The following is a 72,089-nucleotide window of genomic DNA, read 5'->3' on the forward strand; positions in this document are numbered from 1 at the left end:
CGAACCCAGATGCCTCAGTATTTCCCCCAAACGCTCCAGAAATCCTTGACCACAACCAGTGAGACTTTATTTGAATTCTGTGGCATCAAATGCACTGTTCTACATGAAGGGCCAGTTTGCTACAAATAAGGAATGACCCTGACATTCTTTCCCACCTGTCTCTTAACCTTAGGTCACAGTCCTTCTATATTTTTTGCACCCATTTTACTTTCCTCTGAAATCTGTCAAATGGAAATAAGACTCCATGTTGCTCCATACAGCCTCACCTAAAGGTTCTACCCCCATGTCTTTGTGTTCAGAAACTGGGGTCAAGAGGGGCCAAAGGGAAATGGAAAGGGCAGGGGGTATAAGCATGCTTAGACGGAGATTGGCGACAGCCACTGGTGATGGACCCTTAAATTAGCAAAGTTCAATCCCACCCCAATTTTCTGAGACCATACTGAGTACCTGGAGGAGTTGCCTTAGGAATGTACCCACAGCTAATGAAAGGTGACCCTTCCTGCGACTCTCCTGCCTCTTCAAACAAACAAGTTCTTCCCAAAGTAATTGGTCCCCGGCTCCTATCCTGTCCTTTGAACCTGCCACCATGCACTTTTGCCCCAGGGGACGTCAGGCTGGGTTTCAAATTTCACTGGTATGCATTAGCTTTTCCTTTTATGATAAAAAGCTCAGACATCAGGACTCTTTGCTGGACAAAGCGGGAGAAACGTGGAGCCTGTTGTCCTTGAACTGAAGACATTAGAGGGACTCTCACTGTGAGACAGACACATAGTCACGTCCATGCCTGCTGGCTGGCGAGGCTGGGACATCACTGTGGGGGTCCATGCCTGTGCACCTTGTGAAGGGGAGAAAGGGCGGCATGGGCTGCCCCCACCCCCACCCTCTCCTTTCCTTTCCTTTCATATTGCTTGCGGAGGGGACAATTTTTGGTGATACTGTGTTAACCAGTCAGAGACTTCATTAGAGTAACAAGATACTGACCGAGTTTATTAAGCTACGAAAAGTGTTGGATAATAGCACGAGATAGTGTTGTCTGTCTTAAGGTGGCTGCCTTATAAAGAAGCTGGAGGAGCCAAAGCCTTAAGCATGGGCCATCACCCTCCAAGGGAGCCACTGCCTGAGGCAGAAGGGGACAGGGAAGGTCCTGGGAACCCCAGGAAAGGAGAAGATGGAGAAAGGCACAGAGAACCCCAGGATCTGCCTGGCAGAAGACCCCAGGAGAAAAAGCAGATGGTCAGTGATCTGCTAAGAGCCTGACTTTTTTCTGATCATGGGGATTCCCTACACAGCTTTCCAGGAGCCAGGACCCGCTAAGGGTTACACAAAACTTCTTCCTACAGTCCCAGCTTAGAGGCTGTTTCGAGAAGGAAATAATATATTGTTCCTAATTGTCCCTGAACCTCAGAAACAGGCAGAATTTTCAGAAGTAGAAAAGTTCCTTTTTGAAGTTTCCTTTCTTGTTAAAGAATAAGTGTGCTAATAACTTTGTTAAGCCCTATCCTATGTTCCTACGTAGCTGTTAGACATGACATGCTTACAGGCACGTAGTGCATTCTGGGTCCTTGCACTTCAACCAAGATATCTGTGCTGGATGTGCTAGCAGGTTAGAATGAACCTTCTGCGAGGACCTTAGACTGCAAAGAAGTGTGTGCCTTAGGCTAGAGTCCTACCCTCCTCCCTACGCTACCAAAGTGCTTCCAGGCGCACAGAGCCAGTGAGTCATTGCAGTGAACGCCCAGGCCCAGAGAGCTGCAGGAAGTGGGTGGAGATGGGCTGGATTCCAGCAGGCAGAGACACCTGCACCCTGTCAAAGAGGTCCCTAGCCACCTGAGGGGAAATCCAGTCTGCAGCCCTATCTCAACCTGTCTTCCAGTCACCTGGCCAGTAAGACGTCAGCGATGGTGAGAGTGATGGCGTGTCTGGAGTGGGGCCTTGACCTGCTGTCCAGATGGGTTTAGAGAGTCTCTGGCTGGAAGAAGGTGGCGGGCTGTCTTGCTGCTCTGATGTGCCTGCCAGGAAAGGGAGAGCCGGGTGTGTCCGGTGAGTGATCTGGGCTGACCAAGGCTGCCGTGGACAGTCTGCCCTCTGAGTTTCCTGCCCTCTGAGTTTCATCTGTCCTTCACTCCTTCTCCAGTGTGTGGCCCGAGTGACTTGGCACCAACTTGTCCCTCAGTCTGAAGACCTCACAGGCCCACTGGGGATATCACATTCCTCTTCTGCTCCAGCTCTGCATAACAAGGACCATGCAAATTTCTTCACTGTGATCTCGTGACACTGAAATCAGCTCAGCCAAGTCCGTGGAAAAGCAATTGGTCACATCCACCATTTTGCTTCATGCAGACCAACCGCCCAGTGCACCCATCTATTTTGGTAGAAATTCACATTGTTTGATAATTGAGATATATGTTTTTTCAGGCAGAGTGTAACTGGCATTTTATCAGGGGCTTTTAGCTCATCAGGATGGTGTTTGCAGAACCTGACAGAGTGATAAATTTTGCTTGTTTTAATCCTTTCCTTTTTTCCCACCAGAGGTTAATTGTTTGACATTCTTTGTTAAACTAACACTTTTGATGGGTTAAGAATCATTAAAGCCACTTAAATAAACAGACTGTTCAGGTAAGAACAGAAAAACTAGCATAGCCACAAGCTATTAACTGGCTGGGTTGGGGCCTGGCCTATTAGGTGATTGACATTCACAGTGACACGGATTCACTGGGAGATTTTTTAAAAACCCATTAACTGCTTAAAAGGAAGTGTTGACTTTCTCTTTCAGGTAGAGGAAGAAAATTCCCTGAAATTTTATCTCACTAAATTATTACAATAAGCCCAATTAAGTAATGTCATATTGTCCTTCAAAGATACCACCTACTTTCATTGCTATTATTTTTAATTTAGTGTTTCACATAAGGAAGAAACATCTGTCTATCTTGTCTCATTGTTGTTCATAGGTTTTTAGAATCGATATTACTCAAGCTTCATAAAATGATTCAGAGGAATATTTGTTTCTATGGTCTAGAAGGGGTGTGATGTCATAGGAGTTATGTATCTCTTTTAGGAATACTTTTACGGTTAGAAAGTTGAATAATGAGAGTGGTAAGGATAGTAGCAATATGAAGGATAATTTGGAATAGGGAGATACTTACTAAATGTTGTGTTCTGCCGAAGCTGAATCTGAGGCAGAATGTGCAGTGCAAGGTAGTATCAGGGATTCACACGCTGTCAGAGGAAGGAGGAGGAAGCTGAATCTGAGGCAGAATGTGCAGTGCAAGGTAGTATCAGGGATTCACACCTTGTCAGAGGAAGGAGGAGGAAGCTGAATCTGAGGCAGAATGTGCAGTGCAAGGTAGTATCAGGGATTCACACGCTGTCAGAGGAAGGAGGAGGAAGCTGAATCTGAGGCAGAATGTGCAGGGCAAGGTAGTATCAGGGATTCACACGCTGTCAGAGGAAGGAGGAGGAAGCTGTCAGGGGTAAAATGAACTGCAGTGCAGATGCGCTGGAAGCCTGGCCTCATTCTTCTAGTGAGTCTTGAGGTTAGTTATTATAAATCCTCAAGCTTTCTTCTTTTCTAAAATATTTTGTCCATGCTTCAGCATTTGACATTTCACATGAATTTTCAAATAAGCCATTGACTCATACAAAAACGTTCAGACAAAACCAGTCTGATTTCGATTGCTTTAAAGCAGTGGAGTAGTCAGGGAGAGGAGAAACCTTAACCCTGCTGAGTTTTCCGAGTGAAAACATGTCCCGTCTCTTTTCCTTTGTTTGTCTTCTTTAATTTCTCTCAGCAGTATTCTGTAATTTTCATCGTACAACTCTTAAAAATATTTCATTATATTCATCCCAAGGCATACTGTATTTTTGATGTCATGATTGTTACCATTTTTTAAATATTAGTTTCTAGTTGTTTGTTGCTAGTATATATAGAAATATAGGCTGGGTGCAGTGGCTCATGCCTATAATTCCAGCACTTTGAGAGGCCAAGGCAGGAGGATCACTTGAGCCCAGGAGTTCGATACCAGCCTGGGCAACATAGTGAGACCTTGTCTCTATGGGGGGGGGGGGGAAAGGCAGGTGTGCAGGTGTCGTGGCATGCACCTGTGGTTCCAGCTACTTAGGAGGCTGAGGTGGGAGGGTCTTGTGAAGTCAAGGCTGCAGTGAGCCATGCTCATGCCCCTGCACTCCAGCCTGGGCTACAGAGCAAGACCCTGCCTCTCTCTATACACAGAATTGAATGTGGTATATTGGCCTTATGTTGTGCCAAGTGGCTAAACTCATTCATTAGTTCTAATGGCACTTGTTTGTTTTTACAATTTCTTCAGAATTTTCTATGTATATAATTACAGTTTACTTCTTTCTACAGTTTATTTTTTTCAATTTGATTTCTTCTTGCAAATATTTTATTTGTGCTTTCATGAAAGTTGTTTTTTTCATCAAGGTTACCGATTTTGTTGGCATAAAATTATTCAAATATTTTTCTTAATAGATTTTTAATATCTGTGGGATCTAAAGTGATGTCCAGTCCTTCATCCATAATATTGCAAATTTGTATCTTCTTTCTTTAAAAAAAAACTCCATCAGTTATGCTAGAGATGAGCAGTTTTATTAATCTTTTCAATAAGTCAGATCTTGGTTTTATTAATTTTCTCTATTTCCTGTTTTCTATTTTGCTAATTGTCACTCATATATTTATTATTTCTTCCCCTTTATTTCTTTCAGGGTTTGATTCTTTTTTTCTAAAGCTTGTGTGATTGATTTTAATCCTCTTCATAAACATTTCCTGTGTATCACTGCTTTGGCTGTACCCCACAAATTGTGCCATATTACATTCTCATTTTAATTTAGTTCACAATATATCATGATTTCTTCTTTCACGCATGTGTTTTTATGAAGTGTATTGTTTCTGCCCCACACTGCCCTGTCATCAAGTCCAGCTGTGAAGGGCTCCTAGCTGTTAGCAGAACAAAGTCCCACTCCTGAGCCTGCCTGACTCCCTCTTCAGTGCCACAGGGAGCTCCACAGGCTTCTCCCCAGCCAAGGTCATGCCTGGCCTCATCTCAGACCTCTGCTTAGGACAAAGGATGTGGCCAGGGTTACTCCCTTCTTCTACCCATTGGTACCTTTGCTTGAAAGAATAGAATTATTTCTCTCCTTGAAGAAACAAAAAACAGAAAACAAACAAACAGAAAAACCGTGTGGTTTCATTTCCAAACATTTGGGGACTTTCCAGATACATTTCTGTTGTTGATTTCTATTTTAATTCCACTATGGTCAAACAAACAAACAAACCATTGTGATTCGAATCCTTTAAAATGTTTTGAGACTTACTTTATAACCAAGTGTGCTGTCTGTCATCGTGAATGTTCCACGTGCGTCTGAACAGCATGTGTGTCCTGCGGGTTGGAACGCGTTGTATATTGAAGCCAGAATCTTCTGTAAAGCTCAGTTAGGTCAGATTGTGTAACAGTGTTTTCCAAGCCCAGTGTACCCCAATTACTTTTTTATTTGTTCTATTATTTTATGAAAAACAGGGGCGAAAAAAATCTGCAAATATATTTACGAACATGTCTATTTCTCCTTCTAGTTCTGCCAGCTTTGCTTCAGGTGTTTGAAGTTCTGTTATTAGATTGGTACAAAAGTAAATGCGATTTTTGCCAGTAAAAGAAATTAAAAGTAATGGCAAAATGCACAATTACTTTTGCACCAACCTGATAGGTACCTAGTAGATACATGCACATTTAGTATTGTATGTCATCTTGATTAAGTAAGCCCTTTATCATTACAATTTTTTTTTTTTTTGAGATGGAGTTTTGCTCTGTCTCCAGGCTGGAGTGCCGTGGTGCAATCTTGGCTCACTGCAACCTCTGTCTCCCAGGTGCAAGTGATTCTCCTGCCTCAGCCTCCTGAGTAACTGGGACTACAGGCAAGTGCCGCCATGCCTAGCTAATTTTTGTATTTTTAGTAGAGACGGGGTTTCGCCATGTTGGCCAGGATGGTCTTGAACTCCTGACTTTGTGATCTGCCTGCCTCGGCCTCCCAAAGTGCTGGGATTACAGGCATGAGCCACGGCACCTGGCTGAATTGGCCTCTCTCTAGTACTACTTGTTGTGTTCTGACTTCTCCACTAACCTGTTTGTGTCTTTACATTTTTGCATTTAAAGATCCCCCTTTTTCTTTTCTCTCTGTTTTTTTCTTTCTTTTCTTTTTGTAGATAGCATATACCTGAGTCTTGTTTTGCTATCCAATCTGAAAATCTCTGTTTTATAGTTGATGTGTTTAGATCAGCACAGCCTAATAGAACTTTTGTGATGATGGTGATGTCCTCTGTCTGCACTGTTCAGGCTGACAATCATACGTGGTTATTGAGCACTGGAGATGTTTCCAGTTTGCCTGAGGACTGAATTTTCCATTTTATTTTAACTAATTAATATAGACTTAAATAATCACATGTGGTTAGTGACTAGCAGATGAGATAATGAAGGTTTAGGTAATTTACATTCATTGTACTTTTTGATTTGAGTTTAAGTGTGCCGTATTTCTACTTGTTTTCTATTTGTTAATCTGATACGTGTTCCTTTTTTTTGGCTTGCCTTTTCAAATTAATTCTGTATTTTTTTGTGATTTCCTTTTGTATTTACAATATATTATTAGATTTTCCATGTTGCTTCATTTGATTGCTCTAGTGTTTAAAATATGTATTTTTAACATCTCACAGTCTACCTTCAAATAATATTATATCATTTAAATACAATGTAATGCTTTATACCCCACGTGCCATCTTCTTGCTGTTGTTGTCATATATTCTATATCTACATATATTATAAACCAGCAAACCAATATTATCACTTTTGCTTTAAATGTTCAACCGTTGGTAAAAAAAAAATTAAAACTAGAAAAACCCTGAGTTTCCTGTTTCTCCCGTATTTCTCATGCTCTTCTTATGTGAATGCAAGTTCCCATTTGAAATTACTGTTCTTTTGCCTGAAAATGTTCCTTTAACATTTCTTGTGGTGAAAGGCATGCTCATGATAAATTACCTGTTATTGTTTGACTGGTAAATATATGAGATAAAATCTGTAAAATTCCAAATGGACAGGTTGTCCTCTTCCAGTCGTTTAAGAATGTAATTCAGTTGTCTTCTGGCTCACACAGTTTTCGACAAATGCGTGTTCTTTTGTTCGTTATATGCCCTTTTGCCTGTGGCTACTTTCAAGATTTTCTCTTTATCACTAGTTTTCCTCGATCTTACTATGACGTGCCATGGTGGGTGCTTTCGGGCTCGCTGGTCTACTAGGATATAGGAATTATAGTCATCAAATTTTAAATACTTCTGGTGTTCTTTCGGATATGATTTCCTACTCCTCTTCTCCTTGCTTTCTCCGACACACATCAAACAAAGGTGGCTTGATGTTGTCTACCAAGAATCTCAGAATCCGGTGGTTATTCTCCATTCTTTTTTCTCTGTATGGACAGTGTCTTTTGAACAGTTTCTTCTGCCATGCCTTTATGTACATTGGTCTTTCACAGCGTCTAATATGCTTTTAGCCCAATTCAGTGGAAGTTTACATTTTAGAGATATGTATCTCTGAAAATTTTATATTTTTGCCTATCTGTTAGTTCTCTCCTCATTATAAAAACGTTTTCCCTTCAATCATTGAACATACTGAGTGTATTTATAATAGCTATTTTAATGGCCCTTTCTGCTAATTTTGCCATGGTTATCATAGCTAGTTGTGTTTTTGTTGACTAAGATTTCTCCTTGTATGTGTTATATCTTCCTTCCTGCTTCCTAATGTGCCAGGTAATTTTTAATTAGATACCAAATGTCAGTTGTTTTAGTGCTAAAAATTTTTTAAAGAGTTCTAGGTGGGATTGCAATCCCTCGGGAGGCTGAGGCAGGAGAGTCACTTGAACTGAGGAGGTGGAGATTGCAGTAAGCCGAGATCACACCATGGCACTCCAGCCTGAGTGACAGAGTAAGATTCCATATCAAAAAAAAAAAAGAGTGCTAGGTGGCTGGGTGTGGCAGCTCACGCTTATAACCCCAGCACTTGGGGAGGCTGAGACAGGTGGATTACTTGAGGGCAGGAGTTCGAGACCAGCCTGGCCAACATGGTGAAATCACGTCTCTACTAAAAACACAAAAATTAGCCAGGCATGGTGGCACGCACCTGTAATCGCATCCACTCAGGAGACTGAGGCAGGAGAATCGCCATGAACCCAGGAGGTGGAGGTTTCAGTGAGCTGGCATTGTGTCACTGCACTCCAGCTTGGGCAGCACAGTGAGACTCCATCTCAACGAAGAAAAAAAAACAGAGGACTGGGCTTTGCTTTGGCAGACACTGCTGTTATTTGCGTACTAAGGCAATATTTTTTGAGGCATATTTTTAATTGTTTGGGAGTAAAAAAAAGAAGTAAAAAAGCTGAGACTTGTTCTATTTTAAACAAGTAAAACTCTGGACAAAATATGAAACAATTATTTGCAGACACCAGAGAGCAGCTTTCTAGGCTTACTGGAAAGCACAATGTTTGCGGCTTCCTTGAGGTTCTTTCTGGGTTAGTTTAGCCCAACTGTGGCACGACCTTTATGGAAACTCTGTTGAAGACTGTGTATTCAGTACACTTTCTCCACTCTGGCTGGTGGCAAGTCGAAGGCTTTCTGACCCCGTCTCAGTAATTCTGGAGATTGTTTGGTACACAGCTCTTTTGTACCTTTCCTGTACCTGGAAACTTTCATCGAACCTCATGGAAATGTACTGTATGTATGTGTAGACTTGTATTCATCCAGCTACTCAAAGGCATTCCTACACCTGTGAAGGTGTCTAAAGCTTTTTCTTTGCATAGCTTCCTCTTCTTTGGTGCTCTGCCGTGAAAAGCCTTCGGTTTCCCCAAACTGTGATTTCTATCTCCTCAGCTCAACGATAGGGCCTTGCTGTGTTGCATTCTTCTCCCTGGACTGCAGTCTGAAATTTGCTTCCGGAAGTAGCCGAGGAGGCCTTGGACTCATCTTGTGTATTTCCTTTTGCCTGGGGCCAAAGGTTTGGTACTTCCTGTTTCCTGCTCTCTACAATTCGTTGTTTCATACTTTGTTCAACTTTTTCCTTGTTTGAAAGAGAACAAGTCTCAGCTATTTTACTCTCTCATAGCCAGAAGCTGCATTTAATTTTCATATTAAATGATATTATAATCATCATTTAGACAATTTTGTACCTTTTTAAAAAAACGGATCTAATCTTTTATCTTCTTTATATACTCTATCGGCTTCCTGTCCAGCATCTGAAGGGGCATTTTAAGATGATCTCAAGTATTTTTTTAGAGAGCATTCAGATTATTTCCATGTTGAAAAACTCATGAAAAACATTTGGGCTTAGGTCTCTGTCCTCACCTTATCTAATAATTTGTTCCAGTTTTCCCCAGTGTGAATTCTGCAAAAGACAAGTCTCTGCAGATGCTGAAGGAAGAGGGCTTGTGGCGGAATAAGGCGGGAATGTTGCATGCTGGATCTTGTTTTTGGAGAACGATAAAGCACCCTGGCATATGAAACCCTTGAGAAATTTTTCATAAAAAACCCCTATTGATCTTTTTTAAACATTTTTTAAGGTTTCATCTAATGGTTTTTGCTTTTTCATTAAACAACACCTAATGCAGGGCTATTTTCAGTTTCAAACAGTAGAGCCTGGAAGCCTGTGCTTTTCCATTGAGATCTGAGCTGAGGACCTGGACTTCTGTAGATGCCCCTGCAATTGTTGGCCACCCCTCAGACACTCCAGCCCTAAAATGTCTGGAAGTATGACTGCAAGAGACAGAATCCCCATTCCAGGGGCAGGGATTAGACTCCACTGAGGTTGGGAAAGGCCTGAGGTCCCAGGGCTGGTAGGTTCCTGAGGGAAGGAGGCTGGGACCAGCAGCCGTGATGTCCATGGTGGCTCCACGAGTCCTGGAGAACCCCTAAGCCCAAATGTTTATCATGAGTCTGAAAACATTGGAAACAATCTTAACGTTCTCTAGGAAAATATGTGAGGTCTAACTAGAATGCCACTCAAGATGCTGGCCAGGAAGCCTGTGTAGAAGACAATCAACATGAAGAATTAGATACGTTTTTAAAAACAAGGTGCAATATTGTATAAATGATCATTATAACCATATATAAAAATTAAATACAGCTCCTGGCTACGAAGAAGTAAAAAAGCTGAGACTTGTTCTATTTTAAACAAGTAAAACTCTGGACAAAATATGAAACAATTATTTGCAGACACCAGAAAGCAGCTTTCTAGGCTTACTGGAAAGCACAATGTTTGCGGCTTCCTTGAGGCTTAACTTCCCACGGGCTGTGGGAGAGGTGGTGGTGGGATCTGGGAGCATGAGGCGTGAGGCTCAGTGGTGGTGGGATCTGGGAGCACAAGGCGTGAGGCTCAGTGGTGGTGGGATCTGGGAGCACAAGGCGTGAGGCTCAGGGTCTTGGCCTGACCTGCTGAAATTGTGGAGAACAGCCCGAAAGAGCACAGACTCTGGTCTCGTAGGTCCCCTCCGTGGTGGCCTGTGTCCTAGACACCATTGCATCCCCATCCTGAAGGGCAGAGTGGCTGAAAGGAAGTGTGGTTAGAGGCAGGTCAGGAGCTGCTATTGGCTTGTGCTGCTGGACCCTCAGGCAGGGAGTCCTATGGGAGAAGCGGAGCCCAGGCCCACCCAGTGCTGCCTTCTGGCACTAAGGCGTCTGGCACATGCCTTTGCAGGTCACAGTTCTGCTACTGGATGCTCCTGGGGAAGGCTGTTGTGTGACAGTCTGGTAATTCTAATAATTCATATGGAGACACATTTCGTTTATGACTTGTCTCTATGTAGTTTCTGGCCCCTGTCATAGGGCTGGGTGTGGGGAGTGTAAAGATGGGTTTACCCCAAAGATTTAGTTGTCCCATGAAGTTTATATCCACCCCAAGGGAAGATATGGATCTGTCAGTAGAGATGACGTCCACCACTGCCACGGGGAGGACCTGCTTGTAGGGACAGCTGATGCAACTGTCCCTATCCAACTAGGACGGGGTCACCCTCCACATGAGAAGGAAGCTACTCTCGTGCTGTGTGGAGGATGGCTGGAGGACAGACTCACTAGGATGGGGGTCACCCTCCACATGAGAGGGAAGCTACTCTCGTGCTGTGTGGAGGATGGCTGGAGGACAGACTCACTAGGATGGGGGTCACCCTCCACATGAGAGGGAAGCTACTCTCGTGCTGTGTGGAGGATGGCTGGAGGACAGACTCACTAGGATGGGGGTCACCCTCCACATGAGAGGGAAGCTACTCTCGTGCTGTGTGGAGGATGGCTGGAGGACAGACTCACTAGGATGGGGGTCACCCTCCACATGTGAGGGAAGCTACTCTCGTGCTGTGTGGAGGATGGCTGGAGGACAGACTCGGGCAGGGAGGTGAACGAGACTGTTACAATGGTCCTGAAGGGACTTGGTGAGGACCAGAACTGAGCCAGTGCAGATGGAAAGAAAGCAAATGTTTAAGAAGTTTTGAGAAAAGCTCAGCAGCCACATCCAGCCCATTGACCTAGTCTGTTCTCCTCCAGGTATCCTATGTCTGGGCCTCAGTAGACTCAGGTTCACCGAAAGCACTGTGCTTTCCAGCCTTCCGGGCATGCTTGAAATGCCATCTGCCCTCTTTGCTCGTTGTGTATGCTTGCTTCGACCGTCTCTTCTCAGATGGCCTTTCTGAAGCTTAACACTCACAGGCACTCCCACTTCCTGGCTAATGAATGCTTTCCAAAACAATGAGTAAGCTTGCGTGAGTGGCGGACCCCACCTGGTAGGATGGACCACCAGCATCTTCTCAGTGGCTGTGCCTGGACACTGATGGGAGTGGCCTCTTCATGCTCTCCCCTTTATAATCCTGTTTTTGCCTCTTACCATCCTCACTGATTTGTTCTGTTTTACACCTTCTTGTGTAAATAAGCCTAAATGAAAGATGCTTAATAAATATTTGTTTAATGAATATAAAAGAAGCAAACCAATGTCCAGCCAGCAGTTCAAAAGCTGATTATGACGTTCCTTTTTCTTTTTTTTTGAGACAGAGTCTCACTCTGTGACCCAGGCTGGAGTACAGTGGCACTATCTCAGCTCACTGCAACCTCTTCCACCCAGATTCAAGCGATTCTCCTACCTCAACCTTCTAAGTAGCTGGGATTACAGGTGTCTGCCACCATTCTCGGCTAATTTTTGTAGTTTTAGTAGAGATGGGTTTCACTATCTTGGCCAGGCTGGTCTTGGACTCCTGCCTGACCTTGTGATCCACCTGCCTCAGCCTCTCAAAGTGCGGGGATTACAGGTGTGAGCCACCACGCCTGGCCTGATTATGACATTTCTTATCTGGAGATAACCAGCAGTGAAGTAGCTCCTCGTCTGTATCAGGTAATTGAGGTGGTCTGTGACAGAACCTCGTCTCCTTGTATGATCCTCCCATGCCTAGGTTGGTGGTGCAGCCGTGGAGGAAAGCCCAGGCTTATTGGTGGAGAGAGGCAGTGCATTAGGGGCAGGTGGCGACAGCTGGTTCAGGTTGCCCTCTCTTGGAGCTCATGTGCGCGGAGCTGTCTCATCATATTGATAGATCTGTGATAAATCTGTAAGGCACATGTGTTATACTTTATGCTGCAGGGCTTAGTCTTCACTGGACATGCCCATTTTCCTTGCCAATGGGTGTTTTCCAAAGCAATAAATAAGATGAATTGAGGAAATGGAGTCTTCACCTACTGAGCTGAACAGTTTATCTGTTTGCACTGACTGTGGCTGGTGGTGTCTGCAGGTCGTGGTGGGCTGAGTGGCAGCCAGGAGGCCTCTGCTACGTTCCCGGGCCCAGTATCTGGCTTGGCCTTTCTACTGGCTTGTTTTTTCATGGAATTTTGAAATTGTTTGCTGGAATTGGCTGCATTAATCAAACAGTCGTTTCTTAGAGACAGTGTTTATGTTTGCTGGAGCCACAGAGGGTTCTGCAGGCAGGGATTTTATTGGCTGAAAGCAAACTCGGAGCCAAAAAGTGAGACACCATGGTTCCACCTCATCACCAAGCCCTGAAGACAAACGCTCACCCCTTCCAGATTTATATTTGGTCTTGTGGCAACGCGGGAAGAAGATTGAGAGAATGTGAGGATGTGAGGAGAGAGAGGAGAGAATTCTGGCTCTCTAAGGTATCAGGTCCGTGCAAAAGAAATGCAGATTTTGCCATTTCAATGCATTTTAGTGCAATTACTTTTGCACCTACCTAATACAAGGAACAGCTGAGGAGAAGACTTGTTTTGAGACCCCATCCAGTAACTAGGGCACCAACAGCAGGGTGACTATGGCAGTAGCTAGCTGGGAGTGATAGAGCTGATAGGGGAGGAGGAAACAAGCCTGAGAAAACAAATAAATGATCTCCAAGCCCAGCTACAGGAGCCTTCAGCCCAGGCAAATTGCCGTGACAGCGAAAAGAATGGCGACGTTGGTCACCAGATCAAGACTTGCACCAGACAATCGAGAGAGTTGCTGAAGCCACCGGAACACTGAATGGAAGCCACCAGAAGGTTGAATGGAAGCCACTGGAACACTGAATGGAAGACTGTACAATGGGTTTGACCTCCTTGTGGTTCCAGAGCCAGATGTGGATTTTCATGCAAAACAGAATGAACTCAACACTCACTCAGGGACTAGGGCACCTCCATCTACTGAGAAGGGAGGTTCACCCTCTTCTGAATTATCACCCACCAAAGTTCAAGGAGCTTCCCTTCAGCCCGAGGACACAACGATATTGTGTATAAGACCTGGGCAGTCTCCAACCAGGCTGGTGCACAGGACACTGCTGGTTACTTGCTAATATTGTTCCCAAATATCTAATTCAACAACGTGGTGCGAATAATCCGTCATAGCTTATTACTTAAGACTGCGTTCACTCCAACACAGCATTCATTGTTTCCCCAGAGAACAAAAGTAATATATGAGTTCTGTAAAAAAATTGAAAGCACAAAAAGGTATAAAAATGAAAATAAAATCATCTATAAACATACAATTCAGATATAGCTTCTGAGAATATTTTAATATTTTTCTTTTCCATTTTCTTAGGCTTTTCCTGTGACCTTTAATAGTCCATGAGAATATAATTTTTATGGATTCATAATACTCTGTATTATGGTTGGGCCATAAATTATTTGGCCACACTTCTGCCATTGGTTATTTAAGTTGCTTGTGCTTTTTTTTTTTTTTTTTTTTTTTTTTAGATAGAGTTTCACTCTTGTCCAGGCTGGAGCTCACTGCAACCTCCACCTCCCAGGTTCGAGCCTCCTGAGTAGCTGAGATTACATGCACTGTCACGCCTGGCTAATTTTTGTATTTTTAGTAGAGACAAGGTTTCACCATGTTATCCAGGCTGGTCTCAAACCCCTGACTTCATGATCCGCCCACCTCTGCCTCCCAAAGTGCTGGGATTACAGGCGTGAGCCACCATGCCCGGCCTTTTCTCAGTGGTATAAGTAAGATTGCATTGGACATCCTTGTACGGAAATCTCTGGCCACACTTTTTATTTGCTTATTTTTTCAGACCATATTTTTAGGGGTGAGGCTGTATGGATGAAGGAATATTCACTTTTTCTGGGATCTTAACACCTAATACTAAAAATAGTCTATAGAGTGCCCAACCAATGCGCTGATTTACCGGGAAAAATAATCAGACTCACGGTGTAGACTTCCAGATTCTGGTTGTTTACGTTTCTTTAAAACTTTTGAACAAATATTGACTTGAAACAGACAAGAAGTGAAATAAAAAGTCCTGTCTCAGATGTATAAAAGATTCATTCTTTCTTACATTTTCCATTTTTTTTCAGCTTGCTAAACTGCATAGCGCTAGATTGCACTGCAGGAAATGATTCAAACGAGCTCAGACTGCTAAGTACTTAGGAAAGTCTCCTCTGAGTAAAGGGCGGCACAGACATCTGGACAGTACGCAACTTCTGAAAACATTGGCCATAAAACAGCCTCGGATTTGGTTTCCAGCGTTAGGCACACAAAGGTTCATTCAGATTACAATGGATAAAATAATTTGTGCGTTTATATTATGTTAACCCGGGGTTATCGCCGACTGTCGGGCTGTAGTTTTTCCCTTTGGTCCAACTTTCAGATACATCAGACCGTGCCATCAGCGATGAACTTGTTAGCTTCCATTGAATAGGTTTTCTCTTTCAGTTTTGAAATTCTTATGTCTTTATGTAACTTCCCTGTTAACTAAGACAAAAATAAATAGATGTATTCCCCATGCATGGAAAGAGAGAAAGACAAGTAGAGAAAACGACGTTTACACCCTCAGAGAAAGCTCCCGATTAAAGATAGCAAACGCTGGAACAACCTTCCTTAACATCCAGTGGCACGTGGCCGGCCCTCCACCCTGTTTTCCTGGAAGAGGCATTTGAATGAAACACTTTACAAATATTTATATGGCAGTAACCATGTTAGAATAATAACCATCGTCTGCTATGACCTGAGAGAAGCCAGAAAATGTAGAGTGAAGGCGGCGGGAACACTGCTCGGCTCCTCTCTGGTCAGGCCTGGAGCCATTGCTTGTAAACCGTGGGTGATCACCTACTGTTTAGAGGCCTCCTGACAGCAGACTTCGGTACAGGGATGTGGACATGTTTCTGTGAAAGCCTGAAATTCCTTTAGGGGTGGTGCCGTAAAACCAGACCTTTACATTCCTTATTTAAAGGACTGCTTTGCACGTAGACTGCCTGCCCTGGCATCTCTCCCACCCCTGGAAAGAAAGGACTAGGAGAGAAGCACGCACTGGAGAGGCTGCTTTGGAGGGAAACGTGTTCGCTGCCTGTTTTTCTGTGTGCTCATCATTCTTCTAGGTGCTGGGAATACACGAGTGAGACGCAGACAAGGCCGCTGCCTCATGGCACCTATGTGCTATAGGGAAGCAAGCAATGAACATTCTCCATCGAGATGTCAGTCCATCTTCATGAGCCACAAGGTGACACATGCTAAGGAAACAGGAATAGAGTCCTGAGGGAAGAAGCAGCCAAGCACAGCTGACCTGGTGGGCCTTGGTACAAAGGGAACAGGGCAAGGACTGGATGGCAATGAGGGGATTCCCCAGGTGCTCCCCTGGGAGAAGAGAATTCTGCCCACAGGCCCTGTCACCAGCAGGTGCCTTGCATGCCATAGAGTAGGGAGGACCACAACGTGAGAAGGGTCTGAGGATGTGGGCATGGAGGCATTGCAAGGACTTTGAATCTGCTCTGAGAGATGAGTAGTTACTGAGAAGTTTGCAGCCCAGATGACCCACAAGTCCATCTTGGGAAGCTCGAGAGAGACTCACAGTGTGGGGCAGCAGCCTCCTTTCTGGGGGCCACAGCACACCTGAGCCTCGGGCTGCTGGAACTCTTCTCTCTGAAGCCAGAGACCCAGGCTCCCTCCTGGGCCCCCATTCTGCCTGCTGGATCAGCAAAAGTGAAATGACTAAATGGGCTGTTGGATGTCAAAGAATTACAGCCCCACTCCAGTTCTTGAGAAGGAAGCTGGGGCCCCGGTCCCCTGCATCTGTGTGGCCTGCTGCAAATAACAGGCTGGGTTTATGGCAAGGGGACAGCTGGGCAGTCGCTCATCTAGAAACGTACCATGTGGCTCCTGCCTCCTCCTGAGCCTTGGCGGCCGCCTGGGACATAGAAAGCCAGACATCGCCAATTCCCAGGTTTAAAATTGTATTCCCCCAACGTGAGTTAATCTTCCCATGAAAGGAAGAAATACATTTCACTTCATGTTACTGTCTACTTTTTTTGAAGCATCAGATCTTTTATCTCTAGTATGGCTGTGGATGAAATATCACCAGCTTCGTATTTCAAAATAATTTCCCTTCCAGCAAACATTCCCCCAGGAATAAAGACACGTAGAGCCCACACTGTTGTGGCTGCCTTTTCCGCCTCTACCTAAACACGGCCCCATGGGTTCCGTCTGCTCGTCGGCTCCCAGCGTGCACTGGTCACTGCTGGGCTGAAAGGTCTTGCTTTTAGCTTCCTAGATAGGCCAGTGAGGTTAATAAGTTAATAAAATCCTATTTATCAGACTCTGCAGTCCATTTCCTCTTCCCCGCTCACGGTTGTAATTATTCTTTATGGACTCTCGGTATTCCTTTAAACCTGATTTCCTTGCACTCCCTCCCATTTCCTGAGAGCCACGCCACAGAAGGAGAGAGCGGCCATTTCTGTGGAAAAGATGTCTGTTCCTCGTTTCCATCTGGGTGTCACAAAAGCCAGTTTGAAGGAATACGTCTAACTATGTAAGATCTTAAAATGCAAGTGGAATAGCCCAGTTTGCATCTCCTCCTGAGCAGATTAGGTTAGAAAGCACTGGGGGCCCTGGATAACCCAGCCCTGCCATCCAGGAGTCCAGAAACTGGGAACCAGCTCCTAGGTTCTTGGCAGCTTCAGTTTTACCTGGATAATTGGAGCCTTAGTTCCACCATCCTCACATACAAAGCTAAACGGTAATAATTTATGTGAAAGTGTTTTTGAAAACAACAGCAAAACACAGAACAGGAAGACACGATCTTGGCCGCTTTTGCTCTTACTGTTTGCCTCTGCAGGGTGCCAGGGATATGGGAAATTTGGGCCAAATTATCCAGAGCATCTCCTATTACTAAAGATTTGCTTATCAGGTTCCCTGCTGTCAGCTTGGGAGACCCAGAGTCTGAACCTGAATGATGAAATAGAGGGGAAATGGGGATTCTCTTCTGAACAGGACTTGAGATGTGGAGCAGTGGGCCCCAGCAGGAGTGGGGCAGGTCAGGCTGCAGGGCTTCTGGAGCTGGCTCCCTGGCTGGAGAGAAAGGGCCACAGTTACCTTTCGCCGGCCCAGCCGTGTTTCTCAGGAGTGGCAGAACACAGCTTTCTATCCTACAGGCTACCATGCCTCTCACGGTGCTAGCTTTGGGTTACCTCTGGGCCTCTGTTTCTAACTTTGGCCAAGAAGGTTTTATATACAAATGTATAGTGTACTCTGTGCATGTGTGTGTGTGTATGTGTGTGCACGCGTGCATCTTTTTAGACAACTGGGAATCTTCTCAGCAAACTTAGGATTCCTTGTCTACTGCCCTCTCTTAAAGATGACCGCTGAGTGGCCAGGGAGACACAAACATGGACAAAAATGCCCTTGCCTTGCCAACAATAGAGGGTGCCCAGAGGCCAAACCTGATGAATTTCTGTCAGATGAGGCACAGAAGGGTATGGGGTAAAGGAAGCAGACACTTCCCCGTGTGACTTCCCCACAGGAGCCACCTCACCGGGGAAAGAGAGTGATATGGTTTGGCTGTGTCCCCACCCAAATGTCACCTTGAATTGTAGTTCCCATCATCCCCACCTGTCGTGGGAGCAACCTGGTGGGAGGCCATGGAATCATGGGGGTGAACACCACGCTGTTCTCGTGATAGTGAGTTCTCACGAGATCTGATAGTTTTATAAGTAGCTTTTCCCCTTTTGCTTGGCAATTCTGCTTGCTGCCACCATGTGAAGAAGGATGTGTCTGCTTCCCCTTATGCCATGATTGCAAGTTTCCTGAGGCCTCCCCAGCCCTGCGGAACTGTGAGTCAATTAAACTTCTTTCCTTTATAAGTTCCCCAGTCTCAGGTACGTCTTTATTAGCAACATGAGAACGGACTAATACAGACCAGCAGAGAAAGGTCTCCGTGCCAGCATCTACCTGGTGATGAAGGATGGCAAGAAGGATGGGTGTCTGGTACTGGAGTCTCCACACTATGTAGAGACTTCTCCGAGATAATTTCACTTGAGGGCCTTGGCAGACAAGCCAAAACAGGGGATATGTCTGCCAACATGCATAGAGGCACAGCCCTCAGATAGCTCCGGCTTCCTTGCCCCCACATCCTGAACACCCCTCTGCACAGCAACAAGCTGGCAGAGAAAAACTACAAGCAATTTAAAATTTCTTCCCTTGCCTCTATCTGACCTTCAAAGAACTCATCTGAGACCTACATCCACTTCAGAATCCACCTCCACCCAACACTGGGCAGGCACAGACCCCTCTCTGTAAGAATGTAAAAGCAAGCACCTCAACCACAACTAACTAGGCCTGGGAATCTATTAATTAATTCAGCATCAAATAAGTCAAAAGAGGAAGATTACATGATCAACTAATACACGCCAAAGAGCTCTTCGGCTAAAATCCAATGTCTTAATTAACTTCACACACACACGTACTAAACAACCCGTGTAAGATTCCATTGCAGTTCTCTGATGTGGTTCTTAAAAACTGTCAAGACAAAAATCATTGTCGTGCTTCATGGTGACACAGTAAAGCCATTTAAATTCAAGCCAAGGCAATGAAAAGGATGGCTGTGTTTCCTATCGTTATTAATACGGTCTTGGAAATATCAGGCAATGCAATTAGGTAAGAGATCATTTGAAGACGGCATAACTGTGTGTGTAGAAACACTAAGTAAATCAAGTGAAAACTATTAGAATTGATCAGAGCATTCAGTGAGTTTGGTGGTCTTAAAATTGATATGCAAAATCAATAGCTTTCCTTTGTCTGAAAAAATAAATTTTAGGAAGTATCACAGAAAGAGCATGCCCATTTGGATGGCAGCAACATTTCAACAGCAAGTGATACATGTTATAAAACAACTGCGGGGCCAATATGAGGGAAATATTTTATTCTGCTGAGAGACACAAACCCTACTGAGGACCATTTTCTGTGAGTAAATGAGGTAACTTCTTACTAGGAAGGGGAGGCTCAATTGCATAAAGAAATAAATCACCCTAAATTAGACTATATATTTCATGAAATATTAAGTAAAATACCAACAGGATACTTTGAAATTTTACAAAATGATATTAAGTCATATGTGGGAAAACGCGTAAGAGAATGGTCAGGGGACTGTGAAAAGGAAGAGTGATAAGCCCGTGCTGCCCGGTTATTAAAATGCTGAGTTATTCCAGAAAGTCAGAGCACTTTGCACTGGAACAGGGATAGATGGGGTCATTGAGCTGAATACACAGGCCAGATATAAACTGAAATACCTACGGGGCCCCAGTGCTCGCTGCATAATGAAGCGGACATGTCAAGGCAAATGGGAAGGCCTGGAAAACTGACAAGTTTCAGTCTTTGGGGGAAAAGCAAGTTACAGAGCAGTATGTAGAGTGCGATACCATTGTGTACGGAGAACAGCTGCAGATGAACGTTTTTGTGGGAGAATAGATGGGGAATGATGGTAATGATTAAATCTTTGCTGGGGAGATTGAGGGGGGAAGGATGTTTTACTTTACTGGGAAAAAATGATTTTAGTGTTTGAAAACAAAATGATACACATCTCCATGTAGATGATGCAGACAATTACGTTGAAAACATAAGAATGTTTGAGTGTAATTCTAGAAATGTCACGATAGATAGACCAATATACTGACATAGAAGTGATTTTATGAAAACTGGATCATATAAGTATTTGTTTACAATGCATTAAATTTGATTTTGAGAAACTGCTGAATTTCGAACAAATGCTTTTTCACTATAAGAAACCGATTGGTTTCTAAAAAGTTCCTAGAACATTAAAAAGGGGGGGGAGTATAATAAATAGTGAATAGTTAGAATCACAGCATTGTTTTAGTTGCATGTTGGAACTTGTCAGTTTCCGTTAATTTGCTGCTGTGAAAGATGATGACATGACTGCACCTGCCCCCTGCCCACTGGGTCTCCCCTACCCACCAGGGTTTATTAGCTGCATTATCACTTGTTCATTTTAAAGTTGTGTAGTATCTATGATGCATTCTGCAGCAAAAATTCTCAGAACAGCTTAGTCCCAACTCTACATTAAATATACGCATTGTTTGTCAAGAGTTACTATTCCATCACTTTTCCGTTCTGGAGCTGCTTGTTTGAATTCATCATTTGGATAGCCAGGTCTGCACCAGCAGCTGGTGGACGCTGAGGCTCCTAAGTCAGCTTGTGTTTGACAGTGTCTATACGTTGCCTGTGCTTTTGGAGAGGGAGGTGATTGCATGACAATAATTGGTGATGCTCTCCTTTTCCTTGGCAAACCTGTAGGCCTTTAGCCATGTGAGTGCTCTGCTGGGGAAGGAGGAAGCCAGCACGAATATCTCCCTTAGAGGAATACTACTGTGGCCAGAAACACTTACGCAATTCCCATAAGGTTCTTTGTCATTATATGAAATGCATCACACACACACACACACACACACACACACACAACTGCCTAGCAGCACATTGTAAAGGCCATATAATGTGACTCTAATTATCTTTGTTTTCTTTATTCCTGAAATCTAGTATTAAGTAACTTCAGTGGGTTATGTCTGTTGGTCTCTCAACATTGACTTTTCCTGAAACATGATGTTATCTATCTCATAGACAGATTCGGGACTATTTTTATTTCAGGTAAGTTTTAAGAAAAAAAATCTTTGAATGTTTTAACATGTGTACTATTCTTTTGTTATGATTATCCCTATTCATGTCTATTTTTATTCCGTACAAATCTTTAAGCCTATCTACCGTGTCCTTGGCAGTATCTTCTTCAGTGATTATTCTCTTTTGTTCTAGTATGTTTTATATTTCTTCTAGAAGAACTTTTAATTCATTTTAATTACTTCATTAACTTGAAGGAATTTTGCATATAATAAATGCACATGGTAAAAACAAACTCACTTGACACCAAGGTATATACAGGAAAAGTTAAGTTTCTCTCTTATTGTAGACACTCAGACCCTCAGTCTGTCATTTCCAGATTTTAGTGTGTTCTTCCAGAATGTTCTCCACAAACAGCAGTATCATCGCAAGAAGCAGCACATTATAACAATTAAATTTTTTTCATACTTATGATTTATTGTTTCGTGGTTGCATAATTTTTTGGATACAAATACCTTAATTTATTTATGAACATTTAGGTTTTCTTCAATTTTCTACTTCTTGTATTTTATTTTTTAAATGGTATTTATTATCACCATTTTTTGCACACAGTGCAAAAATATCTAGAATCGAATTTTAGAAGTGGAATGCTATTTCAAATGTCATATGCTATATTGTCACTAGAAGGGGAGGAAGGTCCTACTGGCTTCTAGAGGGTAGAGGCCTGAGATCCCATAGTGCACAGGACACACCCCATAACAAATAATTATCTGGCCCCAACGTCAGCGACTCTGCAGTTGAGAAACCCTGTGTGGCAGGACGTAAACTATTACTGCATATGCCTTCAACGCGAGTTGTATCAGGGACATGCCCAGTCAGGTAAGAGGGTCCCAAGGAAAACCAGTGCCTGGTGAGGAATAAACGGTCCATAAATGCAAAGAACAACATAGCAATAATGCATAAGTTAGGGAAAAAATGAGGACCAAAACATTAATAAGGGAGTCATAAATGTATTAAAATACTAAGGAATAGAAATGCCATAGCAGTAGCTTCATAACAGTATAAGGGCCAGGCATTAAGATACTGCAGAAATAAAGCAAATCTGTAACAACTAAAATGTATTAGGTTGAGCCGTAGGAAAACATCATTTTGTAGTTTATAAAAGAGTTGAATATTGACAATCTGACATGAGTCAATCTATCAAGGATTGCTTCCTCTTTGATGTGGAGTGGTCTAAGTGTTATAGAAATGTCCTACGACTCGTTCTTTAACAGTCTGATGAGGTAATTCTCAGGATACATGATGGGCGTCTGTGCTCTGAAGTTTAAGCCTCTCCTCCAAGATCAAAGAGAGAGGAAGTGCACAGCCAGAACTGAGCCCTGGCCTATCTGCTGTCAAACCCTCACTGTGCAGCTAATGTTCACACAAACCAAAGAAATAAAAAACAGATACATGAAATTAAGAAGATGTGAGAATAACAGCAGCCATGGAGAGTGAACATGTAGACGGTGGGTGCCTGTAGCGTCAGGAGCAGAACAAGCGAACACGTTCGGAAGCACCAGAGGAAAAACCGTGCCCAAGCGAAGGGCTCAATCTGCTTCTTCAAAGGCCACGTCGTATTCCTGGAAAATGTTCATCACAAAAATAAATCCTAAGGTGTGTCTTCCTAAAAAGATTTAACTCTAGGGATTGAGAAAGAATACCACAAGCTTTCAGGCAGAAGAAAAGTCACATGGCCTAAAGGAGGAAAAAACCTGAGCAACACTGTGCTTAGACTCATCCTCGACACAGCTCTATCACAGAAGCAAATTTCACGGTAGCTTTACATTATGAGAGCCCTGATGTTTGTACCCAGTCAAGTTGTTCTTCATGTATAAATTCAACAAAAATTTATTTTTAAAAAATCGATGAGGCGGGGTGCAGTGGCTCATGCGTGTAATCCAAACACTTTGGGAGGCCGAGGTGGGTAGATCACGAGGTCAGGAGATCAAGACCATCCTGGCCAACATGTTGAAACCCCGTCTCTATTAAAATACAAAAAATTATCCGAGTGTGGTGGCTCACGCCTGTGGTCCCAGCTACTTGGGAGGTGGAGGCAAGGAATTGCTTGAACCCAGGAGGCAAAGCTTGCAGTGAGCTGAGATTTAATAATATGGATAGCCTGGGTGACAGAGCAAGATTCCCTCTCAGAAAAAAAAAAAAATTCAATGAATCCCCTCTGAAAAAACTAGTAAGCCATATTTGAAACGATTGCAAATAAAGACTTTAGACAAAGGGAAGGTATCGTGACAGAGCTGGCAGTAAGCACTGAAATGTGGAACTAAGGGTAAACAGCTCTATACTGTTTATGCAACCCTGCAAAGTCAACCATTGGAAAGAAGAGACTAGGAAGTACAATTTTGAAATACTATCTAATATACAGAGACAAAAATTCCTGGGCTTATCAATAAAAGGAAGTTCCAATGTCAGATCGTCTAGTCTTTCCTCCACTGTTTTGACATAGAATTTTGGTAGAATTATTTCATTTTAAAATGTTGTTCCTGAAGTTTAGAAGAAAATGTAATGCTATCTATCCATATTATTAAAACCATAAAATTAGTCACTGTGAGATGTAGGGAAAATTATATAGCTCTGAAACTATCACAAGCTGAAAGAACACTGAACAGAAAGCAAAAGATACAACAGAAAGAAACAGAAAATATTTCATCTTGACCAAAAAGAATGAGGAACGCTGATAACTTAATATGTGAAAATCTATTAACATAATTCACTATGTTGACAGATTTATGAAGAAACCATATGGTTATCTCAGCAGATGCAGGAAGAAAATTCAATTCAATTCAATACTCATATGTGATCAAATAACTCTTAGTAAACTAAGAAGGGAACAATCTTAATCTGATTTAAAAAGGCTCAACAAAATTAGACATCGTCTCATTTGGGTGGTGAGACATTAGAAGCATTATTTTGTTTTTTGAACAAAAAAGTTGTCTATTACAATTGTTTGAATTAATACATATTATGGTAAAATTCTAAAAAGTATCAGTCAAAGAAAACAATCCCCCCTTAAACATTTTCAAATGAAATAAAATATACAGAGAGAAGAATTGGAAAGAAACACAGATAGTATTTCCAGCAACAATGAATTAGAAAATGTAATTATAAAACTTTCTGCCAACCATTAAGCAACACTTACAAGTATCTGGGCATAAATCTAACACGATGCAAGGATGATTTTTATTGAGAAAATTATAACACAGTTTAAAAACAACTAGATAAGTGGAAATTTGTTCTGGATTTACAAGTGGGAAGACAACCTTAAAAGGGTATCAAGTCTCTCTGAATTAACTTACGATGAAGTCCATGCAATTCCAGTCAAAACCCTGCAGGGTTGTTAATAAAACTTGACATTCGCCTTTATCATAAAATCCCTATGAAAGATCAACATGTGGGATAAACAGAGACCAAGGATACAGCTTTGAGGGCTCAGAAGCTGGTCCATGTATACGTAGGTTAAAAAGTAAAGCTTTATGCTTTGTAGGAGAAAGAACAGGACAACAGTCAATGTTGGTAAAGACGTGGAGGGAAGGTGACTCTTCTGCCCTGTGTATGGGGGTTGGGGAAGGAGCATGGGGAAATGTAAATGAGACAATTTCTTCGAAGATGGTTTGCTTCTTCCAGTGAAGCTGTTGATGGCAGTAGCCAATAGCCTGCAGTGCTACATTTGACTAATTCAGGATATAGTCCACAGAAAGATCTCATATGTCAGTATGTTTATTAGAGCATCATTTATAAAAAGGAATGTTCGAAAAAACCCAAACTGTCCATACCTGGGGAAATGGATAAATTTTGACATAGTTATAGAATACTACACAGTAATTATTCTGAAAATGTAAGTCTTAATATTTTCACATGGAGAACAGAATGAGGACAGAAATTTCAACTGAATGACAGCAATCCTTTGAGAAGAAATAATATTCAAAGGAAAAATTGGAAATGGAGTTGAATGTTGAAAACTTCTATGTTGAAAACTGGTACCTGCATTCCTTTGGGGAGAAATTTGTCTCTGTTAAGGGAGAAAGGGCTTAGTCAACTCAGATTCAGAAGGAAGAACCAGGAAATACATTTCGGAGTAAAAGATACCTGAAAGAGGATGCCCCATGTTATTAAACTCTGATTAACTTAGGACCATGAGACTGTAGAAAATGTTTGCTTAAAAGTTGAATATTCTAGTTCAAAGATTTTAATGTTTTCAAATTTTACAAGTATCATATATTACCTTTGTAATTAAGAAAAATAATTATTAAGAAGTTTCACTTATACTAGGAATCAGATAAATGCAAATCATGACAGTGAAACACCGTTTTACACAAAATACACTGTCAGAGATTTAATTAAAATGACAAGGCCCCTTACCGAAGAGTGTTTAGGGAAGTCAATACTGCTTTACTGCTGGTAGAATGTGAACCAGCGCGGATTAGCTGGAGAGCGTCTGGGAGTCAGACCCCCTACATTATAGTTCTACTTTAAGTAAATTATCCTCAGCTAAGATCAGAGATGTGCAAAATTGTTTACGTACAAGGATGTGTCTTGTTTCTTAAGATGTAAATATAGGAAATCTCCGTATGCTCAATGATAGTAATGCATTTAAATAAACTACATCATGATGGAATACTACTCAAATGTTCAAATACATTTTTCCAAAAAGATTTAGTTTCATGGGAAAATCCTCGGGATATATTGTCAAGCTTAAAAAGTTGATTTCAAAATGGTATTATGGTTTATCTCCTGTTTTTTGTATATGACTACATATACAGGCATATAGAGGGAAGGGACAGATGGAAAGACAGGGAATGAGAGAGAGAGAGAGAGAAAATAAATGCATAGAAGAAAATAGACCTAAATGTTAAATGCACTAACTTCTGGATCTCTAGCATAGTTTCTGTATTTTCCCATCTTTGTACATGTGCATATATTACTTTAATAGTGATTTCAAAATGCAAGGCAAAATATATGGGGAGAGGATGGAGAGCAACCTTTGCAGACCCCTCACCCACTCTGGGAAGCCCCATCTAGCTCCTGGAGCCAGAGCAGCCCAGGCTTCAGGTCACATGATCAGTGGCCAACAGAATCAGACTCCTTCTGGTCCCGTTTCCTTTCATTGACTCCGATGCCAGATGGAGAAAGTAATTTAGAATTCATCCCTCGGAATCCAGCCTTTGTACTACACAGCAATTTGGAAGCACTGAAGAAAAGAAAATGTTTTCGTGGGATATGTATGTATGTATGTATGTGTGTGTGTATGTGTGTGTGTATGTATGTGTGTGTATGTATGTATGTGTGTATGTATGTGTGTGTATGTGTGTGTATGTGTGTGTATGTATGTGTGTATGTATGTGTATGTATGTATGTGCATGTGTATGTATGTATGTGTGTATGTATGTGTATGTGTGTATGTATGTATGTGTATGTATGTGTATGTATGTGTGTGTATGTGTGTGTATGTATGTGTGTGTTTATGTATGTGTGTATGTGTGTGTATGTGTGTGTATGTATGTGTGTGTATGTATGTGTGTGTATGTGTATGTATGTGTGTGTATGTGTGTATGTGTGTGTATGTATGTGTGTATGTGTGTATGTATGTATGTATGTGTGTATGTGTGTGTATGTGTGTGTATGTATGTGTGTGTATGTGTGTGTATGTATGTGTGTGTATGTATGTGTGTGTATGTGTGTGTATGTATGTGTGTGTATGTATGTGTGTGTGTATGTGTGTGTATGTATGTGTGTGTGCGCGTATGTATGTGTGTGTATGTATGTATGTGTGTGCATGTGTGTGTGTGTGTGTGTGTGTGCAAACAAATAAAGGAATCAAAAACATTGTTGGGTCATACAGTTGTCAAGTTCATCCCCATGAACACGTATGGCCCAGATAAGTAGCTGTGCAAATGCGTCACGTGATGTTCAGATTCTTCTTGACGAGCAGTAGGAGTAAATTAAAATCCCACCAGGGCTTGAACTACAAATGAACTACCGGGGAGGAATATCATTTTTGTTGTGAAAATAAAGGCACTAATTTGATAAGGAGATTAAGGGAGTGAATCGAGGGGAAGGGAGGTTTCCTTGTTAAAAATTTACCGTTGTTAATGGAATTCATTAATCACTCCCATCTGCTCCTCCGGGCTGTGAAAACAGCAAACCAAGAAGGAAAATTATGGAGGTCTTAATGCCTCCAGGACGTCCTTATACTTTTTAAGGAATATGGACAGTCAGCCTTTATGTTTTAGCAAAGACGAAGCTTTATTAAAATATGAAGTTGAATATATGTTTGTATAAAGTCATGCAAACGCTATCCCGATAACTGAGCACAGCACACTCAGTGTTTCCGGAAGTCAAGTGAGCACAGTGCAGAGACCTGAAGCCGGGAAGAGGCCGCGGCACTCCTGCTCGCTGTTTCCATCACCTGTCTCCCGTTAGCAAGTTGACAGCAGGTTTGCTGATGATAAGATTTTTATTTCCTAACTCTCCTGGCCATCTGTCCAGTTACATGTGATGAGTCTTCCATAGCTACCCTGGGATTTCTGGAGTCATAGTAATTTCCCAAAACATGTCTTTTTTTTTTTTTTCCAGGAAATCCAGGAGAGGAAAGACTAATTTATTTGCAGTTATAAATACACATTGTAAAAATCCCAGATAAGGAGAGGTTTTAGTAGGTAAAAAGAGTTTCTTTTTTCCGCACATCTGAGCACCTGCTCTGCGCCTCTGTCAAGACCGAGGTTAGAGACAGTGGCAGATAGATACTCCTCCCCCGGTCTCAGGAATTTAGTGTCAGGGACCTCCAGAAGGGCAGTTCAACACGGGAAGTATTTAGAGCAGCCACAGGTATAAAATGCTCTTGGAGCTCATGAATTCCACCCCAGGTGTCAGGGACACGATAGTTATTAGAGACACTGACAAACATTCTTCTTCTCCAGAGTGCAGCTCCGCTTCTCTGCTCCCATGTAGGCTGGGTGTGGCTGTGGACCTGCCTTGCCATGGCGATCAAGGTGGCTCCTCCTTCAATCAGGGTTCCAGAGAGATTGAGAAAGACAGCGTCACTATTGACCATGCTGGACACGTAACAGGAGGGGAAAAACAAGCTGCTATTGTACACCACTGAGAGATTTGGGGGCTGTTTGTGCTGATTAATACGAGGAGTGATTTGGAGAGTTTAGCCCGGTACGGCAGTGCAGGGAAAGTAGGAGCCGGGAGAGCAGAGGCTCAAAGATGCAGAGACGTTTTCTTCTGCCTTGACTGCTCCTCCTCCTGTCCTTGCCTGCTCCACGTCTGCTTGCCTCTTCCCTGATAACTGGCTCAACATGGTGTGCTGACCCCAGCCCCGTCTCTCCTACCCCACTGATCTACCCCGCTAGGCGTGAACGCGTGTGCCCTACAAGGCACATACAAGTTTATTCATGGCACCATTCATGGTATTAACAACTAGAACCCTACACGCCCACTGACCATTGTATCTGCTTCTCAAACATGCAGCGTGGAGTTCCTGGAGAATATGTTCTCAGGTGAAGAAAATGAGGTGAGGGTTTGTTATTTGGTGCCCTGGTCTCACAATGTAGGTTACAGAGCAGGCTAGAGACCCTACAGACATAGCCATTCACCTTCAGAGCTGTAGATTTCTCTTACTTACTTATCTCCATTCCAAATTACGTGTACAGGAAAATGTGGAAGCAATTTTGAAAGTCAAATATAGTTAGTAGCATAGATGAATACATTTCAACACACACAGACCTACACACACATACACACAATGGGAAACCATATGGCAATGAAAAGAAATAAACCACTGATATGCAACAACGCGGATGAATATCACACACACAATACTGACGAAGAGATAGAAGTCACAAGAAAAGAATACAGGTTCCGTTTACACAAAGTTTAAACTTTGGTCAAAGAAAACCCAAAACCAAACAACAACAAAAAACCCTATGATGTAAGAAGCCAGGATAGCAGCTCCTGCGGGGAGAGGAAGGGTGTGGTGACTGGGAGGGGACGGGAAGGGCTCTTCCGAGGCCAAGAATGTTCTGCTTTTTGATCCAGCGTGGGGGGTAAATGTGTGCCTTCACTATGTGAACACTCATGAAACTGTATACTTTGAGTTTCTTTACTTAGTTTTATACTGCAATTAAGTTTCTTAAAATTAATCCTTCAAAGGAATTTTCAGCTCGAAATAGACAATATATTTCAATTAGCCTTGCTCTAAAACTACTGTTAAGGTTTCCCTTAGCTGTGGATTATCTTTACCTTGAACTAGATCTATGAATTTGCACACGAAATGAGCCACCCTCATTGGTAAGTCTCCAGCAGACACCTGTCTGGGTGTGTGGGCTCCACCTGTGAGGTAAGTGCAAGGGGAGATGGTGCGGCCAGTCAGGTGGGCAAGAAGGGGCAGCCACCTGGTCCTCAGAAGCCAGTGCTCCCACCCAAGCTCTTCTCCTTGGCTCTGAGAACCTCAGCAAAGCACCTAATCTCAATTTTCCCCTCTATAAATTGGAGTCCTCGGACATCAAAATGAATTTGTGTGAAGGTCACATAACTGAGTGTGCATGTGGGCACTTTGAAAACCACAGACGTCTCTACTAATGGGCATGTTCTAAATCCAGCTCCAGAGAGAGGTGGCCCATGAGCTCTGTGCTGCTTCTCCTCCCATCACACTTGAACCGCAACATCTGCTCCTCTCTTTAACAAGCATGTCTCCAGAGCAGAGCCCACGGAATAGAGTTGGGCACCCAGGGAAGGAGCAGGCATGGGCATCAGAAGGCCTTTCCATGCTGGTTGCTATGGTGACATTCAAATTCTCCCATCAGCAATTTTCAACCAGTTATACAAATTGAGGGTCCTATATCTGTTTCCCAAATATGCAGCATAAATTTTTTGGATAGTGTTTTCTTAGGTGAAGAAAATGAGGTGAGTACTTGTCTTAGTACCCAGGGAAGTTCTCACTACGTAAGTGACAGGGCTGGATAGAGACCTTACAGATGTAGTCATCTGCCTTCAGACCTGTAGATTCCTCTTACTTGCTTATGTCCATCCAAATTATGTATACGGGAAAATACGGAAACAATTTTGAGAGGCAAACACCCCCTGTGATCCTACACCTCACACAAGTGGCCATGTTCATGTTGCACGCACCCTCCAGGATTTATCCACCCTCTGCAGATTTTATGCTCGTAACCAGTGTGCACGTGGGACTTTATGTCTGGTGTTTTATAAAACACTATTATATATAACTCTATTATGGTCATAATTATCCTAAACATATCGGGAGACTAGCATTGTAAAAGTCTTAAGAGGGGGTTTGGAGACAACTACAAACAGATCAAGGCCATGTTAAAGAATTTCACTCCCTTTCCAAAAAACCTTCAAAAGAAGCATTCAAGATGTTCTTCAGCAGATGAATGAACAAATAAACTGTGGCATAGCAAGGCAATGGAATATTACTCAGCATGATAAAGAAATGAGCTCTCAAGCCATTCAGAGATTATGCATGTTACTCAGTGAAAGAAGCCAATCTGATAAGACTACAGACTGTGTGATTTCAATTATGTGACATTCTGGCAAAACTGAAACCATGGAGACCGGAAAAAGATTAGTGGTTTCCAGAGGTCGGTGGGGAAGGAGGAATAAATAGATCACAGAGGACTTTTAGGGTGGTGGAAATATTCTGTGTGATACTATAATGGTGGACACCTGCTGTCCTACATTTGTCCAAACTCGTAGAATGTATGCCACCAAGAATGAGCCCCAGTGTGCACTGCAAACTGGGGTGATAGTAAGGCATGAGTGTAGGTTCATTGATTGTAACAAGTGTTCCACTCTGGTGGGGATTTTGATAACAGGGACATTGTGTGTGTGTGTGTGTGTGTGTGTCTCACACCTATAATCCCAGCACTTTGGGAGGCCAAGGCAGGTGGATCACGAGGTCAAGAGATCGAGACCATCCTGGTCAACAAGGTGAAACCCCATCTCTACTAATAATACAGAATTACCTGGCATGGTGGTGCTTACCTGCAGTCCTAGCTACTCGGGAGGCTGAGGCAGGAGAATTGCTTGAACCCAGGAGGCGGAGGTTGCGGTGAGCCGAGATCATGCCATTGCACTCCAGTCTGGGTAACAACAGCGAAACTCCGTCTCAAAAAAAAAAAAAGAAAAGAAAAGAAATCTCTGTACTTTCTGCCCAATATGGCCTTGAACCTAAACTGTTGCAAAAAATGAAATCTGTTAGCAAACAAATGAGCAAAGCCTTCTGTGGTTCTGCTTTGCTCTAGAACAAGACCAGACTTCCAGGCCAGATGGTGCTTCCAGCCACCTCCCCAAGTGCAGTCCCTCACTCTGCCTCAGCTGGGACCCCGTGGCTCTTCCTCAGCGCACAGAACACTCCAGCCTCCTCCTCCTGTCCTGGCACCTTCCTCAAACTTCACCTCCAGTGTCACTGCCTGCAGGAGGAGGCGCTCTTCACTCCCACCCACGCAGGCTCAAGAATGGTTCCGGGTGCACTCACGGGAACCAGGACTTCCTTTCCTGCTGGTACGGTATGGCTTGGCTCTTTGTCTCCTCCAAATGTCATGCTGAAATGTGCCCCCCCAAGGTTGGAGGCGGGGCCTGGCGGGAGGTGTGGGATCATGGGGGCAGATCCCTCATGAAGTGATTGGGCCATCGCCATGGTGATAAATGAGGTCTCACTCTGTGAGTTCACAGGAGGCTGGCACCTCCCTCTCTCTCTTGATTGTGCTTTGGCCAAGTGAGATGCTGGCTCCTCCTTCACCTCGTACCATGATTAGAAGCGTCCTGAGGCCCCCAGAAGCAGACGCTGGTGCCATGCTTCTCATACAGCCTACAAAGCCATGCGCCGAGTCAATCTCTTTTCTTCATAAATCGCACAGTCTCAGGTATTCCTTTATTGCAATGCGAACGAACTACTGTAGTGCATCACCATGGGTAACTCCATAGTTATCCGTGCGATCATCCATACAGGATGAGGATGTGCTGTCTACTAGCAGATGGGAAGCTGCCCTGCTTGAATCCCTAACCCTTTGCTCAGGTCTAATAGACATTCAATACAAGGTGACAGAATTGCACAGTCAGCGCCTCACCCCAATGTGAGAATTTTTTGGTATTGTTTTCTTCCAGTCTTTGTCCATATGCATATTGAAACTGTACAAACCCGAAATTAATATAGTCATCATTTTATGTTACAGAGCCCTTTTAAAATAAAACCCCTGTGAGTATACATAGTTTATCACCTGAGGTGTTCCCATTAATCAGTGGCGAGCTTGCTGAGGTCAAGCTCTTCAAAATCACAAGGAACGCTGCCGGCCAGGCTGAGGGCTCGTGTGGCGGGACGAGGGGGAGAGGCCACAGGACCTGCTTGGTCCCTAGAGGTGCCCAGAGCACACTCTGCTTGTTCCGTGAACACCCAAGCCCATTCTTTCTGCTGGGAGAGTAACGGGAGGGCTGAGGTTCATTTCTGGTCCCCGTGGCGCTTACATCTCGGATGCCATTGGCACAGTGTCTGTGGACCAGCCGATTTCACTTAATTTCCTTCAAACAAACCCACAGGATTTATGACAGCAAGTCATAAATTGCACATGTACCCCCTCATCAAGTGGATGCCTCAATAGTTGCTTGGAGGAGAGCCTGAATTTGAGGGTGGCCTTCTTTGTGGATGAAGTGGTATAGAAAATAAGCACTGTTCAAGTATCTATATGCTCAAAACCGGTGAACGTGGAGCTCTTCTGTACAGAACCTGGAGTTGCCCCATGTGATGGGTCGTTAAGCCCTGGTTGAAGCCACCACTCTTTGGAGGACATCTCTTCTTCACTCCCCTTCGCTCTGCTCCCTCCTCACTTCTCTGCTCCACTTTTCTCCCTCCCTCCATCCCTCCCTCCCTCCCTCATCCCCACTCTCTTATGAAGACCAGACACAGAGAGATGCTAGCAAGTGGTGCAACCTGCTGTTTATCTGCCTGTCATCTTCATCAGTAACTTCGGACCAACCTGGAAATCCCAGGGCACTGCTCTAGGGGCCTACAAGAAGCATGTGTGGTCTCCAGATAAACTTGCCAACAGAAAAAGAAAAGAGCCTTGGCATACTCAGGGGGCAGTTGAGACAGAAGCTGACGTCAGTCCCAGCACATCTAGAGAAAAATCCAGTTGGCATCAGGCTGAGAGACGACGTAATGAGGATTTTCTGTTCAGGGTTTCAGGACTGCATGTTTCTCTCTCTCACTCTCTGGCTTCGGCTTCTTTTCTCCAGGCCTCATCATTTCAGCAGCAGCATTGGTCTTTGCCTTCCAAAGTGCCCTTGTTTCTGTTCCCTCAGGGGAGAGCATAGTTAATAAATCAGACCTTTGTGCTGTGCAGAAGATGTGCCGTGGTGTTAGGTCTGCTCCAGACGTGCCGACCTGAAGCCCAGTCACCCCAAGCATCCACAGAGCCAGATGAAAATGGAAAATGAAAAAAAAAAAAAAACAAAAAGCAAAGCAGAGCAAAGCATGCAAGCACGAGGCCAGGCTTGAGCTCTCAACACCAGATCATGGATTTAGTGACTATTTCCCCAGGACACGGCGGACTGTTGGCCTGGGATACATGGTGGGTTGTTTTGGCCTGATGCAGACAGTCTTGAATATTAGATTCAGTTTGTGCAATCAACCGAATGGCTGCCTCACCTCTCCCTCCCTCTCCACAATGCCTTTTCTTCTCCCAGTTCTTCACTCCATTCCAAGTGGGAGGGGATAGTGGCCAGAACACGAGCTTTGGCATCAGAAGGTCTTGCGTGTACACCCCCTGGGTGATTTACCAACACGGTCACCCTGGGCTAGGCTCACCTCCCAGGAGCCCCAGCTTTCTTTGCAAAGTGGAGACTGTCTACCTTGATTGCCACACAGTCATTAGAGGACGGGAGTGCGGGGCCCTGAGGGAGCAGCCCGGCAAAAGCTACTACTCAGTCAGAGAAGCAAAAGTACTTCTTCAGTTTCTACTTTCTCCCCATTCTCTACACCTCAGATTAGAGCTCTTCTTAGGGAAGAGGCCAAGCCTTGTTCATTTTTGTTCCTGGAACATAAAAATAGATGTTGTGTAAATATTTACTGAGTTCACTGATCAGCTCGATACATTCATTAAAAACCACCGTTTGCTTGACAGGAAAAGAAACATTCCCAGTTCCAGCCACCCCGGTACTTCTCATGGCATCCTGTTTGCATTTTCACCTCTGTTGATCTGCTTGCTCGCCTCTCACCCTTCCGCCCCAGTTAGATTGGAAAGTTGATAGAAGAGCCCCCGGAACAGAGTGGGCACCACCAGGACTGCTCCAATCAACAAACCGGCTACGGTTTTCATTTTTAATTCGTCATTCTGGAACAGAAATAGATGGCTTTGCAAATGCCCTGTACGGAGAACACTCAGCCCTCGTCTGCCATCTAAGCTCATCACTGATGTCTAAGCTTTGGGGACAAGGAGGGGGTCGTGCGTGGAATATGGCACACGATCCGTCGTGTGCGTTCCTAAACTCGTGAAAGAGCCACTGCCGCTTCTGTCGACTGTTAACCTGACCCCTTCTTTACGTGGATTTGCCTTAGAAAAGCCTTCTCCAGACATCAACTGGCATTTAACGGAAAAGAGGGAAAATGGGAATAAGATGGCATCATTTCTTACGTCTGCCGGCAAGGCCATGGAGGGTGAGCTGAGTATGAGGCAAACAGAAGAAAATTGGAAGGCTCACAGCTGACGAGGGTGTTAGTTGGAACAAGGTCCTGGAGGACAATGTGACACTTTGCAGCGAAATCCATTTAAAGTGGCCTACATCTGGACCCAGAATTCCTCCTTTTACGTATTTATTCCAGGGATTCAGCAAATAGGAACAAAAATTTCATGAGGGGAGGGTTATGGCTCCTGGTTAAAAGAGGAGCGCATGAGCTGGCATGAGCTGGCATGTTTCTTCCTTTGTAAGGACTATTTTGCGGCTTGGCACATTGGCTCATACCTATAATCCCAGCACTTTGGGAGGCCGAGGCCAGTGGGTCACCTGCGATCAGGTGTTTAAGACCAGCCTGGCTAACATGGTACAACTCTGTCTCTACTAAAAATACAAAAATCAGCTGGACATTGTGGCACATGCCTGTAGTCCCAGCTACTCCGTAGGCTGAGGCAGGAGAATCACTTGAACCCAGGAAGCAGAGGTTGTACTGAGCCAAATCATACCACTGCACTTTAGCCTGGGTGACAGAGTGAGACTCCATCTCAAAAAAAAGAAAAAGAACTGCATTTTGGACCACTGCGTTCTGTGGAATCATCCTCCAGAGTCTCCCTGATGGTGACTGGCTCTAGACCATTGGGATTGTAGGGAACAGTTTCCTTGGCTTGTCTACAGTTTTTGTGTTTTTTAGAGTAAAAATCTATTACAAGCAAAACAAAAGTTAAGTGCATGAAAGGGGCTGGATCTTTTAGGACCCAAAATTACTCTTTGGCACAGGCACTATTGACAAACTACACATTAATCAGAACATACTCTGAATGACTGTAGGATGCATAGTGGCAGATCCTAAACAAAGAGTATTAAATATTTACGTGAGGCCGAGGCCAGTGGGGAGGCGCATGCACGACGGGGAAGCCCAGGGCCAGCACAGGCATTTGATGATTACATAGAACGCGGAGGAGGGAAATTGTTTAGGAAGATGGTGGGGAGGTGAGGAGGTAGGGCAGGGCGACAAGGGAAAGAAATGTTTTATTCAGAAGGAGGGTTGCATTTGAAGATCAGGATGGAGCCTGTTTATTTTAAGGATTTCCTAAGATTTTTCTGAATCCTGCTGTTTCCTTTTAGAATGGAGATGACTCCAGGCCTGACTCCCCTGATTCCTGCCTTAATATCCTCAAAGCCCTGGCCAGGCACAGTGTCTCATGCCTGTAATCCCAGCACTTTGGGAGGCCAAGGTGGGTGGATCACCTGAGGTCAGGAGTTTAAGACCAACCTGACCAACATGGTGTATTTTTGTCTCACAAAAATTAGCTCGGCATGATGGTGTGTGCCTGTAATCCCAGCTACTCAGGAGGCTGAGGCAGGAGAATCGTTTGAGCCTGGGAGGTGGAGGTTGCAGTGAGCCGAGATCTGAACTTTGCACTCCAGACTGGACAACAGAGCAATGTTGTCCACGTGTGTGCCATGACGTGGGAGTGAGACATGCCGCTCAAAACAAACGAACAAAATGTCCTCAAAGCTCTGAAGTGAGCAGCCCGGTGGGAGCTGCTTTGTGGCAAGCTGGCAGCTGTGCAGCCCAGACCATGCCAGGTTCTGTGCCATGCCTGGGCAGGCTCCCTGGTCAGTCACAGTGCTTTGGCTGGCTTAGATGTGTGGGGTAGTAAGAAATTAGATACAGAGGGCAGTGTTTCAAAATACCATCCACTTTAAAAAAAACCCAAACTTCCTTCATACTTCTTTTCAGTTTAAAAGTCATCTTCTTATCAAAAACATCTTACTTGTGATGACTGGAGAGTAATAGATGTATAAAAAATACTTGCAGAATGAATAAATGAATGAGCTTATGAATGAATGAATGCAGCTTAAAATGATTATCAGTGTTTTGCAGACAGTTCTCTTCTGTCCATAAAAGTATATAGTGGATCGTTACCCTGTGGATTACACTTTGGAAATTAGACCCACGTTTTTTGAGTTCCTGTCTGAGGCCCCATCTGTGGTTACGTTCTCGGTAGGAATGAGAACACACACGCTGGATACCTGCAGATGGGGATGGTGTGTTTCAGGATTAATGTTAACATGGTGTGAACCACAGTCTCAAGGACTAGAGAAGCCAGTGTGGCTACAGGGGCCGAGAAGACTTTGTAAAAGAGGCGAACTGGAGGTGGCTTCATGAGATTGGCAGGATTTGGGGAACCACTAGGAGGAAGAAACCCAGGGATGGGGTAGAGTGACCACAGGTGACCACATCGGGTGATTGGAGAGGAGCTGGGTCAGAGTGTGTGCCATGATGTGGGAGTGAGACATGCCGCTCCCTTCATTTTTCTCGGTCAGATCAAGCTCTGGGGTTGATGAGAAATGGGAACCCAGCCATGCATTCTCGTGCTCCCACCCTCCCTAAGGTTGGCTCCAGAAGGCCACGGCTCTGGTGGTTTTGTCCAAGGCTGGTCGGTCCAGAGTGTGGCCGCCTTCCTTCCAGCCACACAGCAGCTGCCCTTCAGCCACCTCTCCAGCATGACATGGCACAGTCCACTGCTGTGGGCCTTGGTGCTCCTCTGTGTCCACCTCCAGACACCCTGCAGGTGTCGGAAACCCCAATGAAGACACAGAGGGCTGCTTTCCTCCCTGCTCCCACACGCTCACTCAGGCTCGGCCTCTCTATCCTTCGCTTGCCCTTGAGTGGGCCAGGATCCTTCCCATCTGGCTTCCATGCATTTGCTGGAATCCTTTCTCAATCCTCCTAGAAAGGTTTTGCTTCTTCTCTTTGCCTCAAAGTGGATCATCTCCCCCTCGGAATCCCTCTCTGGACCCACCGTCCCGCATGTTCCCTCTTACGAGATTAGATGCCTGCCTACCCACTGCCCATCTGTTCCTTTGCCATATGTACAGCCCCGAGGTCAGGAATTGTGGATGAATCGGCCCCGATTGTATCCCAAGCACCAAGCCCAGGGGCAGGAGTGGAGGAGCTACAGCATAGAGCAGTGGAGAGGAGGACATAAAATACCATCAGCCAGGTACGTGGGGGACAAGTCAGAACCCAGAGGCGCTCCCGGGGCAGAGATGGTGGGGCCTGCAGCTCGTGTTTATTGAGCTTTCCCTGAAGCCAGGTGCTCCTCCAATTACTTGAAATCCGCCCCCGCCACGATGAGGCAGTCCCCACCGTCATCCTCCCTGTGCAGTTTAGGGAGCAGTCACTAGCAGAAGCTAAGTCACGGCCCAAGGCTCCCATCCTCTGAGTGGCTGATGCCCGTTTGTCTCCCAATCGATCCTAGACTGGGCCACGGGGACCTGCCTGAGGTGCTGGTGGCGCAGAGCTGGAGAGCGGAGCTGGTGGGAGGAAGGGCTCACACAGGGAGCAGGGGGTGCTGGCAGCCACAGGCAGGTGTGGGGCCCCTCCAGCCCCAGCTTCTGTTTCCCCCAGGAGGTGAAGACCATGCTCAGTGAGCAGCAGGATGGGGCAGGCATGGGCAGGAGATGTGAGGGAATGACGATGCAGATAACCACAGTAATGGCCAGTGCTTACATGGGGAGTGACCACTGGCCCTGTTTGCCCAAAAGCATCTGTCATCTCAGGGTGGCTGCATGAGTCCCCTTTCCCTTCCTCGTTCCTGTTTCACTCTGGGCGCTGGGCTCTGCTCACACACCTCTCATGCACATTCCACGTCACCTTCCTTGTCCACTCTGAGCCATCGGTGCAAGGGCCTGTGTGGAGGGGGAAGAGTGGGTGAGGGGTGGGTGAGCCACGTTGAGGACCCTCTCAAGGCTGCAGCTCCTGGAAGTGCAGTGGCCCCAGAATGACCGCAAGCCCACAGTGAAAGGTTCAGCACCACTTGGCCTACAGGGTGGATGGGGGGCCTGAAGGACCCCAAAGCAGGCTGCAAGCCCAGCAGGATAAGGACTTAGAAAGCAAAGGAAGAGAGGAATTTAGAGACATCTCAAGCCCTTCCCTCTCTTGCCCTCTGGCTGGGTAGATACTGGTCACACCAGCTGCAAGATGGATCCACAAACAGAACCACCATTTATAGCATCTTTCCTGTTTTCAGATTATCTGTGCTTTGATAAAATTAACAAGGTGGGGAATTCATGGGCAGCTCTGACTTCCTGTCTCCTGTGCGCTGTGGCAAAGGCCGATCATCACATGCGCTACAGAGAGTTTTGTTGAGCCCACAGTGAAGACACTTCATATGTATGTATATAAACTGTGTGTGTGTGTGTGTGTGTGTGTGTGTGTGTGTGTGTATATATATATATATATATACATATATATATATATACACATATTTTTTTTCTAAAGACCAATGACTTTGACAGGGATGAGGTTGAACAAACATTTATTCATCGCCTGTTTTCATAGGGCAAATGGAGAAGCAGTTTAATGCTCAGGGAAAAGAATGGATTTAAGTCTTGGGATATCGTTACTAAGTCCCGCTCAGTGCTGTGTTATTAACCAGATGGTGAATGTCTCGTTTAAATGTCCTTCATTGAACATCTGGGAAGCTGTTTCTGGCCGTGTTTTTGCTCCTTGCTCCCTGCGACCAGGAGATTCTGCTGTGCTGGATGTTGGTGCTGTTAACTTGCTAGTGCTCCCGGTTCGGACCCCGTCCTGCGGTTTCATCTGTGTCTGCAGGATGACAGTGAGCTGCCATCTACCAGAAATGCAACTGCAGGTTTTGGAGGTCCCAGCATTCCTTTCAATGTCTACGGTGTACAGTTTCTGGAAAAGAGGTGCATTTGTTGGGTAAATGTTGCACATTTGCGTTGCATGGTGCAACTGCACTGCACGTGTGTGGCCTCACTGAGGAGCGCGGGCCATGAAGTTACCGCCACCGCTGAAGATCGGTGCCCCTGATAGATGCCAAGCGACAGCAAGCACAGCAGGGAGCGATCTTATGCGATTCTTCCGATTTTTTCATGTCTTTTGCAGCAACATATAAAATTCTGACTGCCAAATTTAAAACTAAAAAAGGAAACAGGCTGGGTGCAATGGCTCATGCCTGTAATTCCAGTATTTTGGGAGGCCAAAGTGGGTGGATCACTTGAGACTGGGAGTTAGAGACAAGCCTGGCCAATATGGTGAAACCCCTGTATCAACTAAAAATGCAAAAATCAGCCAGCCATGGTGGCGCGCACCTGGAATCCCAGCTACTTGGGAGGCTGACTGACGCAGGAAAATAGCTTGAACCTGAGAAGCAAAGCCAAGGTTGCCGAGATCGCGCCATTGCACTCCAGCCTCGACATCTCAGTGAGACTCTGTCTCACACACTCACAAAAGGAAACACTTCTCTTTAAGATAGGATTCTTGTTAGTTGCGGAAAGAGGAAGAGTCTCCATCACCTATTTCTCTGAGGGCAGCCTGAGCGTGCGACGGTCCTGTGACTCACCTTCATTTCGGATCCTGTGCCTGGCTTGGGCTCCGCACTTTTCCATGGGGGAGTCCACATGTGCAAAATGCAGTCATTGCTTTTACTCACAATTCTCCCTCTAGATGCAAACACGTCTCTGTGGGGAAGAGCAAGGCTCCTGCAGAAAGGAGATCAGATGGATCAGGGATCCCACAGCCCGAGTCTTTGGCCTGATATGGGCACCCTTGGGAGAGACCCCTCCACACAAATGTTTCCTGCAAAGAAAACACTCCTGCCTCACTTTCTTCAACTCAGCTATGACCTCCTTTCCTGGTGAGGAACTGCAGGAAGAGTGCGCGTGCATGTGCGTGCGCACACATGCATGCCTGCATGCATACATGTGCATGATCTGATATAAACTATGTAGCCTCTTCCTTCCCAGGTCAGCTCCTCACTGTGTCCCCAGATGAGGCTTTAACCTATGAGTGCCCTGACTGATGGCGCTGTTGCCCTCAGCCCTGATCACCTGGCCCCTTCCCCAGCTCTATTGCCTCAGGGACAGGGTCACACCAGGGTGACAGCATCAGCCTCCCAGCTTCCCAGCTGGCCTGTCCTCCTTCTGCAGGGCTTCAGCCACAGACCCTGCCTGTACACCACAGCCAAAAACAATTCTTTGAGGACTACAGCCTCTCAAGAAACTGACGCTTAATGACGCAGAACTCTGCGTTTCCTGCCCTTTGCTTGTCATCGTTTTCCTTCCCAGCACCCCTGACACCGACCTGGATCTCTACCCCGGAAACTCAAAACCGATTTTTGCCACACCATCACACTCGCCTTGCCTAGCTCCCCTAACCCAGGTCCCCATTCCTCTGCACCTGTGTCGACCACCCAGAGTCCCTCCCGTTAAGTCGCCTCCTCCATCCCGCCTTCTCCTGACCCCTTTGGCCCACACGTCTTCGAACTTTTACAGAATTTGCATCTGTAACAAATTAGTTGCTATTTAATTATGTTCTGTCATATTATTCCTGTTGAACTTGGCTGAGAACTGTGCCCTCCTTGAAGGCAGAAACTGTCTTTGTCATTCTGTGTCCTGATTCACCCCCAGCCCCAGAGCATGTCTGCAGGGAAGGGCTTTCAAGCTCAGGTCATGGAGCTCCACCCAACTGCACTCTTGCTTCTGTTTCTCCAAGTTGATCTTTTTTTAAAAAAACTTAAATGAATTTATTATTAAAAGAACTTTTATCACCTCCAGAAATGGAAAACTGCATCCTCTGCCATCAGTAGAAGCTGGCTGTAAGAGCACACCCCATGTAAACAGAGCGACACAGTCGGGCTCTGCTTTCTCAGTCTGAAACCTGCTCTTTCTCCCTTGGACATGGAGCCTCCAAGTTCTAAAGACATACTAGGAGCAGACTACAGCTTTTCTTGCATCTGGAAGAATAGAGGGAAAAAGAAAACACCTCAAAAGTAAACAACTTCCTCAGTCTGTGATTGGTGGTTGTTGAATCCAGTGAATAGGCATCATTGAAGGTCATACTCGGCCCACAGTTCAGGACCCTCTGGTACAGACTCCAAGAACTACCACTTACTGTATGAGTTCCAAGTAACAAATTCTGAGTATTACCTTATTTAACTCACCCCGGGGTGAGTTCTCTAAGGAAGAACCCATTATTGCCCAGTCTTCCAGATGAGGAAACAGGCCTAGCCGGAGAAAGAGGCTTGACCACAACCACACAGTCATAGGTGGCTGAGTCAGGATCCAGTGAGGATAAACAGTCATCCTAAGTTTTCAAAGACAGAGAATTTAATTACAGGGACTTCCTAGATGGCAGAAGAACCAAGAAGTTGGACAAGGGACATTGAGGCAACCCTGGCATCCACAGCATCAGGAAGGGGCTACTACCTCTCAGAGGCATAAGGAAGGAGACAGTTACCAGAGCCCAGGAATCAGACTCACTGGAGGGAAGCTGTCACCAGGGTGGGTCTTTGTGGCAGGAGCTGGCTTGTAGAAGGAAGGACACTCCAGGCAAGACAGCCCAACAAAGAGAGATAAGAAGCCTAGCCAGACTCCTTCACACACCCATGGCCCATCAGGGTTCCCATTGGCCCAGCCAAGTCAGAAGCCAGAGACATATGCACCTGGGCTCATAGCCTGCAGAGGCCAGACACCCACGATACAGGGCAGAGCAGGGATAGATGGGAAGAGGGGAGGCTCTGAGAGCACTAGGCATAGGCTCACCCAGGTAGTCTCATTCTGGGGTCTTCTCACTCACACACACCATGATGCAGCTGACTGCTGGATTTCATAAGATAAGGGTTCATGTGTGTTCGTCCCCATTCCAAGAAGAGGTGGGCTCTTCCTACTTTCTAGCTACCTGGAGCTACCTAGAGCTTTCTTTTAATGTCTAGGAAGTCCCTGAGAGTACGTTTTCCATTTTAAAACTGTTTAAAGTTGTCTGAGGACAATTTTTTCCTCCATTCTTTTAAGCCCATTGAAAAGGTAGTGCACAGTATCCCTGAGTGAGGGAGGTGAGGCGGGAGTGCAGTTGTTTTTCTTGGATGGAGAACAGATCTGAGGTCCATGGAGCATGTGGGTAGGGGTTACCTGTGTCTCACTCCCTGTATGCATTCCCAGGAGGATGCCAGGTCTCCTCAGGGCTCTTGAATATATTTAAAAGGCTGAGGTCCCAACATGAGACACTATCTCGTCCAAGGCTCCCAGCTCCACAGGAGCATAGGGCAGAAAGCTGCCAGACCACATACATAATGCAGGAATGTCCGAGACCCTTGTCCTGAGGGAGCAACAGGAAGCCTTGGAAGATGGGGAAGGGCCAGTAGCCATGAGGCTCAGTCCTCTCCTGCCTGATGGGCGGGACCTGTGGAGTCAGTGAGACTCATGTGAAGACAATGAAGACAGGGTATTTGTCACCCATCTGATCATGGGGCTGAAATGCTCAGTTGGCGGTGATGCGGAAAGTGAGGGGGTGACATGAGGTCAGTCCCCCAATCTCAGCCAACCTGAGGGGCTTGCTTGAGTCTTGATGCCCAGAGATTGATGGATGTGAGTTCATGGAACACTTATGAGACCCAGAGCAGAAAGCAGGCCACCACCTTGGCAAGATGTGTACACAATGCAAGACCAGACAGCGGCCCATCCTGTACGACTCCCCTACCCAGTGCAGGACTGCTGCTGAGGGAGTGGCAGGTGAGAAGCAGACGAGGCAAGGGCTTCGACCTGACCACAGGAGGCTGTGGTTGAGCAGGACCAAAGCCTCATTACCCTGAGAGCATAAGTAATAAAAGTCTTGTGATCTCTCCTGCCTGGGGACGGGCTTAGGATCACTTAGGATCAGTTCGATGGTTACACATTGACAGAGCACTTTTCTCTTCTAATTATTTCTTTCTACACCAACTTTAGGTTGCAGACAGGTCCCCAGGTCTGTGTCTTTTGTGATTTTGTTCGGCGAGCCAAGAAACATGAGTTTCTTGCCCTGAAAATCCAAGCTGTACCATTTCCAAAGAAGCAGTCATCAGAAAAGAATACGGTGTGGTAGGAGTTTAATTCCAGCATCCAGAGCAAAGAAACAAGTTGTCAGCTTGCACCTCATTGAATAAATGTCTTCTGAGTCACAGACTACTTTTCCACTGAAGCCAACCTCCTTCTGAATTTTGTGGCAGGGTCTTGGCCACAAAGCTCAGCAGTACATATCTCAGAAGGTACCAGGAGAGGGCCGTTGAAGTCCCTGAGGGTGGTGATGGGCACACAGTGCCGCTGGTCCCCTGGCACTGGCTGTCTGTCGGAGTTCCCCTCTGTATGTGCCACCGTGACCTGACCTAACAGGCTTACCCAGCCCTGGGTTACCCAACCTTGGAGAAATAGGAGGGGTTTGGGGGATGATTCTTATGACTTGGGCAATAATGAAGTACGGCAGGGGCCTTGACATTGTATCTCCTGGAATACAGTGTGTCTCCTGACATTCTTAGACCCCCTCAGAGTGGAAATGAAGCCCTCAGCAATGAGCAAAAACCACCCACGTTTTGATTTTAAGATGGTCCATCTCATTTGACATCACTCCTCTGTCCCATTGGGCAATTTCTTGGAAATGACTGAATTCTTGGGAATCTCTGGGTAATCGTGCTTACAAAGCTGATGCAGAGAAATTAATGGGAATCTCAGGCCTGTACAGGAAAATAGTGAGGGTAGTTGCTGGCCTCACCGTCGTAGGTGAAGGCTCTGGAACTGCCCTTATAGTGTCTGTGAACCTTCACCTGCCTTAAGACCCTTGAATACAATTTTTGTATTTTTAAAACCAGTATGCTTTCGTGGCTGGGAAGAGGAAAGCCAATTTGTTGGGGAAGAATTATTCAGAACTGTCTCCCAGGTCTCCAGGGACAAAGGAAGGCCATTTGCAATTTGAACAGAAGGCACTGAAAGGGCGCCTTTTAGACCGGAGATGTGAGAGGTTGGTGAGCTCTCAGTCTCCCCTCCATTTGCATTTTAACTGCCGCAAAGCCATTGTGAACAGGGAGGGCCCCGCCCCTGCACACACTGGCCAGGCAGCTGGACACTCTGCCCCATTGTTGGCAGGTGTTTCTGGGGGGCATCGCGGGTTCAAGGCTCTTGTTTCGGTTTCTTTTGGTATGTTAACGTATCCTCTTTTTGAAGGAATTTGGTCTATTATTTGACTCATGCAAATAGAGAAACAGAATTCCAAACCATCAGCCTACTTATTAAATATTTACAACAAGTAGCTGGGATGAAAATACCTGTTTATAGGTATGTCACGTGGGGACAGATAAACCAAAACCTGCAAATACTTTTACACACTCCGTATAAAAGGCCCCACAAATGCTATGGAGTGACGACAGAAATCGCTGTTTATGTTCTGCACATTGAGGACCACTGAAGCCAATCTCCAATGATGCTCAGCTGTCAGGTCACGGAATCCCACGTGAAAGACTGAGAACTGTAGAAAGAGGTTTCAGTAAAGTACACAGACTTTCCATCCAGAAAATCCCATTTCATCAACAATTGTCTTGTTTAGAATGACGGAAAAGAAGTGTTAAGAAAAGGATACCCACAACTTACAAAAATAAGGCAAAAAAAAAAAAAAAAAAAGCATTGTGCCCTCTTTCAAAGTCACACTAAACAGTGTCTAATAATCCAACGAACCTATATAATCCTGGAGCACCCCACCCCTGCTGTGGACTGAATTATGTCCTCCTGAGATTCATGTCTTAAAGCCCTAAACCCCATCTAAGGTGTGCCTGAAGCTCTGAAAGAATTATTTAAAGTTTGATTTAATACTTAGAATGGACATGGCAGTCAAACAATGTAGAGGAAGGGTAAGTTGCAAATTGTTTCTGTCTAGTAGAAAACTGCATAATTTTCTCTCCAGTAGAAACTTCATAACTAAGCCCAAACGTTATGAATTAATTGATTATTTTTGATCCACAGGGCATGGCCGGTTTTGTTTCTAACCTGCAGGCTTGTAACTGCCCAATGGGTTCACCTTGGCTGTTTCCTCAACAGAGCTAATTTCTCGAGGCAGAGGACTTGCAATGAAGAAAGAGTAATTCATATAAAGTCAGATGTGCAGGAGACCAGAGTTCTATTATTAATCAAATCAGTCTCCCTGAGCATTTGGGGATCAGAGTTTTTTAAGATAATTTGGCAGGTAGGGGCATGAGAAGTGGGGAGTGCTGATTGGTCAGGTTGGATATGGAATCATAAGGGGTTGAAGTGAGGTTTTCTTGCTGTCTCCTGTTCCTGGGTGGGATACCAGAAATGGTTGAGCCAGATGACTGGTCTGGGTGGTGTCAGCTGACCCATCAAGTGCAGGGTCTGCCAGACGTTTCAACCACTGATCTTAGGTTTTACAACAGTGATGTTATCCACAGGAGCAATTTGGGGAGGTTCAAACTCTGGGAGCAAGAGGCTGCATGACCCCCAAACTGTAATTTCTAATCCTGTAGCTAATTTTTCAGTCCTGCAAAGGCAGACTGGTCCCCAGGCAAGAAGGGGATCTTTTCGGGGAAAGGCTATTATCAATTTCGTTTTGTTTTGGAGTTAAACCATGAATGAATTCCTTCCTAAAGTAGTTCAGCCTCTGCCCAGGAATAAACAAGGACAGCTTAAAAGTTAGAAGCAAGACAGGGTCGATTAGGTCTGATCTCTTTCACTGTCATAATCTCCTCAGTGATAATTTTAGCAGAGGCAGTTTGAAGCTTCCTTGTCATTTGTCCCCATTGATCAGATCTGCTCGTGTCTTCCTGAGAACCTGCTTTCGTCCTGCGGCTTCCCTCATTCGGGAGTTAAACCTACCTTCAGAGCATGCTCGCTAGGCATGGGTCTCAGTTATGCTTTATAAACTTCAGAAAGTTGTACTCCAAAGGCTGCCTGGCAAAGTGTTTAGAAAATAGTGATACTTTTGATGCTAGATTTATAGCAACAGGCCCTAACTAGAGAAAGAGCTTTGACGTATTTCTACAGCCTCTCGGTGTGGAAAATGGTGGGATGGAGCAGTCAATCCCCCAATCTCTGCCCAAGGGAATTGTGAAAAGCCACCCATGATGTGTTAATAATTCCTTCAGGGTAGAGCACCCATTACAGCATGAACATTGTACACGCATCCAAAAATATTTTATGGGTAGCAGCTGAAAGGAATATCATGTCTCTTTTTTGAATGAGGGTGAAATCGTAGCGGGTCCTCCTGAGCTGTTCACGGAGTAATTCTTCAGTCACGGTTTCTCACTGTCCTTTCCTCTTGAAGTTCTGTTATCGTAGAAGAAAAACCAAACAGTGCCTAGAAAGATAGCACAATGGAGAACGCTGCTCCGGTCCTCTTTTCCAGGAAACCTGACATTTTTTCCAGGCAACTCGACTTGTCTGTAGTGGCAGATATCAACAGGAGAGCCCCGGAGCACAACGGCTGTAGGAAAGGAAGTCGTGCTGCCCGAGTACTTTCAAAGCTTCACACGAAGACCTTGAGAGCTTTTCCCAGGGCTGCCCGGCTTATCTACCACAGCTGTATTATTTATAGGGTCAGAGAAAGTCAAAAGTATCATGAGTGTTCATGGATCAAACGGAGCCTCCCAAATCCTCGCTTTCCAAGATTCACTTGGAGACATCTGGGGTGTTTTCTGTACAAAGTGTTGGCTACTTATAAGTTTAGTAGCCTTGTGAATAAATAAGATACATCTTCTCCTCTGAACTCTCCTAGAAGACGGTGGGAAAAGATAGGGAGCTACCGTCTCCCTAGGGACGTGCAATTATTCCAGCCGGCGTATGTGGCTGAGACAAGCAATTTTACAATGACTTGCTTGAGAACGTGAATGGCAGGCTAACCAAAATGCACATCATACTGAGGCAACACACTTCAGAAGCTATCTGACCTTCCAGTTACATCTTTGAACTAAGAGACAACGGCTGCAGAAAAGCCTAGTGGAAATAGAGCGTGTTGTTTGAGAGGGACAGCTTATTAGCCGATCAGTGCTCAAGAATGAGAGAAAAGGGCACAGAGGAGAGCAGTGAGAGTAAGAGGATTCGAGGGACCTCCACGTGGTGAAGAGCAGTGAAACATAGGCCTTCTTTCCATTGCTGTGATGAAACAGGAAAGGTTCCCTCGTCCCCCTCGCAGGGCGTGTGATGAGGGTGTGACTACCTTCTTCAGTGCCCCACTGCTCAAACCTCTAGTGGAGCATACAGACGGGCAAGTTGTGGGGCTCCAAACCCACAGCAGTGTCTGGGGTGAATGTTTACAGCTGCGGCCCCAGTGGGCGTGGGGTACAGGGTGCTTTTATAGTTTAGCAGTCTGCAGGCTGCTCATGTTGATCAGCTCAGTTAGACCCCTGCCTTATCAGAAGGACAGAGGGCTCTCTGATCCTGGTGTACTGGAAGAACTGGATCACACATGGGCTTGGACAATGAGCACAAGGTTCTACTGAGTGGAAGAAGCTCTCAGCAGGTGGGGGAGCCAGAAGGGAGACGGGTTTCCCTTGGAGATGGGCCACCCCGTGGCCCAACCCTTCTCTGACTGCCCCAGGCAAACTCTGCGTCATTCTGCCCGTCGGTGGCCTGCCACCTGCCGGTGCCAGTCAGTGTGCTCCTGCATGTCCAGCCACTTGTGTGTCTGCCTGCTAGGGTCTCGCGGCTTTTACAGGCACAAGATGGGGGCATGGCAGCCATGGTGGTCTTGGGAAATGCAACATTTGGGCAGGAAAACAAAAATGCCTGTCTTCACCTAGGTCCAGGACACAGGCCCGGGGTAGAGCCCCAGCCAGGGGTCACGCCCTCCTCTACCCAGCACCTCCCTTGCCACTTCCGCATAGTTTATTTATTTATATTTATTTGATATATTTGGTTTTTTGAGATGGAGTCTAGTTCTGTCACTCAGGCTGGAGTGCAGTGGCACAATCTCAGCTCACTGCAACTTCCGCCTCCTGGGTTCAAGCCATTCTCCTGCCTCAGCTTCCTGAGTAGCTGGGATCACAGGTGTGAGCCACCACACCCAGCTGATTTTTGTATTTTTAGTAGAGACAGCGTTTCACCGTGTTGGTCGAGCTGGCCAACTCCTGACCTCAGGTGATCCGCCCACTCGAAGTGCTGGGATTACAGGCATGAGCCACTGTGCTGCCCAGTCCTTCCATATCATTTAAAGGAACCATGCACTTCCCTTCCAGTACTTCCCTTCTGTATCAGTTGGGGGTGGTGAGAGAATAGACACGGCACTAGGCAATGGCTGGCAGGACGGCTGAGGGAAGAAAATCGTATTTTCCAATTTTATCAAAACACTTCCAGTTTCACAAAAAATTCTTATTTTTATAATCTCTGATGATTAAATCTCTCTCTCTCTCTCTGTCTCTCTCTGTCTCTCTCTCTCTCTCTCTCTCTGTCTCTCTGTCTCTCTCTCTCTCTCTCTCTCTGTCTCTCTCTCTCTCTCTCTCTGTCTCTCTCTCTCTCTCTCTCTCTCTCTCTGTCTCTCTGTCTCTCTCTCTCTCTCTCTCTCTCTCTCTCTCTGTCTCTCTTATTCAAGGAGCTCTTTTAGCTTCGGTCATCATGAGAGGGGCTTTGAAGTTAAAAGGTCCAGGTTCGAATGCCAGTTTTGCCTCTTCCTAGCTGTGACACTGCAGCTAATTCACTGAACCTCTCCAGTCTCAGGTTCTTCATCTGTCAAGAGGAGGCGAGAGAGCTTTGTCCACTGGGTTTGGTGAGAATTGCATGTGCCTGGCATGTGAGTGCTTGGTGAATGCTGGAAAGTGGCATTTAGTTGCACTGACCCACTAAAAATACCATCCAGATGTTTATTAGATGCAACCTGGCATTTCAGATGGGCTCAAATCTTTGTATTATTAGAGCTTCTAAATAAGGAATCCTGGCCTACTGCTAATGCTTTCACTGAAAGGATGTACTGTTAATATTGGCATTGGCAATGGTATATTCCACCCAAAATTAACCTCTAGCACAGTGCATGGCATAGAGCAGAGGCTCCGTAGATGTGAGCTATACCTTCAACAGTATGCTGTAAATCTTCAGCCAGAACGCCAGCTGTGGATAGTCAACAACCCTGAGAAAATAGCAATTATGTGAAGTGCTGACAGGAATCTATGAGATGCCCCCTAAACCTGGGGGCTCTAGGCAGAGGATTAGGGGAAATGGAGTAACATCTACCTTGGGCAGAGCTCGAGACGTGGGAGGTAGGCACCCGATTTAACCACAGAGTACAGCAAAGGGGGAAATCTTCCTCTAATACTATGTCAAAAATAAATTTTCCTTCTGATGGCTTAAATTGCCTTTTTCTTCTGTCTTTAATGATCTCTAAGCTATTGCTTAAACACATAAAACCCTCTAGATGACATTAAACTCATACAAAAATGTATATAACAACGAGCATTTACGAAATTACAAATCTTGTGAGATGTACCTATTTAAATCCTCACCTATTTGGCCTTTGTTTAAGATTTTTTAAAGTGGACAAGAGAAGCAACAAAGGTGTATTTCATGTAAATTGCTGGTGCAGCCTTCACTTCTGAGGCACTGCCTGCCTTGAGCATTAAGGTTATTAAGTAAAGCCCCGAGTAGACAATTTTTCAGCAGGGTGCAGTGGCTCAGGCCTGTAATCCCAGCACTTTGGGAGGCTGAAGTGGGCGGATCACTTGCAGTCAGGAGTTTGAGGCCAGCTTGGGCAACATGGTGAAACCCCATCTCTACGAAAAATACAAAAATTAGCCAGGCATGATGGCGCACACCTGTAATCTCAGCCATTCTGGCGGCTGAGGCAGGAGAATCTCTTGAACCTGGGAGGTGGAGGTTGCAGTGAGCCCAGATGGTGCCGGTACACTCCAGCCTGGGTAACTAAGTGAGACTCCATTTCAAAAGAAAAGAATTTTTGCAGGGGCACTGAAAAAAGGGCTTTTGCTGGCTCAGGAGGCTGACTCAGGTCTGGAAGGCACCTCACTGATAACCTCCCATGTGGCATCACCTGTCTCTTGAAGCGCCACTGCAACCAAGGCTTCCTCCTCCTGGCCAGGCCTTGGCAGGCCTTCATTCTTTCCTCGGCAACAGTTAAAGTCTCCAAGCTGTTGCCACAAGCACTGCCTTCATCCCGGCCCTCCTGTGGTCATCAAGGGTGACTCGGACCTGCCGCAGCTTTCAAGGCAGCTGGTAATGGCGCTGTTTGCCAGTGGACGAGGGGGAAGCTTGGAGAGAGTTCTCCTCTGCTAGCATGACATACTGGTCAAAGCTTTGTGCTCTGAGAGTCCCTAAATGAAGACACTTGGTCAGAGAACATGTGAAGGCTACAGTGTGTTGAAACTATTTCTTCAGCCTGACCAAAAATCAGTCAAAATTAGCTTTGTTCTTGCCAGTCATTATCCCTCAATTTACAAAAACTACCTAGGCCTGGGGTTACCTGAGGGGGACCCTGGAGAGTTCAATGAATCACCAAATAATTTTTATTTGCATCCAAACTTGGAGAAAACTTCACTATTAAAACCTTACTGAGGAGGCAGAAAAATCAATGTCTTTCATGAATAAAGCTTGAACTTCAGACAAAACTGCAGCGGTTTGGTGCACCCCTGCAAGGACAAAATTCCTTCAAAGAAAGATTGCTCGAGTTCCGCTTCCCTTTGGATGTGCAGAGAAAGAGCTTCAGGAAAGCTCGTTTCCTTCAGACCTACCAGACAGCCCTGAGGTCACTACAGATCTAAGCACAAATTGAACATTTAGAATGAAATTAAGGACAGCTCTGTGGATTTCTGGGGAGAAGTCCAAGGGCGGTTTTCCCTTTTCAACAGTGACCCCTTCCCTCCCTTCCTCCTTCCCCTCTCCTGTCATTATCGTGATGCTGGGTGGACAGCTTGATATCAAAGCCAAGTGGGAATCAGTGGAGCTGCATCAAAGGCTTCTGATTTAACGCATCTCCACTGTTATTACTTATTTATTTAGTGTGCTGTATTTTTTGTTCTATTTTAGTGATCATAATTTTTAAAAATCCTGTCTATAGGATTTCCATTGGTTTGGCAGTAATAACTTTCCTCCAACACAGTGTCCTACATGGAATCTGTAACTCCACAATCAACAGTTCTCTAATGAGTAGTGTCTTAAGAAACCTAACCTTCACATTTTGGAAGAAAGTGTTGTATGTGTAAGGGGTACCATAAAATACTTTAAGTCAAATTAAGTTATGGCATTTCACTATGAACAACTTAAATATATTGTCGAGATGCTATTTAATGAAATGCATATTTAATTGAGAGACGTGTGAGACAATTAGGGGAAAACATGAAAATGGGAATAGTAATATATTTAACAATCACCTGTTGCTAATTTGGAATATATGGCTGTATTGCCCGGAGACATTTTGATAGTTAATAAATAAGATTAGCAAGTACAGGAGTTGCTTGAGTTTCTAAAAATTTTACAACGTGCATTAAGCTCTTACACTGAAAGACTAATTATTCCAATAGTAATCATTTGTCTCGTAAAACGTCCGCCAGGTTTGCCGCATAAATTTGGACTTGGAACTAAAAGGCCTAATTTGCGTCACAATTGTGTTCGTATGTAAGAAAGAGTAGACCACGTATAGAAGCATTTTTGGTGAGAAGGAGAACATGCTCCTTTTGTTATATACTTGGTTTTCAGGTGTGCAGTATATATTTTTATGTGTAGTTAGGATTTGAGTTTTCATCTTAATGATGTTTGTGTGAATTAGATTTGTAAATTAGATATGAAGGCAGGACCAGCCAAAGCCAACTTCTGATTAATCCAAGAGAGAGTAATTCTTGATGCTCAGCCCCTACTACTGTGCTGACAACACAGTCAACAAGTTCATGTTAATATGAGACATGTTTTGGTAACAGTAAGAACTAACAGTTATACAGAATGCATAAGCATTGTTCTAAGTATGTACATACATCAACGCATGTCATCTTCATCTCAGCTCTTCAAGTACACATCACTATCACCACCACCATCCTCATACTCATTGTCATTGTCTTCTTCTTTATTTTTATTTTTAGACATCGTTTTCTCTTGTCAACCAGGCTGGAGTGCAGTGGCATGATCTCGGCTAACTGCAACCTCTGCCTCCTGGGTTCAAGAGATTCTCCTGCCTCAGCCTCCCAAGCAGCTGGGGATTACAGGAACCTGCCACTACGCCTGGCTAATTTTTGTATTTTTAGTAGAGACGGGGTTTCACCATGTTGGCCAGGCTGGTCCCAAACTCCTGACCTCAGGTGATCTACCCACCTTGGGCTCCCAAAGTGCTGGGATTATAGGCGTGAGCCACCACCTCTGGCCGTCATTGTTTTCCTCACTATTTTAAAGGTAGGGAAAGCTGGGCACACAGAGTTTGAATAACGTACCCAAGATTAGCTAGCATGCATGAAGGAGCTGAATGTAAACCCAGGTACTACAGCTTTCTAACCTGGGCTCTTCTTGTTTGTTTTAGAGATACAGTCTTTGCTCTGTTGCCCAGGCAGGAGTGCAGTGGTGCAAACATAGTTCCCTGAAGCCTCCAACTCCTGGGCTTAAGTGATTCTCCCACCTCAGCCTCTAAACTAGCTACAGGTACACACCATTATTTATTTTTTGTAGAAACAGGTTCCTGTCATATTGCGCAGTCTGATCTCAAATTACCGACCTCAAAGGATCCTCTCACCTTGGCCTCCCAAAGTGCTGGAATTACAGTGTGACCCACCACTGAGCCTGTCCCTAGCCTGGACTCTTGAGGACTAGCCCCCTTGACCTTTCCAGGTAGAGCCCATGGGTGTGAGTGACTGTTTCCGGTGTCACTCTAGTGCCCACGCACATCTCACAGCATTGGGAGAACAATGGTGATGTCTGTTTAACGCACTCTGTGGACCCTAGTCATGTCTACGACGAATCACCTTGAGCATTTTGCTTCCTAAGAAAGATAACATGATAGCTCGTATGCAGAGACATTTCAGTTTCAAAAACAAACTGTAAAAATGCCCTGAAATGTCAAATGGGTATTTTGGTAATCTGCAGTAAATGTTTTCTACCAAATGAGACAGTCATTGGTGGGTGTTTGTTTCCATTTAAGTTTTTAAATTACAGGGTTTTAGCTATTCTTGACAGTATGGTTGAGTTTTAAATTAAGCCTGCTGAAAATAGAGACTAAAATTGCTTTGACCACAAGGTTTTCAAAAGCATTTTTTTTTCCTTCTCTTTCTTTTGTGTTTGTTTATTTTAAGATCAGAACATTAAAAATGAGTCAGAGGTCAATGTATCATTTTCCTCTAAATGAGATTGCTTTTCCCCTTCTATTTTTATATTTCTGTGTGTGTGGTGTGAGTGCATTTGTTTGTTTACTCTCATTTGGCCAAACATTATAGTGCCTGTTCATTTGTTATTAATTTCATTTTCAAGGGACTGTTTTCTCATGTTTGCAACATTCTGATGTTCAAGTTCTTCCTTCTTTTGTACTTAGAGGCAGACGATTCTCTGTTCACAATCCTTTTGTCACAGTTTAAAATATGGGTTGTAAGGTTTATCAGTAAAATGAACCTCCCTTAGATCAGCAGAAAAGATAGTAGGTTTACTAAAGGAAGTTACCAAAAGAGCATCTGAGCTCCTGAAGCGGTTGACAGATTGTCACAGTATATTTCCAGTTGGTACATTTTCAGTCTACAAAATCTATGATTCAGATTGCCACTAAAATTTGTATTCCTGAAGTAATAATAATAATGAAGACACTTACATTTTGTAAAATACTGTTTTAAACATAATGATTAACTCACTTAACCTCGTGATAACCTTATAAAGAGTTGTTATTTTCAAAAGCACAGAGCGATTGAGTGAAATTGTCACTTGCTAAAAAAGACAGATCACAGAGCCATTATCATTGTTATCAATTTTACCATAATATCTTTTATTGAGCACCTTTTGTAATTATCCAAGCTATTTTATTAGGAATGTATTCTATGTATTGCTCTTTTTACAGATAAGAAACCAATCTGTGGGAAGTAGAAAAGTTCCTTTTTAAAGTTTCCTTTCTTAATAAAGAATAAGTGTGCTAATAACTTTGCTAAGCCCTATCCTACGTAGCTGTTAAACATGCCATGCTTACAGACACCTAGTACATTCTATGTCCTTGTACTTTGACCAAAATATCTGTGCTGGACTAACTCAGGCATGTCCCAGCTCTCCATTGCTTTTACCTGTTTAGAATAGTTTTAAGTTATTAGCCAACTGGGATTTAGTTTAGATTATAAGGTCTGGCTCCAGCCAACCGAAATCAGACACAGTAGTAAGGATGACCCCAATGAGTAAGGAATAAATTTGTATGTTTTCCTTTGTTCATTGTCCTGTCATGGCAAGATGGCTAGCAAGAGCACCCATCCTGCGTCCAGAAGGTAAAACTTGCACTGCCAAAAAATCCTTTGCCTCAGTGCTATGTTTTCATTGTGGCACCGTGCATCTATTTCCAACACAAGCCAGCAGTAGTTAAATAACATATGGAAAGCCGAAGATCTTCAAGTCAGTGTTGGAAATCAAGTTCAGCTGGCTCCAAACCTGTGCTGTGTCAGCTACTCCCCAGTTCTTTACATCAGAGGACCTCAATTTTCTCAGGCGGAAAATTTAAAAAGCCCCCTTAATCATAGTAATGTATTACTGAAATTGAAAGACAATCATTATGTCTGAATACCGAGAGCAATTTTTCAAGCAAAAATAAACACTTTTGGGGGTGAGAGAAACCATTTCTGATAGAAAAGGTTTTTCCAAGGAGATTCCGTTTGATATGGCATGGTCTAGATTTTCTGTGATCTTCTACGATCTAAGGAAAGGCCTAAAGAATTGAAAGTTTTGAGTGCTTAATATGTTCCTGGGGCCGTGTATCCTTCTTTTATATTACTTGTCTTGGCTGGATATCTGACAAGATGTACACGGTAGAGCATACACAAAGGTCAAGCTTAAGGGCTTGTTATGCAAGTATCGTTGGCTCTTTTCTTCATTTTTACTATTTATGGAGCTTAGTTTTTCATTCTATAGAGCCTGGTTTCTATTGGGTATCATATTCCCTCTGCTTGAAGAGCTCTCTTTAACATTCCATTTGGTCAAGGTCTTTGGGTAATAAATTCCCTCTACTTGGTTTTTCTGAAAAAGTCTTCATTTCACCTTTATTTTTGATAAAAAATATTTCACTGGATATAGAGCTCCGGGTTAACAGTGGTGTTTCTTTCAGTACTTTAAAAATATTGCTTCATTGACTTATGGTTTGCATAGTTTTTGTTGAAAGGTTGGTCATAATCTTTATCTTTATTTTTCTGTATGTTATATGTCCCTTTTTTTGTCTGCCTCTGACTTTCTATTTCTATTTGTTTTTGAGAAATGTGATTACAATATATCTAGATGTGTTTTCTTGAAAATTACTTTGCTTGGGATTCTCTAAGCTTCTTTGGTCTGTGGTTGGATGTATTTCATTATTCTTGGAAAATTTGTGTCTATTACCTATCCAAATATATCTTCTCTCCATCTTCATTCTCTTTTTGGGACTCCATTACAATCTTGCTAAAAGAATGTTATTGTTCCATCGGTCTTGGTCTCAGGTATTCTCTCTTTCTCTTTCTCACTCTCTCTCTCTTTCTCTCTCTCTCTGTATCTTTCTTTCCCTCTTCATTCTTTTATTTTTCTCTTTGTGTTTCAACTTGGGTAATTTATATGGCCCTATCTTCAGCTTCACTGATTCATTTCTCAGCTATGTCAAATCTACTAATGAGCCTGTCAAAGACATTCTTTATTTCATTTCCACTAACATGGTTTTGGTTTTGTTTTTAATTTATGACATTTCCATTAAACCCTTTCTTGTAGTTTTCATCTTTCTGATAACATTTTCTATCTCTGCACACATGGTCTGGTTTTTTATTAGCGTATCAAACGTGTTAATCAACTATTTTTAAGTCTCTATATCACAGTCCTAACAACTATATTATTTGAGTCCAGACTGTTAGTTGCTTTGTCTCCCCAGAATGGATTGTTTTTTTCTTGCTGTTTGTGTGTGTGTGGCGGTGGAGAGCTCCCTAATTCTTTTTTAATGCTGGACTGGCTAGAACTCTAACTACAATTTCTATTTCAATAACCATTTATAAGCCATGTCAATAAGAGTAAGGCAATGGTAATTGGTTCTACAGGTCCAGATGGGATTTGAACACATAGTTGGTGCATGACACACAGGTCTGGAGCTGCCATGACTCTGCAGTGGTAATGACTAGCCCAACTGCTCTGGCTGCATACAGAAGTCCCACAACACTCAAATAGCTTGGATAAGAATTAAAACTAGTTTGTCCCACTGTTCCATTTTCTATTGAACTCTGTAAATAAAGGAGTCACGCATATTTTATCTCTTTGTGTTTATTATTTTCTGAATGAATGAGTAAGTGAGCTACTCCTGGGTCAGGCTGCTAGAGAGGGTTTTTTTTTTTTTTTTTAGACGGAGGTTTACTCTTGCCCAGGCTGGAGTGCAGTGGCAGGATCTTGGTTCATCACAACCTCTGCCTCCCAGGTTCAATTGATTCTCCAGCCTCAGCCTCCAAGGTAGCTGGGACTACAGGCACACACTACCATGTCTGGCTAATATTTTTGTAGTTTTAGTAGACACAGGGTTTCATTGTGTTGGCCAGGCTGGTCTTAAACTCCTGACCTTGTGATCCTCCCACCTCGGCCTCTCAAAGTGCTGGAATTAGAGGTGTGAGCCACCAAGCCCAGCCTAGAGAGGGTTTTTTAAGTGGTATTCCAAATTCTCTACAAGAACAAAAATAAATCAAGCCACAGAATGAATTCCAGGGAAAATATAATTAGGAGTGGACATATAGGAAAGTTCTCTAGCACTAAAAACAAAAACATAGTTGAAATTAGATCCTGGTTTAAATAGAGATGGTTTTGCCCAGTGTAATGCCCGTGTGACACAGCTAAAGCTGCCCTAAAGCCATGTGTCTTCAAGAAACAGGATGCCTGTGACAAAAAGTTTTCCTTTGTAAAGAGACCAGCAGAGACTAGTTAGAACCAAGATAGCTGACCGTAGGTCTTCAAAAAGACCTCAGGCTTCATTATAGTTTCATTTCCATGCTAAATGACATTCCCACCAGAGCCATGACAGTTGACAATCACCATGACAATGAGTGCAAGAGGCCTTAACAGGACGAAAAGGAAGGCAGCACTTCAGGTCCAGGAAGTTCATTTCCTATATCTGGAAAAGGCATGAATATTCCCCCCTGGCTTTTAATATCCAACCCCTTCTGTAGAGCAACTCTATATTTGAACCCCCTCACCCCTCACTAGTGGAGAAGTTGATCTGTGAGCCCTGCTCCTTCCTGCTTCTCGATTCCACGACCATTGAATAAAGCCTGCACTGCTTGAGACTTTCAGTTTCATGTATCAGCTTCATGACTCTGAACAGGAAAATACTCAAGCTTTGGGGAACCAGCTTTGCCAGTAACGACGCCAACAGAACGTAATAAGCAAAGCAAATTTCACTGAATACTAATTAACTAATTAATTAAATGGTGCTTGGACCGTTGGCTAGTTATCTGAGAGGGAAAAGTCTACATTAAAAAAATATGTGACCCCTTCAGAATCTTTCTCAACGCCACATTCCAGATGGCCACTGCCAATCAACTGGAGTTAGCATCTAACTGGACCTTATTTGCCATTCCTTATTTAGTATCTTACTTCTAACAGATTTTTAAAAATAAGGATCTCAAAGATATGCACAGAAATAGATGATAATTTTGACAGCTAATCTTTGGGTAGTCAGAAACGTTCCTAAGTGCCTAAGTTCCTGAACAAGTTACAAAGGAGCAAATCAATAAATGTGGGCTCATTAAAATTAAAAATATCTTTCTAACAAAAAACCTAGCTGAGTACAGTCACTCATGTCTGTAATCCCAGCACTCTGGGAGGCTGATGTGGGCGGATCGCTTGAGGTTAGGAGTTCAAGACCAACCCGGTTAACACAGTGAAATCTGTCTCCAGTAAAAAAAGATTCAAAAATTAGCCAAGTGTGATGGCATGTGAGAATCACTTGAACCTGGAAGGTGGAGGTTGCAGTGAGCAGGGATCGTGCCACTACACTCCAGCCTGGGTAGCAGAATAAAACTCTGTCTCAAAACAAACAAACAAACAAACAAAAAAATTTAAAAAGAACCAAACAAAAAACCTAATTAACAACATGAAAAAAATACATTTATAAATAATATTTTTGAACAAATATAATACCAAAAAATGATGCATACTGTGACCTGGATCTTGGCTGTCACCCCTCTAGCATGACTGAAAGCAAGGTGAGTCTCTATAAGCCTCAGTTCCCTCATCTCTAAGATGGAGCTATTGATACTTCTCACATCACAGGATCGCTGTAGGTTTAAACGAGTCAATCTTACTATGCATCGCCTCATAGTAAACGTCGCGTAATGAATAGGTGGCTGCTGCTATTACTGTTGTTTCCAGCTGAAGCTCTACCTTCACTGAGTCAATATTTAGAACTAATTAATATTTATTGTTCCATTATAAATATATGATCATTGACATTTTTAAACTGACACTTTTAAAAACAATTAAGATTTTTCATAATCATAGATATTTAAGACCTTTTTGGAATCTTTTCTTCCAATTACATGTTTATGCTCTCTTTAGTGCAAGTATGGATTTTACTGCATAAATTGTTCTGTCCTGCTTTCGCATTTGCTATTTGCTGTAGTCTGGCTACAGACAGAACACTGGGATGTATAACACTCAATAACTTGGATTATAACACTCAAAGTCTTGAATGCTCCCCTGTATCATTAAATGTCTTTAAAAATCTGAGCCAGGTATCACACCTGTAATCCCAGCACTTTGAGAGGCTGAGGCGGGCAGATCACAAGGTCAGGAGATTAAGACCATCCTTGCCAACATGGTGAAACCTCGTCTGTACTAAAAATACAAAAAATAAAAAAATAGCTGGGCATGGCAGCAAGTGCCTGTAGTCCCAACGGCTTGGGAGGCTCAGGCAGGAGAATCGCTTGAACACAGGAAGCCGAGGTTGCAGTGGGCCAGGACTGTGCCACTACACTCCAGCCTGGGTGACAAAAGGAGACTCCATCTCAAAAAATAAAGAAAGAAAGAATCTGGTTTTCACCCTATTGCGTTTAACCATTCCATTTTCAGACATTCTGGCAGTTTGCTTAATTTTATTATGACAGATAATGCTGTGATGAACATTATTATATAAACATGTTTCTAGTTGTTTTCAGGCTTAGTAAAGATATTCAACACGTATTTGTTTGAATGGAGAATGGGCTAAATGGATGAACAGGAAAATGGGTGAATGTGTGAATGTTAAGCACTGGAATATAAAGACCTGAAGAAGATATGAAGGTCCAAGTGTGTCCATTGACAGGTGAAGTAAGAATTCAGATTATTTTAAAGATGCAAGAGTCTTGACAGTATTCAAATACTGAATAAAAAGAGTCAATTGTTATGACTGTAGACTCAGGATGGAGTGAGTATGATTGATGAGTGCAGAGAAAGGAAAGGGATGAGATCCAGAACACCAGTAATTCCTTCAGGAGTCAATCTATTTTTTTGTGACTAGAGAGAAGGAAGCAAGGATGCAAGGTTGAGTTGCTCCTGCAGGTGTGTGTACAAGCAGGAAGAAAGTTGAGAGAGTTCTGAGACTCCACGGGTCCCTTTTTGTTAATACCAGCATGGCTCTTCCAAAGTGGAGGGGCAAAAGGATATGAAATCAGAGTTTGGGGAAAGGGTGAATGTTGTGAACTGAACGCGAGCCTGGGAATCTCGTCCAGCGAGAGGGTCCCAAATGTGGAAGAGAACGTGCATGGAAAAAAAGGAGAAAGAAAAGAGTGGGGTCTAGAGGACTGGCTGAGCTATACACATGCACGAATTTTATTTGTGCAGTAGGTTCCATGATATACTTTTCTACTTAATGTTGTTTATGTCAGATCAAAGCATTTCTCAAATAACAAAAGAAACAGAAAACAATTCTGGGGAACTACTAAAAGGAACAGCACAAGGTAAGTAAGTTACGCCCAGTAAGTAAGTTACGCCCAGTAAATACTTAAGTTAAGTCACAAGGTAAGTAAGTTACACCCAGTAAGTAAGTTATGCCCAGTAAATACTTAACAATTGTAAATACTGAAGTTAATATTTTACAACTAATGTAGCAAGGATCCAAAAATGAACACAATGAAACAATGAACCATAAGGAGCCGAAAGTGGACACAATGCCTCCCAAGTCCTCATATCCATAAAGTAATGTCTGTTAATTATTTTGAATAGCATAATCCCTCTCTCGGTTCCTGCTTTCCCTCAGCTCGACTCCCCCAACCGGGGATCTGTGTCCAGGCTCAAGCTCACCTTATGGCGAGGCCCATTTCCTAGGGGCCTCACACAGAAGCATTCCCCACAGTTCTCCCTCAGGTAAAAATTAGAGAGAGCTGTCCTAGATCCCTGCAGAATATGAGAAGAGGTTGGCAAGGACAACACAGAGGGATGGCCAGGCAGCTCTGGAGTGCCAGTTGAACCTGGAAGCTTCACAATGCCATGTAGAGCAGGGAGAATTGTCACTGGCTTCCCTGGAAGGGAGAAAGAGAGGGACAAAACAAGGAAGGGAATAACTTGAGGATCTGCAGAAGAATATGAATGTTACAGCAGCCCAAATCTGGATCGAACATTATCAGAATGGTGAAGGTGAGAGAGAAAGGAGCAGGTCTATTGCAACATGATCAAAGGAACAACTTCTTGGAGTGTCTTCCGAGTCTCAAACGGAAGGAAGGGGGTTAGAGAAAGAAAGAGCCAGGATGACAGGTGACTGGTCAGAGAGCTCCCAGGGGAGAGGAATTTAAGATTTTAGAAGCAGATAAATTACAGGGACATGTCCAAAATAGGGCCTTGATACCAAACGCCCAAAGTAAAGTGCCAGAATGTGCCAATGGGTAGAGAAGCTCAATGGCCATCTGGTCAAGGCCAAGGGACATCTCATCATCCAGAATAAGGGTGCATCTTGGAGCAAAGTGGGAGACAAACCCCCAGTGTGAATGTTTTCTGTGAATATGGGGCATTGACTCAACTGAATAAATGACCAAGGAAAAAGGGTGGAAAGTGCAAACAAGATGGCGGAATCTTCCTACCATGGAGCACAGGGAGGAGCCTGAGCATGGCCTTGGGGAGGGAGTCTCAGGGGAGAAATGGGATTGCAATAAACAAAAGGAGGGGGAAGAAGGGCCTTTTAAGCCTAAGCTGCACCGTCAGCAGAGTCGGAGTTCCTGACCTTTGGGAAACCAGGAGGAAGGATGGAGAGTGGCGAATCTATGTGACCAAGGCAGTGTTGATCCCACAGCATGTAATGGCGAAACTCTTGCACCAGGGAGACTTGCAGAGTCATGAGTAATGGAAAGTGTGTTCCAGTTGTCAAAATAAACCAATAGAATGTATTTTATGGGGTGTTATTTTTAGTTTTATAAGGCCAGATGTTCCAGCTGTACATTGCCTTACGTGCCTACATTTCCTGGAAGCCAGAACGTGTCCATTTTCCTGACAGTCTGGAAATACCTTGCTCGGCCTCCATTATCCAGAGTCTGCTCTCCTATGGTCTCACTTACCTGGATCCTAGAAACGAAAGTAGAGGGAACACATCGGGACCCCGGACAGCCAGCATAGGTGTCACAAAGCCCACGGGCTTTACTTGCTGGATATCAGCCACAGCCTATTTTATTTTCAGGCAAATTGTAACAAAGTTCAGTTGTTTGGTTTCCCAACCCAGAGCAACATTGCAGGTTCTGCCCTTAAACACTAAAAGGAAGAGAGGGAATAATAAATCAAATGGATCAAGTCACAAAGGGGCCAGGCGAGAGAAACACGAGAGGCTGCCACGTTACAGGACCATCAGAAACAGCTGAGGGCGGACGCAGGCGAGCTGGGAAACGAAGCGACATAGTTTGCTGCCATTACTCTGCTCCAATCTTGTAGAACTCTGTGGAATTCTGTCACGATAAAACAGTTCATTTCATCTGAATTGGGGATCACCAAGGTCTGATTCCCCGAGTCGCCAAGCCCACCTTTCCTTCCTTGGCCATCCTGCTTCCTGGGGAGCCCTTGCATCTCTCCCACAGATGCCAGGAACAGGCCAACCTCCCACAGCTGCCACCTTGCTGTCTTCTCAGCCTTCAGACCAGGTGCAAACTCAAGGACCTTTTCTCCTCAAGGGTTTTATGAGGGTTTGGGGCCAGAAAAACAAAAAGGAAACAGAGAGAGTGACAAAATAGATATATGGGGAAGTTTCAAAGACTAAGGCATTCTCCAAGTAGCCATTTTCTGGTCAATAAATATTTGTTGGGCAAATTAATGATCTGTTTAGGAATGAGCTCTGACATCAGCCCAGCTTTCCTGGCCCCTTTCAGAAGCAGCAGCCTCAGCTGTCCCCTGGAAATCACCATGTTTTATGCCTATCAGATGCTTTAGACACTTGGGGTCGGGAACAGATTCTTGGTCCAAGCATAAGTAGACTTCTGGGATAAGGTTGTGGGCTCCCAGGGAACCCACACACACATATATTCCCCTAGGTGTCCCTTCCCTCTTCTCATCCACCAGCCCCTCCTTTAGGACCCTTTCTCCAGCTCACAGTTCCAAAGAGGGCTCTAAGCTGGTGGGTCAGTAGACCTAAGAACTGGCTTCTACTCAGCATCATCTGTGCATGTAGAGAATTCCTGGAGAGGCTCCTGAGGTGGCCTCTTTTGATTATTTCCTGGTATAAAGAAAGAAAAACTTGTCAAGGGCCAGGCGCGGTGGCTCAAGCCTGTAATCCCAGCACTTTGGGAGGCCGAGGCAGGTGGATCACGAGATCAAGAGATCGAGACCATCCTGGTCAACATGGTGAAACCCCGTCTCTACTAAAAATACAAAAAATTAGCTGGGCATGGTGGCGCGCGCCTGTAGTCCCAGCTACTCAGGAGGCTGAGGCAGGAGAATTGCCTGAACCCAGGAGGCGGAGGTTGCAGTGAGCCGAGATTGTGCCATTGCACTCCAGCCTGGTAACAAGAGCAAAACTCCGTCTCAAAAAAAAAAAAAAAAAAAACTTGTCAAGGCAGGCGGATCACAAGGTCAAGAGATTGAGACCATCCTGGCCAACATGGTCTACTCTACTAAACCCCATCTCTACTAAAAATACCAAAAAAAAAAAATTAGCTGGGCACGGTGACAGGCACCTGTAGTTCTAGCTACTTGGGAGGCTGAGGCAGGAGAATTGCTTGAACCTGAGAAGTGGAGGTTGCAGTGAGCCGAGACCGTACCACTGCACTCCAGCCTGGCAACAGTGTGAGATTCTGTCTCCAAAAAACAAAAAACAAACCAAAAGAGAGAGAAATAAAAACTTGCCAAACCTATTTTAGAGAAATGCATAAAATGACGCACACGTTGAATGTTGTGGCGGCTCTCAGCTTGGTCTTCAGTTGTGGAGGGTTCCCTCTGTGGTCCCCGCACTCCAGATCCCTGCAGAATTCATGAACGGTTACATGGTTCACACACAGCTCTCTCCTCCCCAGTCCCAGATGACGCAGTGGCCCGCCATCCCTTCTCCTCAACACATAAAGGGCTGTGTGTGTGACGGTGGTGACACAGAGATCCCGTGGAGCAGGGGTTCTTGTCTTGAAATAACTTAAAATCCACCTCGAGAGACTTTTGAGAGTCAGGTGAGTGGTGCAGAGTGTGATTTCACACATGATGAAGTCTTCAGTTCAACTCCCCAGTCACTCAGTGCAAAACCTTGATTCATCACCTATCATGTGCCAGATGTGTGTGAAATAACAGAATTACAGAGATACACAGCTCAGTCTCTAAACTGAGAATCCCGGAGTCTGAGAGGACAGACAGATGTGTGAACAGAAAGCTCCAGTGCAATGAGGTGGAGGTCTGGAAGCACTCCCAAATTTCTGGTTTGGGTAACTCAGGGATGGCAGTGCTTTTGTCTTAGCTGGAGACTGGAAGAAAAGGAGGCTGCAGGGGAAGATGGTGGGTCCAGGTCAGGACATGTCCAGTTACTTGTGCCTTAAGTGGAAATTTACTAAGACCCTTCTCTGAGCCAGCACTATGCTAGGCTTTGAGAGAAGCAGAGACCGTCCTTGCCCTCTAATAATTTAGTGTGGAGCAGAGTGAGTCTCACACAATGAAGTTCAGATGCAGAATGGCACAGAGGAAGGGTGGGGGTCTGGCTAAGGATGAAGAGGAAAGCATCTCTTGCACACATGTCGGTGACGGGGAGGGTACAGAAATGCACCCTGCTCTTGGAGTCCCATGGAGAGAGGCTGCAGGAAGGAGAGGGGTCCCTGTCAGACGGGCAGCATACCCCATGGACAGAGTGACTGAGTGAGGAGGGTATCTCCCCATTTCCTCTGAGAACACAGTGCAGTTCTGGGGACTTGAGGACAGCAGAGCCTTTGAGGAGCTCCTACAGCCAGCAGCACCTGAGGTGACAGCGTCTTTCCCACGGCAGCCACAGGGTTCTGGGCCTTAGGTCTTTCTGTCGGCGATCTCAGTGCTGCACAGGGGAGCAGAAGTACCTGCAGGAACTCTGAGCAACCAGGCTTGGGCAACACAGGGCTCCCAGACATCCTGGCATGAGTGTTTGAGAGACCCGAAGTTTCTGCACTTGGCAGGTGGCTGCAGGGATCGCAAGTGGGTCTTCAGTGCCCAGGAGTCCCCATTTGCACAGACACCTGCAAAGGCCTGAGGAGGACGTGCTACTGGACAATACGTCATCCGCTGAGCGCAGTGGTGCTGGGAAAGGGAGAACTGGACGCTGGCAGCCGGAAGGTTGTCTTCACAGGAAGCACGATTCAACCTGCTGCTGACTGACGTATATTCTATCACATTCCAGGTGCACTTTCTGTTGAAGCATTTTTTGAAAGCAGTGTGATCTGAGTTTCCAACATACCCAACAGGCAGTAAAGCCGCACTGACACAGTGATTGCTGGGACCTCCCCAAGATAGTTAACACATGAGCACTCCCGTTTCATTCCACAGGAATTAGGGAGTGTCTGTCCCTAACATCAGGAAGCACAGGGTCTGGTGAGGAAAGAGCCCCTGGAGGAGCTGATGTCTGGCCACTTCAGCACCACCTCAAGGTGCCTCTGTTACCTAGTGGGCAGAATCAAACACTCAAGATGAGAGACTGCTCCATTCATCTTGAGATGCTCCTGCCTCTTGTCATTCCCAGATGAGGAAGAGACTGCTCCTGCCTCTTGTCATTCCCAGATGAGGAAGAGGACCTTGCCCATCTTCCTCATCTGGGAATGACAAGAGGCAGGGCAAGGGTAGGGAGAGCCCATGCAGGCCCCTAGCCTAGTTCCTCTCCTCCAGGGGTTTTGTGGAAATTATTCTGGAAAGGTTGGAGCCAAGAATATGCCACTGCCTGGTCTACTTGGCCTTCTCCTGAGGGTGCACGGGGAAGAAACAGACACTTCCCTCTGAGCCACTGAAGCATCTACTCCTCCAAAGAACCAAACAGAGAGGGGCAGAGCTGCTGGCCACTCCCAGCGTACCCTCCCAAAACTAGGAGCTTGTCCTCCTCCCAGGATGGGTGCCAGGCATCTTTGCTGTCTGGTGGGAGACGACACTTTTCTAGGAGGGCTCCTTCCTGCACTCTCCTAAAGGTGAACCTAACCAGAATCCAAGCCAATCCTAAAGCCAGGCCATATGGAAAATTCCTATGTTTCAACATTTATTAGAATATAAACTTAGAGATGAAATTTTGCCCACTTAAAGTCCTGGCTGGCTACCCAGGGGGAGGGCTTGTTGTCCTTGTTGATGTCGTTATTTTTCAGGAAACATAGACTACGCAACATAGCAAGGAAGAATTCACCCCCAGTCCCAATGCTACATGAGCTTCGCTCTTTTTTCCAATGGCTTTTCCTGTAGAAGCAGAACAGACTCAGACATATTTTACTTTTACAAATGTGTTGCTTAATACGAGACCAATTTTAAATATTTTTTGACCATCTGATGCCCTTCAAACTATTGTTTTCACTAGTTCCCTTTAATTTCCACCCTTCATTTCCCACATCTTTTGTTTTGGCCACCACACAATAGTGCCATGGCAGTTGGGCTATACCACATTGCCATATGCTTAGTCTTCCGAAGGTTTTTATTTGATTTTAAGCTACGGGGGAAAAACGGGACTTATTTCAGTGAAGTGTGAAAAGTTCTGCTTCTTTGTGTCCTGTCAGTGTGCATTTTGATCACATGACAATTTCAGGTTTGCTGATCCCTGGTAGCAGAGATCATGCCCTGCCTGGAGTCAGACAGGTACCAAACATTCTGCCTCATGAAGCTGGCAGTGCACGGGAATTGTCCTCACTTGCCTATGAAGGGAGCCTGTGATATACAGTTGCATGTGGAACTGACTGTTATAACATAAAGTTAATTAACTTTTTTTTTGAGACAGAGTCTCACTCTGTCACCCAGGCTGAAGTGCAGTAGTGCAATCTCGGCTCACTGCAACCTTTGCCTCCTGGGTTCAAGTGATTCTCCTGCCTCAGTGTCCTGAGTAGCTGGGATTATAGGCCATGCACCATGATGCCTGGCTAATTTTTGTATTTTTAGTAGAGATGGGGTTTAGCCATGTTGGCCAGGCTGGTTCTCCTGGCCTTCAGTCATCTGCCCACCTTGGCCTCCCACAGTGCTGGGATTACAGGTGTGAGCCACTGTGCCTGGCTTAAAGTTAATTAATTAATACCCTCATCTATTTATTCCAGCAAATATATACTAAGCACCTACTGTGTGCCAGGTGCCGGGCAATCAGTGGTGTTGGAACACACCTTCTTCAGGGATCAGAAACTCTTCCCAAAGAGACACATGAGCAGGGTTATAAAACACAATGGAAACACAGTGAAAAATAGAAAGAAGGTCGTGTGAAAGAGCACCAGGAGAGAGAGTGCATGTGTAGATGAGTGTGCATGTGTGTGGTGTGGGTGTGGAGGGGGCATTGGGCAGTGGGAGGAAACTGCCTTGGCTAGGCTGGGGACCCATCCCCACAGGGAGAGATTTCAGTTAAGTCCTGATGTGGGAGGAGCCAGGCACAGAAAGAAGCATGTTTTGGGCAGAGGGAGAAGCTCACAGAAAGTCCTAGAAGCACAGGAGTCCTGGGATGATAAAGGCAGGTGCAACAGAAAGGAGGTCACTGTGGCAGGAGCAAAGTGGTCAAGCATGAGAGCATGGATGTGGTTATAGAGAAAGGCAAGGAGTGTCATTTGAGACTTCTTAAAAAACAAGCGTTTTACTTTGGAATAGCTTTAGATTTACAGAAAAATTGCAAAGATAGTACCAAGGGTTCCGTCTACCCTGAACTCATTTTCTTCTGCTGTGAATATCTTACTTTTGCTATCACACATTTGTCACATACCAACTACCCAATAATGATACACTGTCATTCATTATTCAAGTTGTCTCTCTGGAGTCCTTCCTTACTTTCTGACTAGAGTATACTCCAGGTTCATCAGGTTTATTTCTTGCCCTAGCCCTAGAATCAGTCAATTTTCCAAAGGATCCCTGGTTCCTTTTATTGGAAAGTGATATTAGAAACCAAGATGTGGGTGCAAGGTGTGCTCACTACCACTGGGGTGTCACTGCTTCTAGGCCCTCTCAGCCAAAAGCACTTAGAAATGTATGCGTACATATACACACACCTACACATTTCTACATCGATCCTTCTGTATCTGTATGAGGCTAAGCATAAATAAGTTCACACTGACGTTTCCGGCTCTAATTCCGCATCACACGAATCATTCCAGCCTCTTTCCCTTGTGTATCTCTAATCTCCCACTGCAATGGGGAGAAACCTGGCTCCTGACCTTCTGCTCCCACTTCCTTAAGTGTCCTGTTCTACAGCCACATCATATGGTGGTTGCAGAGTTGTTAACCCCTAACCCCGTAAGAAACATCACTACCATCTAGAGCAGAGTGCTCGTGTGCAGCTCTGTTTGCCTGGGTGTTAGAGACTCCTCTCATTTACAAAGTCACTAGGGTCAGCACCCTTCAGCAAGGCCATGCCGTACATGTGCAAGGTGGATTCTTTGGTCACAGTCTGTACTGCATCCTGGCACCCCCGGCCTCACCGAAGGCTTGTTGTGTTGCGTACCTTGCTCATGCACTCTCTGGCTACCGCTGTGCAGCGGTAGTTCAGGGAGTCAAGATGGAAGACGAACACCTGGTGAGAGGTTTAGACCTGGAAGGTGGCCGTAGAGAGGAGAATATGTAGATGAGATAAATTTTAGACACAAGGCCATGGACTTGAGTTAAATTTTTGAAGTAAGTACAAAGATGTCCCAGAAGTAGCATCTCTCTCCATTAAATGTTGTCCTGAAGCCAGAAGTCTTCACCCTCCTCTTCCCAGCCCCCATGACACTGGGTAGGAGGAATCCTTAAGTGTGACATCACCGCATCCCCAAGGACCATGCCTACAAGCAAGCACATTGTTATTCATGTGGATCATACCTTTCGGTGCAGCTGTATCATGCTGTCTAATCATCACAGGCGCCGGTCATAAACACCACCGTCTGGGCTGTTTTCAACAGTCATGTGACTTGGGAAACGCTGTCACTCGCCTAAGCCATCTGCTCAGCACTGGGAGCAGCTGAGATGGGCCTGGCAGAGGGGGCAGTATATACACGTTCTGCTGCTTTGATAGATTTGTTTGGGGAAAAATGTTCTAGTGATTAATGGGCCATTTCCTTGCTGATACACTGCACGTGTAGCCATTAACAAATGATCCCAACGCAGCCTTGGCAAAGCCTCTCCCGTGTCATCTCAGGATGCTGCTGGTGGGGCAGGTGGGGAGGGGCTGGGGTCTGGGATAAGGTCAAGGCCCAGGAGAACAGCCTTCCTTTGTGTTCTGGCTGAGGAGGTGGGTCTGGTGGGGGCTACAGGGAGCCCACAGAAGGGTCGGGATGGGGGTCCAGGCTGCTGGACTCAGCCGTTCACTCCCATTACTTTCACCAATATTCCTGCCAATGGCCCTGAAGGCCTGAGTTCCTTCTAAGGATGGGGGCACCTTTCTTCAACTCATGATCATATGCTTTGCTGCTTGAGGAACTTCTCGTTGGTTTTATTGGTGCTCTCATGGGCTCTGGGTAGCTCCTGGGAACTCTGTCTTATGACTAGGTACAAAGAGACGGAGAACTGACAGCCCTAAGGAGGCTATTCCCTGGACCCAGTGTCACCCAGCAACCAGGAAGGACCCCTCATGTGGTGGCTTGTCCCGGGACTCAGTGTCACCCAGTAACCAGGAAGGACCCCTCATGTGGTTATTGGTGAAGGTGAACATTTTCAGAGTCCCTGTTGGGACAGTCTCCAAAGAGGCCTGTACGCATGGGGGGCTCATGGCTCACTGGGGCTTCCTCCACCGAGAAGGGAGGCCAGCTGGTCAGGGTGGAACTCCAACCAGCTCAGTCTCTTAACTTGGGCTCTGCAGAGCCTCAAGGACAACCTCACAAGCCTGCTTTGAATGCAGGTCCCCAGGCATGGGAGAGATGCACCCTATCCCTATTGTGCCCCCTTCCTGATGAAAGGAGAGAAATAATTCCAGGGTTCCAGAGACCCAAGCAGCTTAGAAACTTTTGCACTGGGAGCCTACTTCATCCAGCCCCACCCTCTGCTCCCATTTCCATTCCAAGTCCCCCTGGCTCTTCCCCCTGGGCTGCCTGGGACTCTTCTACCTGTTAAGGCTCAGCTCAGATGTCACTGTTTCAGAGATAACATCACTGGCCCCTAAGCCAGAAGAGATGGCCCTCTCTGTTCCCCTCTAATGTTCCACACTTATGCCAAACCTGGCATTACTATGCTGTCATGGGAGGAACTGTTAGTGACTTCCCCAGTCCTTAGAATATGGGATTCCTGAAGTCAGGAATTAGGTCCTTCACATTCCTGGAGACTCCCACAAAATACACACTCAGCAAGGTTCCTGGGAGGAAGCTGTCGATGAAAATGATGGCAGAGCCCTACACTCTCTCAGGGCTTGTGACAGCTGTGGGGCCTTTTCCTTCTCCTTCATGGGGTGCATTGAGGCACATGGGAAGTGGAACTTAGGGAGCACCCTTTAGTGCTTGTCAAACTGTGGGTTATAAAACAACTTAGAAGGTTGTGGCCAGCATAGAATATTGAATAGAATGAAATGCAATGGACAGAGAAATGTGTGTGTGTGTGTGCACATGTGTGTTTCTGTATGTGTTGGTATATATATATCCTTTATGCATAAAGAATAAGAATTGTTCCACAAAGCTTTTGTTTCTGCTACGTGATTATGCACGCTGCATACAGGATGCACTGGAAGTCATCTCAGAGACAAACTCCTCACTCAGCTTTGGCTTCAGCCTTGACGTTCAGAAGGCCAGTCAGCCAGCAACCCATATCAGAATCCTTTTTAGCTTTTCTGGCAGCCTGCAGACCAAGGATCGGGTGACCCTGCAGGTCACTTTCCTATCTAATCAGTGTAACAGCAATAGTAAAATAGACAAGGCACATCATTCAGATTTTTGCTAATATATGAGCATTCACTTCTAAACACGGACAACCTTTCTAAATGTAACCTGGAGTATTAAATCACTTTGTGTACTACGTATTTCAAAATTCTTTCAGTCCACAGAAATATGAATGCATATTTATTTATATTGCATAAGTAAAATTCTAGAATAAATGACCATTTGAAATCTATTAATTTTATTAAAATGTTTCCTATAGTTAAATAAGGAAATAGACTGGCAAGCAATAAATGAAAAGATCATATGTGTTAGAAAATGTTAAGAATAACTTTGTTTTATAGGCTTTTGATTGGGAGGTCAAGGTGGGTGGATCATATGAGGTCGGGAGTTCGAGACCAGCCTGGCCAACATGGTGAAACCCCGGTCTCTACTAAAAATTTTTTTTAAATAGCTGGGGAGGAGTGGTGCGTGCCTATAGTCCCAGGTACTTGGGAGGCTGAGGTAGAAGAATTGCTTTAAGCCTGGGAAGTGGAGGTTACGGTGAGCCTAGATCATGCCACTGCAATCCAGCCTGGGCGAGAGAATGAGACCCTGTCTCAAAAAAAAAAAAAAGTCTTTCGAGGTGAAA

General features: G+C 44.7%; 3 long non-coding RNA genes across 4 annotated transcripts; 2 read left to right on the plus strand and 1 right to left on the minus strand.

Moving 5' to 3' along the window:
- The first annotated feature begins 1,770 nt into the window (after positions 1-1,770).
- LOC128932445 (uncharacterized) lies at positions 1,771-4,057 on the plus strand. The gene is made up of 2 exons (XR_008482326.2): positions 1,771-2,040; positions 2,135-4,057. It is a non-coding gene; the product is annotated as an uncharacterized LOC128932445 (long non-coding RNA).
- Positions 4,058-25,293: 21,236 nt separating this feature from the next.
- Positions 25,294-32,062, minus strand: LOC144576837 (uncharacterized). 2 transcript variants are annotated; one of them, XR_013519423.1, is made up of 3 exons: positions 31,948-32,062; positions 31,455-31,577; positions 25,294-28,445 (listed from the first exon to the last, which is right to left on the minus strand). It is a non-coding gene; the product is annotated as an uncharacterized LOC144576837 (long non-coding RNA). The 2 variants fall into 2 exon arrangements; XR_013519422.1 differs by having other exon boundaries at positions 31,455-31,645.
- Positions 32,063-32,189: 127 nt separating this feature from the next.
- LOC118154706 (uncharacterized) lies at positions 32,190-44,111 on the plus strand. The gene is made up of 4 exons (XR_004744923.3): positions 32,190-32,335; positions 38,025-38,149; positions 39,179-39,321; positions 43,896-44,111. It is a non-coding gene; the product is annotated as an uncharacterized LOC118154706 (long non-coding RNA).
- The last annotated feature ends 27,978 nt before the right edge of the window (positions 44,112-72,089 follow it).

Source organism: Callithrix jacchus, chromosome 6, assembly GCF_049354715.1.
Source record: "Callithrix jacchus isolate 240 chromosome 6, calJac240_pri, whole genome shotgun sequence".
NCBI lineage: Eukaryota > Metazoa > Chordata > Mammalia > Primates > Cebidae > Callithrix > Callithrix jacchus.